The sequence below is a fragment of the Panthera uncia genome, chromosome D4, assembly GCF_023721935.1.
Source record: "Panthera uncia isolate 11264 chromosome D4, Puncia_PCG_1.0, whole genome shotgun sequence".
In the NCBI taxonomy this organism is placed as follows: domain Eukaryota; kingdom Metazoa; phylum Chordata; class Mammalia; order Carnivora; family Felidae; genus Panthera; species Panthera uncia.
Window position 1 is genome coordinate 65504349 of NC_064807.1, and position 72089 is coordinate 65576437.

At 38.1% G+C, this 72089-nt stretch overlaps 1 long non-coding RNA gene across 2 annotated transcripts; it reads right to left on the reverse strand.

Moving 5' to 3' along the window:
- Positions 1-10646: 10646 nt before the first annotated feature.
- Positions 10647-36712, reverse strand: LOC125920292 (uncharacterized). Of its 2 annotated transcripts, XR_007457002.1 has the most exons (4): positions 36475-36712; positions 34555-34760; positions 13684-13814; positions 10647-10830 (listed from the first exon to the last, which is right to left on the reverse strand). It is a non-coding gene; the product is annotated as an uncharacterized LOC125920292 (long non-coding RNA). The 2 variants fall into 2 exon arrangements; XR_007457003.1 differs by lacking the exons at positions 10647-10830; positions 13684-13814 and adding an exon at positions 25491-25943 and having other exon boundaries at positions 36475-36710.
- Between the last annotated feature and the right edge of the window lie 35377 nt (positions 36713-72089).

The following is a 72089-nucleotide window of genomic DNA, read 5'->3' on the forward strand; positions in this document are numbered from 1 at the left end:
CATACTTCATTCTTCTGTGGTCATGACTATCACAGTGTACTGATTATTTGTTCATATGCCTGTAGGCTGTGGGTTTATAAAAAGAAGCCAGAAACAACAACATTGTTCTTTTAATCTCTTACAGTGTTTCATGTGATATGTGGTCTGTAGTGTAATTTCAATAAATGTTTATTGAATTAATGAATTGTGGGAAATGTTATGGTTAACTTAATATTGGATTAATAGGGGACCCAAGGTGAAGTTATTTATAATAAAATCAGCTATGGCAGTTAACCCAGTTGCATAGTCATTTGAAATTCTGTAATTTTAATCTTTGACTATATTATGATCAAATCTCTATATGTACTAAGGTGAAAGAAGGAATTAGACTTAGTACGATCTATGTGCTCTATGCATCACAATTACTGTCCGCTGTTATTATTACCATTATACGGTTGAACAAATTGATTCAGAGTAGTTTAGTAATTTATTTAAGGTCATAAAACTAATGAGTAGCAGATCTATGTTTCTAATCCATAGAGCCAAACTGTAGACTGAAGTACAGTTGAATCTTGCACAACACTGAGGTTAGGGGCACAGACTCCCCACGCCGCAGTGGGAAATCTGCATACAACTTTTGACTCTCCTAAAACTTAACTAATAGTCTACTGTTGACCAGAAGCCTTATCAATAACATAAGGAGTCAATTAAAACATACTTTGTATGTTATATGTATATTATATACTATATTCTTACAATACAATAAGCTACAGAAATGTTAAGAAAATCATAAGGATGAGAAAGTACATTTATAGTACTGTGCTGTACGTGTATTTATACTGTATTTATTGAAAATAAATGTTAAAAGTAAATACTGTATTTTTTGAAAAAAATCGGTGTGTAAGTGGACCTGCTCATTCTAAACAAACCCGTGTTGTTCAAGGGTCAACTGCATCTACTCTTTTTACTTTTCTATATTATACTTACCTCTTTCCATTGTTGGTAACCTGCACCATCATCTTTACCTCCAAACCCATCAAATATTTTATGATTTAGCCGTCAGTGCCCTCAGGTCATTGAGACTTATGCGTTACTTGTTACTGGTATCTTTCTTCCACAGAAAGAAAACCATTGTATCTGTTTTGTCAGTCATTGGTGGTCTAAAAATACTTTTGTGACCAGATAAAGGAATTCTGGGTATGAGCAGGGAGTTCAGGTATCACTTCAGCTTGATAAAAATATCAGACTTTAACTGTCAGCTCTCTTAAGCTTCACACTCCTCTTTAGCATGGTATAACCTCAGCCACAAAAGCGAGCTCTCCCTGAAGGCATTCCTAGTCATGGAGGAAACAAGAGGCCTTTTCCTACTAGTTTCTCTAGCACTACCATCAGGTTCAGATTGGACTCTCTTCAAAGTAGTCCCCATTCTCCTGAGAGGTGAAACTCTCTTGGTTTCCCATATAGTGAAATCCTCATTATTGAACCTTTCTCTTTCCTGCACTTCTTGCCTAAACAATTTCCCAACCGTGACTGTCTTGTGCTCCCAAGTTTTAACTTTTAAGTGAGTTACCTAATACATCTGCATTTTGATTGTTTCTGAGGCCTTTCAAACTGGAAAAAAGTTATTCGGTCTCTGAGACTGCCTTTCTCTAAACTAGGATTCCGTGCACACTGTATTCCATCTGCACGGCAGAATAGTTCAACTATTCAGGCTGTCCAAGCTTTGTTTCTACCAATGATGAATTTGGCTCCTCCATTCTCAGTTTTTACATCTTTGAGAACTTAGTCAATTGGAAACAGATCAGATCACCCACCATTGGAGGAGATTTGTGTTTTCTTTTTAGTCAGGATACTTTGATGTGTGAAAAACATTATACAGCGTTTAATACCAAAAACTTGAGGGTAAATTTCCACTCTTACAAAGGTGTATCTGTTTCAAAAGATCTAGTAGGTTAAATAGATTACCTACACATAGAAAACAAATATGTGCTATCTCAGGAGCAAACAGTAACCTAGAATTAAATGATGGACTTTTGTGCAGAGTTTCCTCCCTCTCCTCACCATTTTTGGAATGATGGTGGATTTTTAGTTGATGAAATCAGTTTAGAATTCTACCATAGGCATGTCTTTTTCACCAATTCTTCCAGAGATTCTGTTGTAATGTTAAGCAAATAAATCATTCCTTTATGCTCTAGCTTTTCTATCAGTGGCAAATGGCAATAGACTCCCAATTTATCTTCTTTTTAAAATTAATTAATTACTCTAATTGACTCTTTATTCAAGTATAAATAACATACAGTGTTATATTATTTTCAGGTGTACAATATAATGATTTAACAATCCTTTACATTTCTCAGTGCTTATCAAGTGTACTCCTAACCCCCTTTATTTAATCCATCCCCCACTCACCCCCCCTCTGGCAACCACCAGTTGTCAATATTTCAATCCCTGATTTTTTTTCTCTCTTTTGTTTGTTCATTTTGTTCTTAAATTTCACATATGAGTGAAATAATTTGGTATTTGTCTTTCCCTGACTTATTTCACTTAACATTATATCTTGTAGGTCTATCCATGTTGTTGCAAATGGCAAGATTTCATTCTTTTTTTTATGGACAAGTAATATTCCAGTGTGTGTGTGTGTGTGTGTGTGTGTGTGTGTGTGTGTGCGCGCGCGCGCATGTGTGTATACACATACCATATCTTTTTTATCCATTCATCTATCGATGGACACTTCGATTTTACACGCTGAAGGAAACCATCAACAAAACAAAAAGGCAACCTACTGAATGGAAGAAGATATTTGCAAATGACATATTCGATTAGGGGGTTGATATCCCAAAGTATATATATAAAAAATTTTACAACTCAACACACCAAAAAACCACCAAATAATCCAATTAAAAAATGGGCAGAGGACCTGAATAAATTTTTTTCCAAAAAAGAAATACAAATGGCCAACAGACACATGAAAAGATGCTCAACACTAATCATTAGGGAAGTGCAAATCAAAACCATAATGAGGTATTGCTTTACATCTGTCAGAATAGTTAAAAGAAAAACACAAGAAATAGCAAGTATTGGTGAGGATGTGGAGAAAAAGGAAATGAAACCTTGTGAACTGTTGGTGGGAATGCAAACTTGTGCAGCCACTGTGTGAAGCTTCTCCAATTTATCTTCTTGCTTTTGCCTTTAACTTCCTCTTAAAAACAACAACCAGAGTTATTCTGTTAAAGTGGAGGTTAGAAACTCACTCCTCTGCACAGAACCCTCCAGTGACTTCCCACTCCTTATCAATAAAAGCCAAACTCCTTATGAGGTCATCCTCATCCATGATCTGGCCCCGTGTCTGACCTTACTTCCTCTGAACTTTTTTCTTTGATCCCTCTACTCCAGGCAGACTTGGTGCCTTGCAAGTCCTTGGACTTAACAGGAAGTCTCTTGCCTTAGGGAGTTTATAGGCCCTTCCTGGATCTCTCTCCAATATCCTTTGGCTCAATTCCTTTCAGATCTTTACATCTGTGAGAGGTTCCCTAATCTCCCTATTGGAAAGCCACAAAACTCAAACTTTGCCAATCCTTTTCTACCTTGTTTTTGCTCCATCATAGTATTTTTTGTGCTCATTTAAATATTTTGTCTTTCTTTACTGAAAAATAAGCTTGAATCATTTGTTCACTGCTTTTATTCATAGCTTCTAGAACAGCATCTGACAAATGGTAGGTATTCAATAAATATTTGTTAGATGAGTGGGTGGCAAAGCCTATGATTTTGGGATTCTTTCCATTGATTTCCCTCAAGTTCTCTGATAAGGCTATATGTAAGGGCATGGCTCTGGCTTTTTTCTGTCCTTGAGGAGACTGCCAGCAATTTGAATCTGTCTACAAAGATCTGGGAAATACTCAGATCTGGACCCTGGAGAGTTCTCTGGGGTGGACTCTTGTTCTTTAAATTCCTTTTTTCTTATATCTCACATGTAAATAAAACTCCCACCCAGTGATCTCATTCACTCTTCACATTAACCCTGTGAGACAGATTTAAAAAAAAAGAAAGAAAAAGAAAGAAAGAAATCAGCAATAATTGAGCATCACTTGGTGCCTCCAATAGAGCCAGGAAATTTCACAATAGTTATTTTGCATCAATCCTAGGATGGAGCTATCTTTATCCCTATTTTACAGATGTGGATCAGGATGTGGTAACCTGCTTCACTCATACCTAATTGTTTTGCTCATCTTCCTTGCTCCCAAAGCGTCTTTGTGTGGGCTTAGTTTCATGTAAGTCTTATCATAATTTTGCTTCTTCTCTAAAGCCTTTTTGGCTTTGGTAAGAACAAGTTGTAGGTTCTTCATTTTGGTTACTATTTGTCCTTGAGCATGAACCCAGGGACCACAGCAGACAGACACAATTTAATGAACTGCAAACAATAAATGAACTGCTTAGGGTTTTTAACTCATTGGAAGAAATTTATCCCATTAATTTAGGGCACTATAGGCTACAGAAATGAGATTGTCTTCAACATTTGGCTTGGCATCTTGACAATGAGCACTGGGGGGTTTATTTGGGAAGAACATTGAAGGTCCTTCATCCTGTGAAAGGAAGATTTAAAGTCTTTCAAGGCAGCATCTGAGTTTGTTTTCTGAAAAGAGAAGGTTGATTGGGAGGAAACAGATCTGTCCTTAGCAAAAGTGTACACAACTTAAAAAATAAAACATCTAGTTCAGCCAAGTTTTCTCTGTTGGCAGAATTCAAGACATATCCTCATCTTATAATCAGTCCAGTCCTGGGAGAATTTCTCAAAGTAAAAAAAAAAAAAGTCCCCAAATTATCTGAATAGTGAAGCTTGAAAAGCAGCCAAAGAGAATTGCATCTTTTCTATTACTACCACATGTGCTTCCCTGGATACCCCATTTCACAAAGAGCTGAACAATGGTATACTGTCACATCATCCCATTGGCATGATGGTGTCCTGCATCATCCCATTGGCATGATGATGTTCTAGAGCAGAAAGCCACAAGCTCCTGGTTTTCCTTGTGCTGGGTTGCCATCCTTACTTCCTACTTCATTCTCAGCTCATGTGCTTTGAATTTAAGTTTTTTCCTTATGTAAGGTACATGTGTTGCATTTACACATAATGAAGGGATTTTATTTTTTATCTGAGTAATCTTGCTATAGTACTTTCAGGATACTGCAAAACAAATAAAATGATTTACCACCCAAAATAAGATTTTTAGAAAGTGTTCAAGTATAAGCATATCTGGAAGAAACTTTTATGGGGAGCCAAAGCTGGCTACTGGATATGCAAAAATATTTGAATTGGTCTTGAAAAATGGGGAAGGCATGGGGCTTGATGCAACATATTTAGTGACTTATTTGTCATCTTATTTTGGTCATGATTGCTATGATTATGGATTCTCTGTTTACTCAAAGAAGAAAAAGAAAAAGAAAGAATAGCAAAAGCAAAAGAAGGAAATGCTATCTGATTTAGATCCAGAAATGTCTGGATTGAAAATGTCATGCCTTGCCTTCTATTTGCTATGTGGTCTTCAGTATGCTATTTAACCTGAGTCTCATTTGCCTTATCTGCAGATATAGGAGTGACAATCTCTTCCTTAGAGTTTTACAGGGAATAAATGATATCTATGTAACCATGATATGCATAATATATTTCTCCCCTTCCTGAAAAATTCTGCCCTACTTTGATGGCTTATTGGCCCTCCAAGTGTAACTGGTTGGGTTTTCACCTCCATCCCATTTTATAATTAAGTTAGATCATTCTTTCCTCATTCTTTCTCCTGGAAGACATGCTTTCAGCTATGATTTCTGGAGTGGATATACTACAGGTTAAATCCTGAGGGGATCCCAGCACCAAATGTTACATAATAGTCCACTGTTATATGTTGACACTAATATTTACATAGCACGTTAGCATTTAAGAAACACTTTCAAATATGCTCTCCTGTTTAATTCTTAAAATTATTTTGTGAGCTAGTTATTAGTATCTGTTGTCACTCCATTTTCCAGGTGAGGAAATTAGGGCTCTGAAATGTTTAGGGATTCAGCCATGGTCACACAGCTGGAGACAGAGTAAGCATGGTTTCCCCCAGTGCACCTAACAGTAACAAATAGTACTTTCCAGGTACTGACCCTACCTCTCTTTTCTGTGTCCCCTACCTGCTTGCTGCCACTGTTCCCTGGTCCCTTTGTATTTCTGGGATCCTTTGTGGGGTCCTACATAGGTCCTCACAAATCTCTTAGCTACTGTTTGGTGTTGTCCATTTTCCTCCTCTCCAGGTTTCATTTATTTTGGTGAAGTTTGGGGTTTGCCACCTGAAAAGATGCATTGTTAAGGTGCCTCTCTGTTGCCATGGCTACTGGTGCCTGCCACTAAAGGAGCTTATATTGAGGGCCCAGTCTCATTATGCTCCCAGAGTTACCAGTGTTTCTGGTCACTACTGACACTGCCTAAGCATAGTGACCCTGCTGTCTGGTATCTTTGTGGTAAGGCCACCCAAGTAGGGGGAAACTCCTTATTTTGTGCGAACTCCATTCATCAAGCCCTAAGGCAGTACTACCTTCCCCCTTCCCCAGTGGCTTACAAAGTTTAGTGAAAACAGTTTTAATAGCCCTCCTGAAAGTTGCAGTGAGACCTTATATTAGTTGAGGTTCTCCAGAGAGTCAGAACTAATAGGATGGATGGATAGATGGAAAGGAAGGAAGGAAGGAGGAAAGATAGATAGATTGATTATGAGAGATTGGCTTATGTGATTATGGAAGCTAAGAAGTCTCACCATATGCCATCTACAAGCTGGAGACCCAGGAAAACAAGTAGTCTAGTTCCAGTCTCAAACCCAAAGGACTAGGAACCAAGGGATCCAATGTTATAAACCCCAGCCCCAGTCATAATGTCCAAGAGCCAAGAGCTCTGATGTCTGAGGGAAGATGAAATGTTCCAACTCTAGCAAAGTGAGTGAATTTTCCCTTCCTCTGTCTTTTTGTTCTGTTTGGGTTCTCAACATATCGAATGTTGCCCACCTGCACTGGTGAGGGTGATCTTCTTTGCTCAGTCTATGGATTCAAATATTTTCTGGAGACACCCTCACAGATGCATCTAGAAATAATGTTTTAGCAGCAATCTGAGCATCCCTTAGCCCAGTGAAATGTATACATACAATTAACCATCACAGACATTATTGAAGAAAAGATACATTCAAGGGACAGATAGCATGCTGACCTTGGAATCACTCTCTGACTTCAACCATTGATCATTAACCAATGTGCCTGAGGGGACTATTTCTCATCTCTTATTAATTTTTTCCCCCTCTGAATTTCTTAGTTCTTAAAGCAAATAAGTTACCTTCTGGTTGTCCTTACTTCAAACACAACTGATTCTTTCTGTGACTGTAGCTTAGGCCAATATAGGGACCTCTGTCATCCATGTATTATGTTAGTGGTACTCTGGCTTTTGAGTTTCAAAGATCTGCAATAGTTGAGAAACCATTTGCAGAAGTAACATTGAATTGCCTACTGTTTATTTTGCCAACTGAGGAAAACAACCAAACAGCAAAACAAAAACAATAGCCATTTATTGAAACCTTACAGAAAGAGCCGGACCTTTGCTAGCTCTTTGGTTTAATAACACAACGATGATTTTAACACTAGGAAAGTAGGAAAAGTATAATATCCAAATAAAGGGTAGTCATGTTAATTGAATAATAGCTTCATCAAAAACCCGTGCATCATTCTCCCATTTTGCTACAAACTGAAATATTTTTCACACTCTGGCATCTTGGAGCTATTATATTGCTTCATTTGGCATTCACAGCAACACTGTGAGGTAAGTGTTATTATCGTCCCCATTTTACAATTGTAGAAATTCAGGACCAGAGAAGTTGGGCATCATGCCAAAAGTCACAGAGATAATAGGAGAGTAGCTAGGTCTTAAATATAAGCCCTTTGCTGCCTAATGTGTCTTTGCTTGGCTGACTAAGCAACTGAAGATGATGGGGATATTCACCTGGAATTAAGTCTGCTCATATATTTAGAATATTTTCAGTATTTAAAACAGATCATTGTTTATAATTTTCTCCAGCATGTTAGTTGGCCATGTGATATTTATTAATAAACATACATACATAACTATAAAATTTATCACTCTGAATAATTGGCATTGTAATTTGTGTGCAAATTCTTTGGTCTCTATAGTCCCTGAAAAAATCTATAGAAAAAAGTAGGGGATTGTTATTATAATTCTAAGTTTTCCAAAGGTCCAGCTCTTACTTTTTGTATGCTTACCAAAAAATGGGCACTCATAAAATATTTCTAGATTGATTTCATTTTGCTTACCTTTTCCTTTTCCTCTCTACCTAATTCTTCCTGCATGTTTCTCTTCCCTTGACTTTTTCCTGTATTTTTCTTCATTGAGATTTTTACTGTCTGGGTGCTGGAAACATCTTCAGGTAATAAGTTCTTGATTAATCAGCCTCTAGATTTCCTCATATTGGGATGGCTCCTTTTGTCCAGATTAATCTTCAGTTTACATCAACCATAAACATGTACAACTGGTTTTATTTTTGGTGGGGGTGGACTGGAGGGATGGTTTTCCAGTGAAGTGTATCAGTTAAGAGCAATGGAGTGAAGATGTGAAGAGACAGAACATTGGAGAGGGCGGCACCGACAAAGTAATGCAAGATTTTGACGGTCATGCTAATTAGTTTGCATTTACTCAGCCTCCAATGTCTGGACATCTTCTTTTGGTTTGACCCTCACACCCTTCTTGTTTTATTTTATGGTTTTTTTTTTTTTTTTATTTTTTATTTTTTATTTTTTTTTATTTTTTGAGAATTCTGCTGGCTTGATTATACTTCAGTCCCTGGAACCTAACTTTATTATCTGTCCTGTTTCCCAGTATTCTTCCCAGGGTCTGCCCTGGGAAAAGAGACTGGATAATAGGGGTTTAGACTAATGGAAACTTTTAAAATATCCATGGACTTATAATGTCTTGAATGTTTTCATGAACATCAAAAAGAATGAATTGGTCTTGTCTGAACTAGAGTAATAGGATATTGGAGTGTAGTCCTAGAGATGATGGGACTTCCAAAGACAGGTGGCCAGGAAGCTTGTGTTCACCTCGATTTGTTGCGTTTCAGCCTCTTGCTTTCTGAAGATCAAGCACCTGGGGAAAACTGAGGCAGCTCAAAGATAAATGTTGGTAAATTTGCTTCCTTCATCCCCCTATATCCCCCATCTTTTAGAAGTAACCAAATTACAAGGGATTTCATTTTGGTCCATAGCCTTCTATCTGTCTGAAATGCTTGGAGCCAAATATATTTCATACATCAGATGTTTATGATTTGTGGAAAGTAACATGGAGCATGCACTTTAGATTTTGTGATATGCCTAGAGGTTCTAGAGTGGCGCCTTGTAATCATCACATTAATGTTTCTGTAGCATAATGTATACATGTCTACACAGAGCTAGATAACCAAGATTTTAAAAAGTTTCTAGTGAGTTCAGGTCAGATTTTGCCCCCAATGAATTAAGTTCACAACAGGTTTTGAGGCTAGATGAATTATGTGAAGGTGTTTAGATTTCAGAGCTTTTGAATTTCAGAATTGCGAATTAAAGAGTATGGACCTGTAGCATATCAATTTGTTAGGCGTGATGGAAAAAATTACTCACTATAGTGATTGAAAAACTCTAGAAGATTCTTAACCAGGAGTGTGCATTTCTGGTTGGAGATCTACTAAATCAGACCATGTGGGAGTGGACCAGGAAAAGATACTTTTAACAAGCTCCCTAGATGACTCTGATTCACATCAAAATTTAAGAATCTCTGCTCAAGAAGAAATTTTGAAGGGAGATTGTGAAATCTTCTTCCCTATACATTTAAGAAAGTGTTGATTTTCTTTAGATCTCTGTGAACTGATAAATGTATTGACTTTGCCTCCAACAGGCTCCTGCTAGAGCTAAGATGGGGATTCAGGTAGTTTAGCTTTTTTAGTTTCCCTGTCCCTCTAGAGATAAGAACTGTCCTGCCCAAAGACCAGTGGGTAATATGCATGTTGAGTGTGCTAAGGCTATGACTCGGTAGTTCCTATCTCAGGTTCCCTGGTCACTCAAGTGCTTTGATATAGATTCTCCTGAATGACCAGCCCTCTGTGAGACACTGTGGAAAGAATGGTGGATTGCTATTCTCAAAGAGCTCACTGTTACCTTAAAGAAAAAAACACTTGCACATGTTAATGTTAATTAATGCCGGTGTTTTTAGTTTGGTCACAGTTCAACTTACTACTGTTACCACCCTAGAGCTGCGTTGACGCATGTTCTTTTAAAACTTTTAATTGACATTTACTTTTTGACTTTGGGGGCAATAATAAACTCATATGGCAGAGGTACTGGAGAGAGGAGAACCTATTAGGAAAGAGTATGGGAGAGACATTTTGCAGTGAATCAAGGTATGAATATGATTACACTATTTTTATAAACAAGGGATTAATCGGGAGTGGAGTGAAAGAACAAGGACTTTGGCATCAAACCAGCCCTGGCTTTGAATTTTAGTTCTGCCTCTATCAGCTTTATGACGGGGGCATATTAACTAAATTTCTGCATCTCAGTTGCCCATATATGATATAGACACAATTAACATGTACTTCATGGGGTTGCTGTATGGATTTAGTCAGCTTCTCTCCGTGGATTTACCTGGAATAGTGAACATTGGTTTCTTCATTCTCTTTGCCCCAGAACACTTGGGTCCTTTGTGTTTTCTGCACCTATTTCTCTGCCTTGTGCCATTCATCTTTTGTTTATTGGCCTTTCACACTGGATTGTGAGCTCCTGAAGAACATGGACTTCATCTTTCTGTGAAGGAAGTGGGCAGTGAGCAGTGGTACGGTGGTTAAGTGTTTAACAACCAGCTTGCCAATAAAAATGTATGTGTGTGTTATGTTTATTATAAATTTTACTAACATAAAGATTTGTGTATAACACAAATTTACAAATCAGAAAGTATACGGCACCCTTTGTTGTCAATTTATATAGGCAATTGATTCTTTAAGAATGCTTTCCTGAGTGGGGATCAGAGGTTGGCCTGTGAATCAAATCTAATCCACCACCTACTTTTGAAAATAACATTTTACTGAGGCATAGCCACACCCAGTGACTACCATTGCACTACCGTGGCAGAATTGAGTAACTGTAACAGAGTGTAAAGCTCACAAATCCTAGTATATTTACTATCAGACCCTTTTGAATCTCTGCATCTTCTCCCCTTCTCCCCTTCCTCCCCTTCCTCCCCTTCCTCCCCTTCCTCCCCTTCTTTTTTTCCCTCCTCTTCCTCTTCTTTCTTGTTCTTTTATGATGAGACATTTATAACCTTTAAAAATGTAAAGATCACTTTTAGCTTGTGGGCAATACAAAAGTAAGGACTGGATTTGTCTGTTGAGCCACCGATCACTGAGGCCTGGTCTGGACAATCAGTAGAACAATAAATCAAGCTCTGATTTGTAGCATTGCCAATTTCTGTGCTATAAATACTCCCACCATGGCCGATTTCAAGCTATCAGTGTGATATCACTGAACATGGAGTAGATGCACAATAGTATTTCAACCATACAGAGTGAATAGATGTAAATAATGGCAAGAGTATAGATAATAGTAAAATTATCAGCACAGCAAGTGCAGAAACACAAAATGTAGTAAAGTAATTAGGAAGGGATGAGTTTTGAATATTTATTACCCTTGTTTCTAATATAACTTAATGATAATTTTATATAATTTAATTTCTAATAATAGCGTGATTAACAACTGGCTTGCAAAATTCCTGAAAATTAAGTTGTCAGCTTTTGCAAATTGATAAAACTGGTTCCATCACATTCCTGGGCCATTGGGTTGGTTCCTGTTTGAGGTTTGGGTCTTGCTAAATATAGGAGGAGAGAGGCAGCCATCGAGCTTTGCACCTCATTTCTTTGTCCCACAGCTTTTGTCTAGATAAATTCTACTGACAGTAATTCAGAATCTGATCCAAGTTAGACTTTCTCTCTGCAAAGGTATAAACTGAACTCTCAGAGGTGAGGATGGGAGTAAAACCTGGTGAAGGAACCATATAGGGGTTCAAGTTACTAAGACAGTGCCCTATACCATTGGTCACTCTAGTTAGTCCTGCCAACTGTAGTGATCATCCTTATGAATGACCCTGTTCTTATGAATAGGCTTCACTTGGTTGTGTAAATAGAGCTTTTTGGGGAAGGAGATGAATTTTTATAGTTGGTTGACCTCATTTATTGTTGGGTACATATTAGTAACTGGACATTTGGCTTCTATACTTGGGAGGCTTATCCTCTTCTCTAATGGCAATGTGATGCCCTACCTATTATTTGCAATATTACACTTTTAGGGAAGAGCAGAGGAGAGTCAAAGCCAGCTGATGTAGTCATTATCATGAACCGACAACAGGGCAAAGCCACCATCATACCAAGCCTCTCATGCCGAGTTTGCTAATGGGTGTAATTTTGTTAGTCTTGCAGGAAGGATTCTTTAGGTCATTCACACTGTGAGAGGCAAGAAGGAAAAGCTAATTTAACAAGGTTGTCACCTTCTTGAAAGCATATTCAAAGGCTTGCTAGCTGAAGAAATTCGAATAAAAGGGAGGGGTCAGTGCTGAAAGCTTTCTCTTCTCCCCGTTTTACTTTTCTTCATTCAACAGGGACTTCTGGAAATAAAATATGTCTAAGGAATGGAGAAAGAAAGGAAAAAAGGGAAAAGCTACCTTTTTCTTTCTTTCTTTTTCATTTTTTACTTTGAAAGCTGTACATGAAGGATCTGTGGCTTGTGTGGAGTGGGTGAGGTGCTCTGTAGCTCTCAGTGACATTACCAAGGGGAATCTGGGGCCAGAGGTGTGCAGGTGGGGCTGTCAATCAGAGACAACATCAAGGGCTCTTACAAAAACAAAAGGAGAGAAAATGGATGTTTAATCAATACAGTTGCTCTCTGCTTAACCTTTTGTGTTTTAAGCAACATTCACTGGAGCCCAGCAACAGAGTCCAATATTTAACACATAAAAGGTACTTAAAAAGGTGAAGCCTTGGAGAACAGCTAGAAAGTGAAGATGGGACTGAGGGTTAAGAAATTGGAAAGAAAAAGACCTGGAGGAGAGGGAGGTCAAATGAATGTTTAAAGACTGGGATCCATTAAGAACAGACCCAGGACCACCATAGGGACAGATGGGAGAGCCCAGTGTTAGAGTACGTGGATGTTGGGCACCTGGTGATCCTGAGCTATATTCAATTTACCTTTCCTTTCCTACTTCCTTATGCCCAGCAACAACCTCAAGCTTTGGCTAAAAAAGAGCAAGAAACCACTCTGGTGGGTTCAGCTTATCATTTAGTGTACTATTGATTCTGATGGCATCGGGTCAGCTCTCTCTATTCACTCTGCCTAAGGGTACCTGAATCATAGTGGTGGAGAAGGCACCATCAAGTAAGTGTCAGAGGAAAGAGTCTGGCAAGAGCCTTTGGTTCATTGGCAGCACCCACGTTAGGCCATGCAGAATCTCCTGTCTTAACTATTAGAATAGTCTCTCAACTATTAGCCTCCATTTGCACTTCTGTACTCCACACTGACACCAGTCATGGTTTTGATTAAAACAATATTAATTTTGAAAGCGAGAATTATAGAAAAGTGTTAAAAAGGAACTAATAACCATCTACATCTCACCCATCACATTTTAATTTCCTTCTTCCTTTTGTCGTTCCCTTCCTTTCTTTCAACATTTGTTGAGAACCTGTTATGTGGCAGGAGCCGTTTAGGAGATGTAAAGATGAGTTTGACTGACCCCTTGGCTCAGCCTGGAAGGAAAGACATATAGACAAATGATTGTAGTGTTTTCTCTCAGTATATGCACATATTTTAGTTTCGTTTTTGTAATGATTTTGAGTATTCATTTAAGAAATAGATGCAAACAGTACAAAATTCAAAAGTTACAAAAGGGCATAGAGTAAAAGTAGTCTTTTTCCTATCCCTGCCCTTTAGCCGCCCCAGTTTTCCATCCCAGAGGCAAACACAGGTACCAGTTTCTTATTTTTCTTTTCTTCTGGGTGTATAAAGTATATGTGTATACTATATATATTCATATGTATATAAGTACACACATGTTTATAATATACATGTGTACATATGTATACATAAGTATAAACATATATAACATACAAGTATCATGCTATATACTTCATTTAATATCTTACATATTATACTTAGTATATTTTGGAGATCATTCATCAACACATAAAAAACAACAGCTTTTTTAATTGGCTGTGTAATATTCAATTATATATATATTAAAATACATATAAAATATAGATGTTTCATATATAAAAATATGTATCAACCATATATAAATACAAAAACGTGTTTAAAAATCTGCACTTGACTATTTAGGCTTTGTGTTGTGCAGTGTTGAATTAATTGTACTCCTAAACTCATGGATGATCAATCATCAACGATGGTCCTTGCAAGGTTTTCTCTTACTTTTCACTCAGAATTGTGTTTTTAGATCTCTCCATGTTGTTTTGTGTGTATATGGTTTGTGGCTTCTAAATAATGCTTAGTATTCCATAATATGCAACGAATACATTTTACTCATTTCTTCTTGAGGTGTGAGGGACAGCTAGCTAGATTGTTTCCAATTCACCACTGTTAAGAATAACTCAGTGAAATAACTTGAACATGTTCTCATGTCAATCTGTGTGATTCTTTTTCTGAGATATGAACTCAGGAGTGGGATTTCTGAGCCAAAGGATATACGTGCATTTAATTGAAGGACTGATAGCTTGCACACGAGAATGGTTGTACCTGGCCAACCTTCCTTACACCATTGTAGGAGATGACCTGTATTACTACATTCATTCTAATATTAGCAACCTTTCTAATTTTTAGTTTTTGGGTCCTTTTATTGATTGGCTTTTTAAAAACATATTAAGACTTTCAGAACGATTTAAGGTTCACAGTGAAGTGAACCTTAAATGAAGTGAAGCTACAGAATGTTCCCATATTCTCCCTGACCCCTCACATGCATAGCCTCCTCAATAACAGTATCCCCCATGAGAGTAGTATATTTGTTACAATTCATGAACCTACGATGGCACATCATAATCACCCAAAGTTTATAGTTAACCTTAAGGTTAACTATTGGTGTTATGCATTCTATGGGTTTGGACAAATGTATAATGACATAATCTTGTGTGAGTTTCAGTAAATTTTATCTTTCAAGAAATTGGTCCATTTCATCTAGGTTATCAAATTAGTGGGTCTTGAGTTCATGGTATTTCTTTGTTATCCTTTTAATGCCCATGTGATCTGTAGTGATGTCCCCTCTTTAATATCCCTCATTGTTTTAATATGCATTTCCATAAATACAAATGAGTTTGAGTATATTTTCATATGTTTGTTAGCCTGTTAGAATTCCTCTTCTGCATATTTCCAGTTAATATCTTTGTCCCATATTGTGGCTAGATTTCCTATTCTTTCATTATTGATTTTTGAAATTCCTTCTGAATCCTATGAATTCCAGATACTAGTATCCTGTTTTTAGCCAATAAAAATATTTTCTTCCATCTGTCCTATGTCTGTTAACATTATTACGGGTATTCTTCATTAAATGGATGTCCACATTTTTTTTTTGTAATAAAATCTATAATTTTTTTCTGCCTTATGGATTAAACTTTCAGTTTTGTTTTCGATGTTCTTTCCTACTGTGGGTAGACAAGTATTCTACATTATTTGTATCAATCACATTGTTATATGTTTTTCATCTACATCTTTAATCCATCTGCAAATAGTGTTGTATATGGTGTAAAGTTAGGTGTCTAGTTTTTAATGTTTTTTTCATATACTAGGCTCGTTATTTCTAAATACCATCTATAATTAGGCCTTTTAATACTGCTTTGTAGCGCTACCTTTATTATGTATCAGGTTACCATAAATTCATAGATCTGTTTCAGAACTGTCTACTATCTTCCACTGGTTTATTTGTTCTTGTTAGGTATTAATTTTGTTACAGAGGCTTTGTGTAGATCTTAATATCTGAAAAGCAAATTTCTACTCTTTATTTAGCTTTTTCAAACTTAGCTTAACTAATCATTGGCATTTTTTCTCTCATATAAATTTTAGAATAAATTGAGTTCTTTAAAGACCTAACTGAAATACAGTTTGGAATTTAATTTTTAGGCTATTTTGGGAGAAATTGATATTTTTATATACTTAAGTAAATTCTTAGATAATTATAACTTTTCTTGCTATTTTAAATGGCATTTTATATTTGATAACATTTTCTGTTTAGCAATTACTGGGAAAGAAAAATCCTATTTATATTTATTTACCTTATATTTACTGACCTCATTGAACTCTTATAATTATATTAATAGCTTGATTATTTCCTTGTATTTCTCTTCTATGTAGATGATTACACTATTTTCAAGTATTGTTGACTTTATTTCTTTGCAGCCCTGACATCTGTTATTTTTTCCCTCTTATTTTACTATTGTGTTGGGTATGACCTAAGATGATGGCAAATGGTGAAAACCAATTTTTGTTTTGTTTATGTTCTTATATTTTATCTAATAAGAAAAACATAGATGATGAGTTTACAGATATGTTTCCATAGTAATGAAGTTCCCTGTAATTTCTAGTTTGCTAAGAGTTTTTGTCATAAATAGGTGAGAAACTTTGTTTTTCGCTGTATCAAAATTTTTTCTCATCTAGTCTATTAATGTGTTAAATTACCTTGAGATGTTTTTTGATACTGAACCATTTTTGCATTCTTGGGATAAGCTTACCTGCCCCTGATATATTTTGTTTTACATATGCTATTAGGTATTGCTAGCTAATGTTTTTGCTTCTATGAAATTAATTTGGCCACTGATTTCTTTCTTTAGGAAAAATATGACATAGTGCTTAAGAGTATAGACTTTGGAAACAAACTACCTAGCTTCCACTTCTAGTTTGGCCACTTACTAGCTGTGTGATCTGAGGAAGCAGTAAACCTTTCTGGCATTATTATTATTTTTTTTCATCTAGAAAATGGGGTTAATGTTTACGATACCTAACTTATAAATGGTATTTGTAAATAATGAGTTAAAATATGGAAAACACTTAGAAAAATACCTAGCACATAGTAAGTTATACCTAAATGCTAACTATGATTATGGCAACAAATTTGTTTTGTTTGGGAATCAACATGATGCTAGTCTTATAAAATAATCTCGACATTTTTATCACGGGAACAGTTTGTATAAGACTTGAATTATCAATTTCTTGAAAATTTGGTAGATCACCAATAAGGCTTTGTGAGACTAGAGTTTTTTCAGTAGAGAGGTCTGTTTAACTTCCTTGTTATTTTAACTTCTTTATGTTTATTAGTCTGGCCAAGTATTCTGGTTTTTTTTCTTGCACCAGTTTTGGCATTTTATGACTTTATTTTTTGCAGGAATGTATTCATTTGTTTAGATTTCGAATTACTTAATGGGTAGTTGTTCATAATATTATTTTACATTTTTACTAGTTTTTAAAAATTGTATCTATAGTTATTTATTTCTTTTTACTTTTATATTTGGTTATGTGTATCCTCCCCTTCTTGCCTTGCTCAATCTTGCTAAAGGACTATCTTCCTAAAATTTTTCTAAGAAGCAGATTTAGTTTTGTTAAGCTCATCTTTCCCCTATTTCTTATCTATTTTATTGATTTATGCACTTACCTTTTTAAAAAAAAATTTTTTTTTTAATGTTTGTTTATATTTTGAGACTGGGAGAGACTGAGCATGAACAGGGGAGGGTCAGAGAGAGAGACACAGAATCTGAAACAGGCTCCAGGCTCTGAGCTGTCAGCACAGAGCCCGAAGGGGGGGGGGGGGGTTGAACTCAGGGACCGCGAGATCCTGACCTGAGCCTGAGCCGAAGCAGGATGCCTAACCGACTGAGCCACCCAGGCGCCCCTGCACTTACCTTTTATTATTTACTACATTTGTGTTTCTTTGAATACGTGTTCTTTTGGGGCTTTTTTCCTAACTTCTTAAGTTAAAAGCTTAGCTTTTTTTTCCCCCTTAAATCATTATGTTTTTACTGACAAAATGTATCTCACTCAGCCTGTATATTTCTAGATATTTCTCTAGTTGTGTTCATAAATATTGACATATTGGGCATATTATATTTCATTTCCATTAAATTCTAAGTATTTCTTAATTTCTAATATTCTTTAAACTCAAGGGCTATTTAATGCCATTTTGTTTAGTTTTCCAATATATGGGATTTTTATTGTTTATTATTTTATTATTTATTTAAATTTAAGTTAGTTAGCATGCAGTGTAGTATTGGTTTCAGTAGAATTTAGTGATTCATCACTTCTATATAACACCCAGTGCTCATCTCAACAAGTGCCCTCCTTAATGCCTATCACCTATTTAACCTATCGCCCCCACCTACATCCTCTCCAGCAGTCCTCAGTTTGTTTTCTGTATTTAAGAGTCTCTTATGGTTTACCTCCCTGTCTGTTTTTAATCTTATTTTATTTTTTCCCTTCCCCTAATTCATCTGTTTTGTTTCTTAAATTACATATGAGTAAAACCATATGATACCTGTCTTTCTCTGATTGACTTACTTCACTTAGCATAATATACTCTAGTTCTATCTACATTGTTGCAGATGGCAAGATTTCATTCTTTTTGATTGCTGAGTAATAATTCATTGTTTATATATACCATATATTCTTTATTCATTCACTAGTCGATGGACCTTGGGCTCTTTCTGTAATTTGGCTATTGTTAATGCTGCTACAAATATTGGGGAACATATACCCCTTCAAATCAGCATTTTTGTATCCTTTGAATAAATACCTAGTAGTGTAATTGGTGGGTCATAGGGTAGTTCTATTTTTAGTTTTTTGAGGAACCTCCATACTGTTTTCCAGAGTGTCTGCACTAGTTTGCATTCCCACCAACAGTGCAAAAGGATCCCCCTCTCTCCACCTCCCCACCAACATCCTCACCTCACATCCTCTGTTGTTTCCTGAGTTGTTCATTTTAGTCATTCCGACAGGTGTGAAGTGGTATCTCATCGTGGTTTTGATTTGTATTTCCCTGATGATGAGTGATGTTGAGCATCTTTTCATGTGTCTGTTAGCCATTTGTATGTATTCTTTGGTAATGTATCTATTCATGACTTTTGCCCATTTCTTCACTGGGCCGTTTGTTTGGGGGTTGTTGTTGAGTTTGGTAAGTTCTTTATAGATTTTGGATACTAACTCTTTATCTGGTATCATTTGCAAATATCTTCTCCCATTCCATTCGTTGCCTTTTAGTTTTGTCGATTATTTCCTTTGCTGTGCAGAAGCTTTTATCTTGATGAGGTCCCAATAGTTCATTTTTGCTTTTGTTTCCCTTGCCTGTGGAGACATGTCTAGTAAGAAGTTGCTGTGACCAAGGTTCAAGAGGTTGCTGCCTGTTTTCTCTTCTAGGATTTTGATGGTTTTCTGTCTTACATTTAGGTCTTTCATCCATTTTGAGTCTGTTTTTGTGTATGGTGTAAGAAAGTGGTCCAGGTTCATTCATCTGCATGTCACTGTCCAGTTTTCCCAGCACCATTTGCTGAAGAGACTGTCTTTTTTCCATTGGATAATCTTCCCTGCTTTGTGGAAGGTTAGTTGACCATACATTTGTGGCTCCATTTCTGGGTTCTCTATTTTATTCCATTCATCTATGTGTCTGTTTTTGTGCCTGTGCCATATGTCTTAATGATTACAGTTTTGTAATACAGCTTAAAGTCTGGAATTGTGATGCCTCCAGCTTTGGTTTTCTGTTTCAACATTACTTTGGCTATTTGGGGTCTTTTCTGGTTCCATACAAACTTTCGAATTGTTTGTTCTAGCTTTATGAAGAATGCTGATGTTACTTTGATAGGGATTACATTGAGTATGTAGATTGCTGTAGGTAGTATAGACATTTTAACAATATTTGTTCTTCCGATCCATGAGCATGGGATGTTTTCCATTTTTTTTGTGTTTTCTTCAATTTCTTTCATAAGCTTTCTGTAGTTTCAGCCTACAGATCTTTTACCTCTTTGGTTAGGTTTATTCCTCAGTATCTTTGGATTTTTGGTGATTGTGTAAATGAGATAGATTCCTTGATTTCTCTTTCTGCTACTTCGTTATTGGTGTATAGAAATGTGACAGATTTCTGTAGGTTGATTTTTTAAAATATGAAATTTATTGTCAAATTGGTTTCCACACAACACCCAGTGCTCATCCCAACAGGTGCCCTCCTCAATGCCCATCACCCACTTTCTCCTCCCTCCCAACCCCCATCAACCCTCAGTTTATTCTCAGTTTTTAAGAGTCTCTTATGGTTTGGCTCCCTCCCTCTCTAACTTTTTTTTTCCCTTCCCCCCCCCCCCCCCCCCCCCCCCGCCATGGTCTTCTGTTTGTAGGTTGATTTTATATCCTGAGACTTTGTTCAATTTATGTATCAGTGCTAGAAACTTTTTTGTGGAGTCTTTTGGGTTTTCTACATAGAATATCATGTTGTCTGCAAAGAGTAGAAGTTTGACTTCTTCCTTATTGATCTGGATGCCCTTTATTTCTTTTTGTTTTGGTGAGAGTGGACATCCCTGACGTGTTCTTGACCTTAGAGGGAAAGCTGTCAGTTTTTCCCCATTGAGGATGATAATTAGTTGTGAATCTTTATGTGGCCTCTATGATGTTGAGGTATGTTCCTTCTATCCCTACTTTCTTGAGGGTTTTTACAAGAAGTTTGCTATATTTTGTCAAATGCTTTTTCTGTGTCTATTGAGAAGATTATGTGGTTCCTATCCTTTCTTTTATTAATGTGGTGAATCACTTTGATTGATTTGTGGATATTGAACTACCCCTGCAGTGCAGGAATAAATTCCACTTGATTGTGGTGAATGATTTGTTTCATGTATTGTTGGAATAGATATGCTAGTATCTTGTTGAGAATTTTTGCATCCATGTTCATCAGGGAAATTGGTTTCTAATTCTTCTTTTCAGTGGGTCCTTTGGTTTTGTAATCAAGGTAATGCTGGCCTTACCAGCATTTGAGTTTGAGTTTGGGAGTTTTCTCTCCATTTCTATTTTTTGGAACAATTTCAAAAGAGTAGGTATTAGCTCTTGTTTAAATGCTTGGTAGAATTCCTCTGGGAAGCCATCCGGCCCTGGACTCTTGTTTGTGGGGAGATCATTAATTACTGATTCAGTTTCTTTACTGGTTATGGGTATGTTCAGATTTTCTATTTCTTCCTGTTTCAGTTTTGGTACTTTATATGTTTCTAGGAGCATATCTATTTCTTCTAGATTGTCCAATTTGTTGGCATATAATTGCTCCTAATATTCTCTTATAATTGTTTGTTTTCCTGCAGTGTTGGTTGTGAGCTCTCCTCTTTCATTCATAATTTTACTGGGGGCCTTTCCTTTTTCTTTTTGATAAGTCTGGCCAGGGGCTTATCAATTTTATTAATTCTTTCAAAGAATTCTTTCAAAGAAGCTCTTAGTATTGATCTGTTCTACTGTTTTTGTTTTGTTTTAATTTCAATATCCTTGATTTCTGCTCTGATCTTTATTATTTCCCTTCTTCTGCTGGTTTGGGGTTTTATTTGCTGTTCTTTTTCCAGCTCCTTTAGGTGTAAGGTTAAGCTGTATATTTGAGACCTTTTTTCCTTATTTATGAAGGGCTGAATTGCTATATACTTCCCTCTTATGACTGCCTTTGCTGCATTCTGAAGGTTTTGGGTCTTTTTCATTGACTTTTATGAACTTTTTAATGTCCTCTTTAATATCTTGGTTGACCCACTCATTCTTTAGTAGGATATTATTTAATCTCCACAGATTTGTGGTCTTTCTAAATTTTTTCTTGTGGTTGATTTCAAGTTGCATAGCATTGTGGTCTGACAATATGCATGGTATGGTCTCAATCTTTTTGTACTTGTTGAGCACTGATTTGTGACCAAGTATGTGATCTATTCTGGAGAATGTTCCATGTGCACTTGAAAAGAATGTGTATTCTGTTGCTTTAGGATGAATGTTCTGAATATATCTGTTAAGTCCATCTGGTTCAGTATCTCATTCAAAGCCATTGTTTCCTTACTGATTTTCTGCTTAGATGATCTGTCTATTGTTGTAAGTGGGGTGTTAAAGTCCCCTACTATTATGGTATTATTATCAATGAATTTCTTTATGTTTGTGATTAATTGGTTTATGTATATGGGTGTCTCAAGTTTGGGGCATACATATTTACAGTTGTTAGACCTTGGTGGATAGACCCCTTAATTATGATAGAATGCCCTTCATCTCTTGTTACGGTCTTTGTTTTAAGGTGTAGTGTGTCTGATATAAGTATGGCTACTCTGGCTTTCTTTTGACATCCATTAGCATGATAGATGGTTCTTTATTCCCTCACTTTGAATCTGCAGGTTTCTTTAGGTCTAAAACGAGTTTCTTGTAGGCAGCATATAGATGCATCTTGTTGTTGTTGTTGTTGTTGTTATTGTTTTTAATCCATTCTGATACCCTGTGTCTTTTAGTCCTTTTACATTCAGAATGATTATTGAAAGGTAAGAATTTAGTGCCACTGTGTTACCTGTAGAATTGGTGTTTCTGGTGATGTTCTCTGGTCATTTCTAGTCTTTGTTGCTTTTGTTCTTTATTTGTTTTGTGTTTTCTCCACTCAGAGAGTCCTCCTTAAGATTTCTTGCAGGGCTGGTTTAGTGGTCACAAACTCCTTTAGTTTTTGTTTGTCTAGGAAACTCTTTATCTCTCCTCTTATTCTGAATGACAGCCTTGCTGGATAAAGAATTCTTGGCTGCATAGTTTTCTTACTTAGCATGTTGAAAATATCCTGCCACTCCTTTCTGGCCTTCCAAGTTTCTGCTGACAGATCTGCTGTGAACCTGATCTGTCTTCCCTTGTAGGTTAAGGACGTTTTTTTCCCCCTTGCTACTTTCAGGATTCTTTCTTTCTTTGAGTATTTTGTGAATTTGACCATGGTATGCCTTGGTGGTGGTCAGCTTTCGTTGAATTTAATGGGAGTTCTCTGTGCTGCTTGGATTTCAATATCTGTGCCCTTCTCCTGATTAGGCAAGTTTTCAACTATAATTTGCTGACATAAATCTTCTGCCCCTTTTTCACTCCATTTTCTGGGACTCTTATGATTCGAATGTTATTCCTCTTTTTAATTTAATTTAATTTTTAATTTTTATTTTAGTTTTTTAAAATTTAAATTCAAATTAGTTAACATATAGTATAATAATGATTTCAGGAATAGAATTTAGTGATTCATCACTTACATATAACACTCACTGCTCATCCCAACAAGTGTGAATGTTAATCCTCTTTAATAAGTTGCTGAGTTCTCTGAGTGTTATATTGTGATCTTTGGCCTTTGTATCCCTTTTCTTTTTAGCCTCATTATTTTCCATAATTTTATCTTCTATATCACTGATTTGCTCCTCTCGTTCATCCATCCTTGCCATCATGGCATCCATTCAAGATCACATTTCAGTTATAGCATTTTTAATTTTGGCCTGACTAGATTTTAGTTCTTTTATCTCTGCAGAAAGAGATTCTCTGATGTCTTCTATGCTTTTTTCAACCCAAGCTAGTATTCTTATAATTGTAGTTTTAAATTGTATTTCAGATCTCTTACTTATATCTGTGTTGATTAAATCTCTGGCCATCATTTCTTCCTGTTCTTTCTTTTGGGGTGAATTCCTTCCTCTTGTCATTTTGGAGGAAGATAAAAAAATTAATAAAGTAAAGTAAAAAATTAAAAAGTAAACAATACATAATCTAATAAAGGAAGCTAGATCCTAAGTGTGTTTTGATCTGCTTATTATGAGAAGCTTGATAAAAAAGAGACAAAAATTAAAATGAAAAAATTTTTTTTATTTAAACAATAAAATAAAGAGAATAAAATAGAATAAAAAATTGGCTCTTTCTGTATCTACAAAAGAAAAAGAAAAAAGAAAGGGAAAAAAAACCCACATAAATAAAAACAGAAGTAAAGAAAAAGTGAACAAACAAAATGAAACCCAAATGAAGCTAGATCCAGTTTCCCCTAGAACTGAATCTTTGTAGCACACACTGATCCATAGACTAAGTGGGTGGGAGGGATTTGTGCTGGTCTTCTGAGGGAGAGAGGCCTGTTGCTCTTGTTGTCAGGCTGACTTGGCCTCCTGGAGATGCTCCTGGAGGATGTAGGTGGGTGGGGCTTGGTATAATGGCTCCATTCTCTACTTGGTGGCACTACTTTGCTCACTGGGGTTGATCCATACTAGTGTGGTAATGATGAGGTTTTGGGGTGGTGGGGGTGGTTCAGACCTGACGGCCAAGAAACAATTCTTGAAGACATCTTTGGTGCAAAAAGGTGATTTTATTAAAGCACGGGCACAGGACCCATGGGCAGAAAGAGCTGCACTGGGGTTGTGAAGAGTGACTGGTTATATATTATGCAGTTGAAGGAGGTAAAGTCAAGGGGAAGTTTTCAAAGAGATTTTCATAAGCTAAAGAAGATTCACAGGATACTGGAGGCCTAGCTATTATCAAGCTAAGCTTGCTTTTCCTTCTAGCAAAGCATTAACATGAAGAAAGTAGGGAGTTCCTGGAGAAATATCTACTCTGACAGCCTCAAGTATTTGTCAGTGGGCTGCAGGTTATACAGAAATTTAATTTTGCCTGCCATTTCCTTCTTGCCTTTGTTCCCCATATCACTATGGAGGGGTGATGTTGGGGGTCCAGGAAAGTGAGTCCACAGGTTTCTGGAGATTAAGCTGTTAATAAGATTGCCTTTTTCTTGTAACTTACTAAGATATTTGTAAACTGGATTCACCAATAAACAAACAAACAAACAAACTGGATTCACCATGCTTCCTCATTGGAGCACTGCCAGGCAATGAACTCCAGAACTTCAGATGCTGTGCTCCACTGCTTATAAGAAACTGGTGGAATTGAAACCCTCTCCTTACTCTTTTTTGCTTTCTTTCTCTTCAGGTACTAGGGGGAGGGGGTAGGGTGCTTTTCTTGCAGAATCCACATGCGCTGCACTCTCTCCCCCTTTTTCTCTCTCTGTCCTCTCTCTGAAAATGGCTCCCTACCTTCCATGGTCCTGTGGCTGTTCTATCCCCCACTTCACCTCTCTTCATCACATACCTGTGAAGATCTGTCACTCAAGTTATGCAGATTGTTGCATTAATCCTCAAAACAATTTCCTAGGTGTTCAAAATGGTTTGATGTTGATTTAGCTATGTTTCAGGGATGAGACAGCCTCAGGGTCCCCATACTACTCACCATCTTAACTCCTCCCAGGATTTTTTTTTTTTAATGAAGGCTTTATTTTATAATTGAGAAAGTTTTCATACTTAGACCATGTAGTATGTAGATTGGATACATAATCTGATAATTGTTAAATTCCAGGTTTTTAAAATAAGTAACCTCTTGATATTATTAAAGAAATATTTATAAAATAAACTTGTGGTTTTGGTATTTATAACTGTAAGACAGGAACTTTTCAAGCCATGAGCTAATAATCCAAGAATGAATCCATGAATCTATTTTTTTCTGGTCTAACAGGTAGTGGCAAAAATCACCATCTTCTTGGTGTCATGCTGCTTTCCCTCTCCCACAATATCTCCCGCTTTTCCTTTCCAACCTGGCCTAGTAGAATGGCTCCCACAAAGAAGGGTGGCGAGAAGAAGGGCCGTTCTGCCATCAACGAGGTAGTTGGTTCATAAGCATCATTCATCAGCATTCATAAGCACATCCATGGAGTGGGATTCAAGAAGTGTGCCCCTTGGACACTCAAATCCAGAAATTTGCTGTGAAGAATGTGGGCACACCAGATGTGCACATTGACACCAGGCTCAACAAAGGAGTCTGGGCCAAAGGAATAAGGAATATTCCATGCCATATCCATATGTGGTTGTCTGGAAAACAATGAGGATGAAGATTCACCAAACAAGCTCTTTATGTTGGTTACCTATCTACTTGTCACCATTTTCAAAAATCTACAGACTGTTAATGTGGATGAGAACTAATTGCTAGGTATAAAACTGCAAAAAAATATAATAAAATAAAATCACCACCTTCTTGAGAACTTCCTTCTTAGAGATATGAAGTTGTATCTCTTGCTCCAACCTCACCCATTTTGGAGGGAGAGACTCCAGTCTGGTTGGAGGGTCAGAATTGTCAATAACCAGCTACATTCTTGTGAATTTCTAAGCCATGTTTGAGGGTAACATTTGGATAAGTGGGAGAAATATTTTTTCATTTCCTACAGCTCTTATGGAGACAATGTCCTTAGCACTGAGGCTGTCAGGGACTTGTGTCCCTGAACATGAACTTCAGATGGAGGTGGCCAAAGATGCTGAATGGTGGGATATGGGCTCCCCACTTTCAATGCATCTTTGTATGAGGGAAGAACTTCAGATGTAAGAGAGACTATGGGGGAATGAGCTGCAAAGTGAAGTACATGGTGAGAGCCTTGACACTTTGAGGGGTTATAGAGATGTCCGGAGACTGGAACATTGCCAGCTGGATCCAAGGAGCACAGGGTTGGGTGGCATCACTGAAACTAATATATTGCATTAACATTTTCTAGAAGTCTTGAAGTCTCCTCGGTTTTACCATCAGAGTTTAGGTCTCACATGAGCTAGTTGATTATGGAGGTCTTCCCTGAGCCTGTGGAACTGCTTTCAAGGCAGCTGTCTCATTCCTGCCACCTTTGGATATATTAAGAGGCAATCCTTTCTTTCTTCTTTCCTTTGGGCCAAAGAAATATTTGAGCCCACAGTGTATCAGTTCATTTCAATCATGGTTTGAGGGGCTCTTTGGAAGAGGAGACACATTTTTTGATTCTTTCATCCTCCTGCATCATCTTGGCACTAGTTATTGATCCAAACAAAAAAATTCTTTGCTTAAATTTTCCTCATAAGTAACATCATCCTGTTTCTTAGCAGATGTCTAAAGGCTGTGAAAATCAGATTCAGAGAGATCACACCTCCATTTAATTGAAATCTTCTGACAAAATCTCAATAATCTAGTCTGGCTTGGAGATTTGTAGTTTTAGTCCATTCTTGCTTAAATTATCAAATTATGAAAAAAAACCAACCAGGAAATTTCCTTCATTTGCAAAATATCTTTGAGGAGTAATCAAATGCTACCCACAGAGGCTTTCCAGCTACCACTAGTCTCTAACTAGAGTGATTAAGAAGGTTTCCAGTTTCTTGGAAACATTCTGGATTGTCATCTGAAAGTGTCTTGGTTTGGCTGATAGACTGTATAATCATCATATCTACAACTATAGGTTTCAGGTCCTTGGCAGTTTGAGTATTAGTTAGTTACTCTTCTGTAGACCCACAGGTGGTCCCTGAGCTAGGACCTCAAATGCCAGGCTCTAAGAGTGCACTGAGGAAAATCAGCATGTGGGAGAATGGACAGACTAGATATATTGGAACATGTGAGATTCTAGATGCAGGCATCTACAAAAGGAGTGCGGTCAGAGAGAGAAAGAGTCTGCCATGCAGCATGTGAAGTTAGAGGACGAGAGTGCATGTGATTCCAATGGAAATATGTTGAATGATGAAAGAAGTTCTCTGGGCACAAAACACTTATGTGCAGACAGAAAACAGGTGAGCATGAACAGCTCCCCCTCAGATAAACTACAGTGGCAACTCAAGAGGGAAGGATGTGCATTCCCTGACTGTTCTCAAAGAGAAATTGCAATTCTTTGTTTCTCAATTTTTGAAAATCCTTCTCCCTTTAGTCTATGGATCCTGAAAGAACTAGAGGCTGTGGTGATTGTGGTGACAAGGAATTTTGTATATTATATCTTTATTATTGATTTTAAATTTTTTTCCTCTTGGTATGTATGATACTAATTATTTGGGATTCATTGACTTTTTTTTTTTTTTTTTTAGTCCAGTGCATGGTTAATCTATGTAAAGTTTGAATTTGTGCCTGAAAAGAAAGTATATTCTTTATAATGTGAAAAGCTCTCTATACATCTAATAATATGTCTTCAAAATACATTATTTATATATTCTGTATATCTGATTATTTTTGATCTATCAGCTTTTGAGGGCAGTATTTTAAAATCTCCCAACTCTTCCCCTAAAAGGGGGAAGTTGTGAATTTTACTTTTCTTAGTAGGTCTGTTAGTTGTTGTATGATATCATCAGGTCCATATAGGTTAACAATTGTTACATCTTACTGCTCTTCTTTTTGTTTTACAAGAATATAATATCTTTTTGTCATTTATGGTTTTGTCTTTAATTATATTTTGAGAGATTTTTCTTCATTCTAGGTTTTTTTGGCTTCTTTTGATTTTGTCTGTTTAGAGATTTTCCTGTCCCCAAATTTGGGTAAAATCATCTGAAAGGATTTCTCAATTTGTACTGTTAACGTTTTGGTGCAGATCATTTGGGGTGTGTGTGTATATGTGTGTGTGTGTTGTGGTGGGGTGGGGTGGGGGGAGTTTCCCTGTGTGTTGTAGGATGTTTAGCAGTATCCCTTGTCTCTAATCACTAGATTCCAGTAGCACCTTCCCCCGGCTGTGGAAAACAAAACTGTAGATATTGCTAGATGTTCCCTGTGATGGGATTGCCTTCAGTTGAAAATGGCTAATTAGAACAATCTTTTAGAGCTCAGGCTTAGAACAACAATATTTTTGTGTTTCCACTAGCCCAGTGGAAGAAAATTTCAAAATTCATGGGATAGGAAGTAAAGAACTAAGAGGGGTATTGCCTCAAAAATGGGGTATGATTAGCCCTCAACTAAATGTTGCTCTGCTCTTGCTTATCAAAGCTTAGAATAAAACCTCAAAAGTATCCCACAGTTTTGAAAGAACTTAGTTGCATCCCAGAGAAAATTTCAAGAATATTTGTAAGAATACAAAAATATCCAGGACTCAGTAAGATAAAATTCAAAATGTATGGTATTCAATTAAAAAGTTACCAAGTATGCAAAGAAGCAGAAAAGTACTATTCATAAAGAAGAGCAAAAACAGTCCATAGGAAAGCAACTCAGAAATGACACAGATGATAGAATTAGTACATAAGAGCATGAAAAGAGTTGTTATAACTATGTCATATGTTCAAGAAAGTAAAGGTAAAATTCAGTATAGTATGTGATGACCTCAAAGATTTTAAAAGATTCAGATCAGCACTTCCATGTTTGTCTAAGATAGAGTGAACAGGGACAGAACATGCTCTCCATCTAAAACAAAAAATGAAGAAAATGTATGAACCAACAGTTTTCAAGACACTGAACATGAGACAACAAAGGATAGTGATTATGAAATGGAGAACAAACAAGATGAGCTATGTTTTCCTGAGCTTACTACAGAAGAGAGTTTCCAGGCTGTGTCAAAGGGAGGAAGAAACCAGGCAGTCTGACCAATTCCCCGATTTTAGAGACCAAGGCAGCTAGAATTTGTAGGATAGAGTACTAGAAGAAAGCGGCACACAGAGCGAACTCTGGAGGTCTACCTACAGAGGGTCTTTTTTGAATATTCAGCAGAAAAACTGACAAGCATGTCCTGTGAGGAAACTGTGTGAGTCCAGATTAAGAAGTACTTAGAGAATTAGAGGTAACAAAAGTGCGTGATGTTCACACCGGGCCAGGAATACTGCCCATTCCAACCAGCCAGGTGGGAAAGCCTCAAGATTCACGGGGCATTGAGTAGACTCCACAGAAGGCTCTTGGCTGATTAGTCGGACATAAGTATCTCTAGACTAAGCATTGGTTCTGGCCTGCCCCAAAAATTGCAAAAGCAAGACCAGATTTTGTCTTGATCTAAGATAAGAATTTCATATCCAAGAAGTTCAATATACCCGAAGCACAAGAAATGAAGATAATGACACCAATGAACATCATAATCAGTCTAAAATCAGTGATAAAAAGAAGATCTTAGCAGCAAGAAAAAAAGGACACACTATGTAGAGAGAACAAAAAACCCCCAAGAATGACAGCAGATTTCTCTTTGGATTGAATGCAAATAAGAAGACTTTGGAGCAACCTCTTAATATATTTGTATTCATTTCCTAGGGCTGGTGTTATAAGGTACTACAAACGAGGTGGTTTAAAATAACAGAAATTTGCCGTCTTACAGTTCTGTAGGCTAAAATTCCAAAATCAAGGTATTGGCAGGGCAATATTCCCTCTAAAACTTTTAGGGAAGAATCCTCGCTTGCCTCTTCCGTAGCTTCTAGTTTGCTGGCAGTCTTCAGATTTAAGCTGCAGCACTTGAGTTTCTGCCTCCATTATGACAGCATTTCCCCCCTCTTTGCCTTTGTTTTCACATGGCATATTCTACTTCTTATGAGGACACCTGTCATGATGGATTACCACCCACTGTAATGGTTGAGTACATTTACAAAGACCCTGTTTCCAAATAAGGTCACATTCACAGGTGCTGAAAGATAGGACTTCAACATATATTTTGGGGGGGGATTCAACATATACTGTTGATGAAAGAAAAGTTGTCAACTTTGATTACTTAAACCCAATGAAAATATGATTCAAAAATAAAACCTTTTTTTTAGGTAGAGTGAATTTTGGTAGTTTGTGTCTTTTAAGGTATTTGACTGTTTTTTCTAAGACATCATATTTGTTGGCATAAATTTGTTCCCAGTAATTGCTTATTATCCTTTTATTCTCTGTAGGATTTGTAGTAAGTGATGCGCCCACATCATTCCCGTTAGTGATAATTTCTCTCTTGTCTGACTGGAAGTATGTCTATTTCATTGTCCAGTGTCTGAAAACTCATGTTTCATATATGTTTTCCAGTTTTCCAGTTGTTTGAGTTGGGAGGGTAAATCTGATTCCTGCTACTCTGTCATGACCAGAAATTAATTGTTGCACCCTCACCTTTACATGATAATTTCGCTGGACAAAACCTGGTCAAAGTTTTTTCTCCTGCCATGATAAGAAAATTATGAACCATTGTCTTCTTATATCCAGTGTTTGCTCTTGAAGAGTGTGATGTCATTATGATTCTTTCTCTTTTGTTTGTAACCAGCTTCTTTTTGGAATCTTAACAACAACAACAACAACAACAACAACTTTCTATCGTAACGTTTTCTTTCTCTTTGATGATCTGAAGTTCAGTGTGTGTTTTTCTACATGTATTCTGTTTGGCACTGTGTTGAGCCTTGAAGTTGAACATAGTTCCTTTTTCATCTTTTTTTTTTTTTTTTTTTAATCTGGAGGTTTTTATTTTCTTTATTTCTTTCCTTATTCCCTTGTTTTTTTCCATATCTTCCTGGAATTACTATTATCTGAGCGTTAGTATTTCCAGTTCTCATCTCTATGTTGTTTGCTTTCCTATCATTTTTATGTCATTATCACTTTCGCTGCCTTCTGGAAGATCACCTCGATTATATCTTACACCTTCTAATTTGTTCATCAGCACTATCCACTCCATAATTTATTTTATTTTTTTATACTCCTTTACTACTATATTTTTCATAGTTAATGTTTCATTTCGTTATTTTAATGAATTCTTATTTGTTTCATTTAATCAATATCTTGTCTTATTTTTGAGATTGTTTATTATGCTTAATTTAAAATATTTATGAATATGTTTCTGTAATTGTACTTCATGTGGCATATCATGCTCAGTTTGCTTATTTTTTAAAAATAATCATTGCCCATCTTAAATGACTAATTATTTTGGTTCATGAGCTCATATTTTCCTAGGAATATTAACTACCCAGCCTGCTAATGTATATTGGAGAAGAGGTTAGTTCTTAGGCTCTGTTATATTCCTTCATGTGAATATAGGAAGGAGGAGAGATAAACGGTTGACTATCCTTTATGGACAGGTAACCTTTATGATTAGGGATTCTTCCTTAAACTATTTGCTAGAAATAGTACTGAGTAGAGATAATAATCTCAATAGATCAGTGGTTTTCAAACTGAACGTTTAGTGGAATACAACCACTGTTTTAAAAATGAAGTAGAATTGAATATAGAGGAAAATATCAGAGTACATCACCGTTGATAAATGTTAAGTACTGTTTAGTGAAATTTTTGTTTTAGCTCTGTATCTGTATCTTTACACATAAAAAGATATATGCCAGGGGATATATTCCTTAACTGTGGATTGAGATCAGATTTTTGAAAGCCACTGAATTGGATTATAATCCACCAGTCCCTAGGTTGGAGTGGGGAAGGCTGCTGATCTACCTCTGCCTTTTCCCCCTGGCCCTTTACCCTACCACGGCTTTGGTTCTTACCTGTGACTCTCCCGTTGACACTATGATTTTTATCTCACAGGGTAACAGGCAACTATAATCCTTTCAAGACAACTTAAGCAAAGTCAGGAGCAGAATGTACAGTTATCTTCCAATTTATTCTCTGCTATACTTGGAGTATCTGATCTAGTATTTCTCCATCCCCTCAGCCCCTTCCTTCCTAAGACTGTTACATCCTTTAGGCTTTTATGGGGCTCTCAAGGTATTTAGATAGTTCCCCCCAAATGTTTGCTTTCCTCTCTCTTATTTAGTGTCCATGCAGTTGTTCTTTCGGGACTGGGAGAGAGAGAACTAGTCATAGTAGTCAAATTTCCATTTTTTCACAGCCTAGAGAAATACATTTTGAATATTTGATATTAAGTCCTGTATTAAACTCAGAATCCTGCATTTTTAACTTATTACAATGCACATTTTCCTTTATTGCCCAAAGTCTAAATGAACATAATTTGAATGGCTACATAATATTCCATCCAATGATTTTATCATAATTAAGCATTCTCTCTTGTTGGGCATTTAGATTACTTCCGCTTTTTTTCGTAACGAAATATGTCTGGGTTGAAAATTTTTATGGCTAAATCTTTGCTCAAAGTTCTGATCAGAATGAACTTTTAAAATTTACAAGACCACACCACTCTCCAGTGTACAAAGAGCTCATTTTTCCCCACTGATAAATTATTGTAGCTGAAAGAAAAACTATTAAACAACTAAAACCACTTCTACATTCTATGTTGAGGAATTATTCTCAAGGAGAAACCTAATATTTTGTTAGGAAGACACAGCAATGGAACTTTTGCTAGGAAAGTCAATATGATGTGAAGTGTTATGAAGAATTGTAGGTTAAGAAAAGTAAACTTTTCTGCCGAATAATAAAATGAATGTTAGAAGTGTTTTTGTTTTTGCTGTATAATAATTTTTGGCTTCATTAGAGTGCATCTCTGATCAGTACTTTGTAAGGAGCCTTGACATTGGGAGGAGAAGAGGAAATGGAAGGAAGGACTTGGTTCTGAACAAACACAGGTCTTAGAGAAATGGCAAGAGGTAAGAGACTAATGAGAAGGGAAGGTTCCAACAGGAGATACCCTGTGACAATTTGTGTGGGTGCATAATGGATGCAAAGATGTCTGGCATACAGTACTTTTTGTTTTAATTTTCTTCTTTTTCCTCCCCCCTCTCCACTCATTAAAATTTTAGTAGAGCTATATTAGTGGCTCATTTAGAGTTATTCTTGTATTATAAATGCTGCCTTGAAGAGTGAACCTCTTATGGTTATGGTGAGATCAATCAGAGGGAGCTGGAGCACATGAGATGCACTGAAGAATAGGCCCAGGGGGTGGTTTAGAGGAAATTTGGGCTGATAGGAGACAACCATGACTAGTAATCACCTGTCCTGGGACTTCTCAGGAGGGTTCAATGCAGGGACAGGCTTTACAGTCAAATGCAGGAAGGAGCTTGAGTTGTTTTATTCAGGTGGTAAAGGACAGAGGTCCTCAAAAAGTGAAAGAACTTGGGGATATTTGGCCAACACTGCTTTCTCAATACCCCATGCTTCTTTTTCCTGTCATCCATATCAGTTGTGGTCAAATAAGTGTATGTTTAGTGAACCAGTGTCTGCTTTCCTTTTAGAATATGAGATACATAAAGCCAGGAACAGGTTTGCTTTGTTTGCCAGCCCCTAACAGTCTTTGGCACAAGATAAATGCCTGGCAAACATTTGTGAAATAAATGAATGTAATCAACTGTTGTTATATCTATTGTTACTAAAAAGAAGCACCCAAAGATAACAGTTGTTATGATATTGTGAGCAGTATTCCCTTCTATTTTTCATATTTCCTATATACTTTTTATATTATTTTTACTAAGGTAGAAAAAAAGAATGGACTCTTGGTAAGACCTCTTTACCTGGGTCTTGTATTCTTTAGAGTTTGCCTCTGTTTCTGCATTGGTTCTCATAACAGATTGGTGAAAGTCTCCTAAAATGCCCAGCTTTACCCATCAGAGAGCTAATTTATGTCATTCAATGGTACTCCTTTATTGTTTGGACCTCCAGGTTTTGTCCATTCATCTACTAATGTGGAAATTTATGTTCAATTCTAATTATTCTTGTGAATGTCTTGATAAATGATGAAAATATTACCCTGATGAAAAATATCATGAATCTAAGATTTTTATATTCATAGGCTCATGCTCCCTAGAGTAAAGGGAAGGTTTCCATAAATCAAATAAACACACACTTCCCTCTTTTTTGGTTACCTTCATTAATAATTAGGTGACCTTCTCTTACCTTGAAAATGTCATAAATTATTGACCAGCTAATCCCGTTGAAAATTGAGAAGGGATTTGGTCCATTGAATGTAATGAGCAGGCTGGTAAGTTCAGATCTCTTGAATCACTGGCATTGTGTCTTGAAGTTGACATCTTGTGTGTTCTAAGTCTTCTCCTTGGCCCTTAAAGCAGCTTCCCTTTTATGACATGCTTTTGTAGAAACAGCTGCAAGAACCAAAGAGGGAATGAATTTTTTTTTTTTTTGAGACTAGGTTGAGAATAAAACAGAATCCTGAAAACGCCATCTAATGAGATGGAATTATATGGATCGCTTTCCCACCTCATACTAATAGCAGTCAATCTTTTTTGCTGTTCTTCACTTTCAAACTTTTGTAGTCTACCCTTGTGTTCACTCCCTCACCTCTTTCACCCCTCGACATACTGCAGCTGGATCCCATTCCATGTCACCTTACTCAAATGCTTAGGTGATTAATAATCTCCTAGTTGACAAACGTGAAGTATAATTTTTAGTCTGCCTCTAATTTGATATCTCTGCATCTCCCTCCCTCTCTCCTTCCTTCTCTCTCTCTGCCTCTCTCTTTTCTTCTGTTGATTCTCTCTCCTTGGAAATCTTTTCTGTAGGTTTCATGACCCTGAAGTCTCTCTTGAATATCTTTTCTCTTGGATTCTCCTTCTCACTGTTTTTTATGCCTTCTGTTTCTTCAACACCCTTTATGTGTTGGTATCCCCCAAGGTCCCATTCTTGGCTGCCTTTTCTACTTTACAAGGTCTTTTGATGATCTCCTTCAATACTATGAGTTTAACTAGCACAGGAATGCTAGTATTTCCAAAATTTATATTTCCAGCTGGGACTTCTCTCTTGGAACTTCAGTTGCATATTTCTTACCACCGATGTGACACATCCTTCCACAAGGTAACTAAACGCAAAGCAAACTCAGTATATTTAAAACTGAACTTATTTCATTTTCTTCCCCACATCTGGACCCTCTTCCTGTCTTAGTTAATGAGGCCATCCTATGTTCTCTAGAAATCTAGAAGTTATTCTCAACCTTTTTCTGTCTATGTAATTAATCACCAGGCCCTGTCGATTCTTCCTAATAAACAACTCTCAAGTATATTTCAAACTCTCCATTTCACATGCCATTGCTCACATACCCTCTACCAATTGCATCCTCTCTGTTGCCGTCAAAATTGTCTTTTTAAAATACAGATCTGAATCTTGGCACACACTTGCTTTAAAACATTTGTTGCATAGAAGATGAAGTCCAAACTCTTAATAGGGTAATGAGGTCCCTCTAATGAGAAAAATAGTCTCCTCTGTATTACCTTGCACTTCATATATAATTCTGTTATGGCCTTTGACATATTGTTTGTGATTATTCTGTGGGCTGCATTTGGGATTATCAAATGGATAACAAACTCCTTGAATGGTAGGGTCATGTCTTTTTTACTTTTATATTTCTAGTGCTAAACACACCGAGTAGAGCTATATTTAAATTAAATGGAGGAATGGATTAACTGAATAAGAAATGTTGAAAGATTCTCCCTGCAAAATGAAAAAGACCAGAGGATCAAAATATAAGAAATAGATGGAGTGATGTGAAAATTGCAAAAATAAGAGAGGTCACCAGGTTATAGAAGTCCATTTACTGGGACATTGGATAACTTGTCATTCCGGAACCTGCCCAGTACTCTCCTATGGGCTGCCTCTGTGGTGGTTTTAAAATATGTCTTCAAAGTCTTGACACTCATCTCTTCAAAAGGTGGAGCCTAATTCCCCTTCCTTGAATGTGAGTCAGACTTAGTGATTTGCCTCTAATAGAATGTGGCACAAGAGATGCTATATGATTTCCGATGCTAGTTCCTTAAAAAGATAGTTTCTGCCTGGCTCTTTGTCTTTCCCTGTTGGATCACTCACTCTGGGTGAAGCCAGTTGCCACTGTTGAAGACATACATCCTATGGAGTAGGCCTTTGTAGGGAGAGACTGAGGCTTCCACCAACAACTGACCTCAACTTTCTAGCCATGTGAGTGAGTCACCTTGAAAGAGAATCTTCTTGCCAGCCAAGTCTTCAAATGACTGTAGCCCCAGCTGACATCATAATGGCAACCTCACAAGAGATCCCAAGTTGAAATCACCTAGCAAGTGTTCAAGAACACTTGAATACCAGACCCAGAGAAACTATAAGGATAATAAATGTTTGTTTTTGTTTTGATCTACTAAAGTTTGAAGTAATTTGTTACACAGCAATAGATAACTAATATATTCTCTTTTAAGTATGACTTCCTTCTAGATCCTTTAGAATCCTACATATTTTTTCAGGTCTGGTTTAAATCCATTGTCCTAGATTGTTTGCAGGTTTCCTCCAATTAGAATTAATGTTTCTCTCTTGTAGTTTTGCCTCTTTTTATTGTTTAATATCCTTTATTCTTTTAGCCAAAATGTATTCGTTACTCACTGCGAGCTATATTCCATACTAGGCATTGGGGACCAAAAAAAAAAAAAATGGAGATTTATAACTTTTGAAGATGGTTTTTTCCTTCCTCAATGTATACAACTTCTTGAGAAATTACTTCAGATTGCTCTTCATCTTTAGATCATCACTGAGCTTAGGAGTATGAGCTCTGGAGTAAGGGCTGTCTGAGTGAGGATCTGGGCTTTGCCTGTTTACTGTTTTGGTCACTGTGTGCCTGACTTTGGACAAGTTACCTCTTAAGGTTTAAGTTTCTCTGTAAAATGGGCATAATAGTAATCCTTGCCTCATACGGTTATTAAGATTAAATGAGTTATATATGTGAAGTGCTTAGCATGGTTTCTGGCATGAAATAAGTGCTCAGTAAACACTTGTTAGTATTGTTGACTGTCCCCCTCAGTATCTAGTGTAGTGACTATAATATAATAGGTATTCAGGAAATGTTAGTTTAATTGAGCTATAATGGGATAGGTTGGTGTTAATTATGTTAGGGGAACAGGCTGTCAGAAAAGAGTGTCAGACATGGAGTATCAGTCATTATCAATCATTTGAGCATTGAGTACAGCGAATTCAGTTACTTATTAATTGGTTAGTTTATCAAACATTTGTTTCCTATTATATGCTATTAACTAGGGACATAGGACGATGAGTGAAAGACATTTCGGTGGGCAAGTACTTGGACCCTGGAGGAAATATTTGTAAACTCAGAGGCTTCCATAGGAAAGCAATAGATTCTCCATTCCAGGCATTCTTAGGGAGTTAAGGATAAAGCGAATAATTTCTTTTCATTTATTCAATAAATATTTGTTAAATACCTATTATGTTCCAGTCATTCTTCCAGGTTCTTGGGATTCATCTGTGAACGAAACAGACCAGGATTTCAGCCTCCATATACCTTTCATTCTCATAGAGGAAGACAAGCAATAAGTGATATTCATCATACATAATGTTAGAAGATGATAGAAGCTATTAAAAAAAAAAAACATGAAAAGTAAAAAACAAGATAAAGTGAGGTCAGGAATTCCAGAAACACTTTCCTGAGAAAGTGAGGTCACTGTGTGTAGAGGACTGTTAAGTTTGGTGTATTGGTTATTGAGAAAGTGAGATGTGAGAAGAAACTAGAAGGAGATGAGGGAGTTAATTTTAGTGATGAAAAAAGCATAGCCCTTCTTTTACCATCTAATGGGAGCGACAGACATAAGTAAATAAGTAAGTAATTTAATTTTAAATAGTGACAAATGCCTTGAAGGAAATAGGATAGCATGAGAAATTCATGGTCCTAGCCCTGGATGTCTGTACTCTTTTATGAGAGAGGCTCAGGCTGCTGCCAGGCTCCGCCACCTGGCTGTTCAGTCTCTGTCAGGAATACACACCTGTGTGGAGGTGGTCACATCCTGTGTGTCTGTTAGCAGGACAGCGGGACTGTTACGTGTCATGGCAGGCATCACGTTCCAGCCGATTAGTCGACAGAAGAAGAACCATTTATAATGTATTAGTCATACTTCCGGTGGCAGGAATGGGTGGTGATGGATTGTCTGAGTGGCACACAGACTCTAGCCTCTCTGCAAGGGACAGGAGGAGAGACTATGTGAAGCTCACTACCACCAAGACAGTGGGGTGTTGTCGCGGGGAGAATTCCATTATCACATTTATTCTTCATGGAAACAGAATTTCTTTTAGGTCTAGATTTGATCTTTAACTGAGGACTATTAAAAGGAGATAGCTCCCAGTTTTCTAACGTGGGTTTTAATGTCATTGCTGATAGATGAGATATGTTTATTTCTCATGATAAGAAAGCTAAGTTTCTTTCTTTTAAATAAACGTTTATTTATTTTGAGAGAGAGCGTGCAGGCAAGTGGGGGGAGGTACAGAGGGAGAGAGAGAATCCCAAGCAGCCTCTGTGCTGACAGCCCCGACATGGGGCTTGATCTCATCAACCCTCCATGAGATCATGACCTGAGCCGAAGTGAAGAGTCGGACACTTAACCCACTGAGCCACCCAGGCACCCCGAAAGCACCCCAGTTCTTTACTGGGTTTTAGCAGCTGGGGTCTCCTCTATAAGATATCCAGAGAAGATACACATCAGTCTGGTCACTTTGTCTTGACTTTGGTAAATATTTTACCCAAGTTGTATAGCTCTGTCCATCCCATTCAGTGCTTCCAGCTGGTGAACTGAGAATATGTGCAATGTCTGAAAGCCACTTTAGGCTGAAGAAATCTGTCAGGTATAGAATTTCCAATTAGAATGTTCATTTGTTCTTTGTGACACTTACTTTGGCCCCTGGGCCAATTTAAGTGGAATATTTCAGTGAAGTTGTGCCTAAAGACAGGAAAATGGTCTTGGAGACATCTTCTGCTTTCCTTTCTTCCTCACATTTTATGGGAAACACTTTTTATTCATTTTAAACTATTTATTGAAGTTCCAATTAAACTAGTATTTTTACTTACTAATGTTGCTTGATGCTTTTGCACATGATCTTTAATATTCTCCACTTAAAAACAGTATGTATGAAATAACCCCATTTATATAAAATGTAAAATCCTGTATATATAAAAATACACATATAGAGTCATCAACAGGTATATGAAAGATGGTGAAGAACATGTTAATGGTCCTTACGTAAAGAAGGTAGAATTCATGTAACCTTTTCCATCCCATTGTTACCGTACTATGTAGTTTTGAATTCTTTTTTACAATGAGAATGTCATCTATATAATCAGAAAAAAAAAACCAATTAAGCTTTAATAAAGCTTTTGAGGAAAAATATTACCAGCCGCAGTCTGAGGTTATTATGATGTCTTGGGAGGAAAAATAATTTGTTTAGGATACAAACCCAACCTCACCTGAAGTCATGTGACTGGCTAGACTGGTATGTTAGGTAATCTGGGGGACACAAAAGAGCCCCTAGGGAACTAACAATCTGATTGGAAAAAAGTCACATGGGTTTGAGACATGAAATAATAAAGACGGAAGGCCTTAGGAATTGTGTGAAGAGGTCAAGGAGGGCTTCCTGGACAATAGAGGGATAGCAAAACTTGGAGAGCTAGGGGAGAAGAGGAAAGAACTTTCCTGGTAGAAGGCACAGCATGAACAAAGCCCCAGGGGCAGGAGTCTACAAGACAAGTGTAGTAGAATAATTTGTTGAGATATTAATTTGTGTCTTATGATCTCTTTTCTCCAGAGCTTTAGCTGTAGGGCTAAAAGCAGAAGTTGCTAGAAGACAACAGACTTTGCAGGCTTTTGTTTCAGAAGGCTCAGTGTACAGAAGGAATTAAAAGAAGTGGGGAGGGAGTGGCTAGTGTGTTTGTGTGGGATGCAGAATAATGAGAACAGAGGGAAAGTCTTTTTCCATTTAGGTATATGAAGGCAGCTGTACCTGTACCCCTTCACAGAGCCCTAGGTGGGTTCCCCAGGTGGGAAGGTGGGAAGACCATGCAAGAAAGGGTTGTGTGCTACTTCTAGTGCAAAGACCCTGTGCTAAGTGTGAGGTTCCCAACACATCCTGAAAACAGAATTCCAAAGTGCTACAGAAAACACATAAATATACACATACAACCACTTGTAAAAATATATTGCCTTGACTGGGGTCAAGTACCTTCTGATATCTCAGTTTGTCCAGCTACCAAAAAAATGGGTATATTGGTTCTTTCCAGTTAAAAAATTCATTGATTCTCTGAAATTTGAATGTCTGTCTCTGGAATCAGTTCATTTCTACCTGAAATGCAGGGGGGATGGTGTGGAAACTTCATCTTCAAAGAGCAACCAAGAGAATCTGCAATATGCATACTGCTTTTTCAGTGGGAAGTAGGAGTACACTGCATGGTAATTGAAACTGCCTTTTGAATCTTCTAAGCCAGCAGGATCTGATACCTGATCGGATGAGCATTGTTTCTTCCTTCCTGTAAAATCAGCTAAAATGGGAAGACTCAACTGCAAATTTCCATCACAACTGGAGAAACCTTCCCTCTGCTCATCCACCCACACTATCTCTTCACCTGTACCCTTTATTTGTATAGATTCTTGTTTTCAACCAAAGGGGCTCAGCTCCAGAGAGACAAATCATGCACAAAGAGGAAAGAAAATCTCTTCCTAGACCTGAATATTTAGTGATGAACTAAACCTTCAGAGAGGGGAAAATATATGATTCTGTTGAGAAGGGAAAATAAATGTCCTCCAAATCAATGTGAAAATGGAGACCTAGGGAAGTGAGGTTCACATCTGTCCTTAATGCAGCTTTGGAAAGATAGAGGCAGAGACAATAAATGATATATCAGACATGGCGCTCTGCTTAGAAATTGCAATTCTAAATGTCATACTCAGTGAGCCTCTCTCGTTCCCCCCATAATTCAAGACAATTCACAAGAGATAACTTCTTTTCTCTGCCATAATAATATTCTCTAGCTCGTATCCCAAATAAACAACATTGGTTACTGCTTTAAGCAATACCTTCTCCATTTTCTCCACATCACTTAAATCAACAACCCCTTTCTCTGTGATCTGAATCCCAAACCTCCAACCTTGTGCTTTGCTGTAACACGCTCCCCATTCCGAATCCCTGTTGCTTATCACCAGTGTTATGAAAGAGCAGGTCAGCATCGCCCTGCTCCTACACTAGTTTTTCACCACTCTAGATAAGAAGGGAATATTTTATATCATCCTCTTTTTTTTTTTTTTTGAATCATCATCTTTATCATGCTCTACTTTTTCTCAAACCAGTGGTTTTTCTAGGTGTAGATTTTTTTCTTTTTATTAATCTTCACAGTCTCCAATCCAGCCATCTCCTTACTGAAATGAGAAGCCTGGTATTCGCATCACTCAACACAGTTGATTTTGGAGCTCTATGAAGATTGAAAACACAGGAAGGCTTACAAGCAACCTAGAGGGAATAGAGAGGTTGCTGTTAATGTGTTTCTTCATTGAAGAGAGCTCACATGCATTTGGAAATAGAGAGTGACTGTTCAAAGACACTGGGAAAAGTGCTATCTGGGACATTTTATCCAAAGTAAAATGTGACATCACTGTAGATGATCCTTCTAACGCTCCTGTTAGTACTGGCTGCTTGACTAAGAGTAGCAAGGGAAAACAATCGTCCTTTCAAACTGGGGCTGGTCTTAGGGAAGAAGAAAATGCTCTGGGCAGAAAAATAGAAATGGCTACAGTTTATGGAGCGAAAGCTGCATGGTGTTGGCAGAATATTCAGTCCTTTGCATTCCTCTGGGTCTTCAGAATGCCTCTTCTTTTCCGTGCACACATCAGTTATAGTGAGATGTCCTCAGAATTAGGTAATGAGGTCACCCTCTGAAGGTAAAGTATCTCAAAATCATTAAAGAATCAATGAATTGAACTATCTTTGGACATGGCCAGCCCCAGAGATGTGTTTATACTTGTGTGATTGAGTGGACATGGGAGTGGATGCAGAACAGTTGTAAATCACTGTGTTTAGAATTTGTGTTTAGGACTAGAATCACAGAAATTGAAGAAAGAGTGGGTTTAATAGAATTAAGTAGTAGCTACTATAACAATAATCACACAGACACTGTGCTAAGTATTTATATACATTCTTGCTAAGCATCACAGTAGCCTATGAGGTAGGCTATTACCACTATTTTATGGATCAGCAAACTGAAGTTCAGATAAGTTGAGATGTTTCCAAGGTCACACAGCTTGTCACTGGTGAATCAGGGAATCAAATCCAGGTTTCGTTGACTTCAAAACTTTATAGAGAGAAGTTTCTATGTGGATTTGGGGGAGGGGGAGTTAAGGCTTCAGCTCTGAACACTGGAAGGAGACATATTAGGTAGCATCACATCATAATGGCCAAGAGTATACAGATATGAACAGAAATGTAGCTGCCCTGCTTAGGCTTGTGTGGCAACCTCTCCAAGCCTCTGTTTTCTGTAAAACAGAAGTATCTGAATGTCACATACTTGACATGAGTGACCAATATTCAGATCATTTAGGAGGTGGAGTCTATTGTAGGAGAGAATCTATTTAGCTTTGACATACCTGGATAAATATCCCACTGGACCCTCCAATTTTCTATGATCTCATGCTCACCAAGTCATCTTTCAATAGCTAATTTGGTTTCTCGTGTACTTGATACAGCTTGGTTACTGGAAATGGACATCTGAATCTATAATGAATATATTTGTGTCCGGTCTCTGTATCAGTGTCTCTCGAGTTGGGCAAGTTTGTCCAGCCTGATGCAATTCCTTTAAGGACACTGTTGACCAAATTATGAAACATATGGGGGTAGCTTCATCTGATCAGCTGACTGGACTATTCCTTTTTTCTCATTTTAGCCTGGCTTTGCTACACATTCTTTTTTTTGAATAATCAAAATAAAAATACTAGCAGCACAGAAACCCCAGTGATGATTGCTATCATTACCCGAGGGCTTTTGGGTCAGTTGCTCTGCTAGACACATCATGGACTCTATCTTCTTTAACCCTTACGTGTCCCTTCTGAGAGCCTTCTGTTTTACTGGGAACAGAGCCTACCACACGAGTCTAAGCAGGGTAGCTGGATTCTTGTTCAGATCTGTATGCTCTTGCCTTTATGATGTGATACTAGTTTTGTCTTCATCTCTCCAATATGGGCCATCTTTTGGCTTTGGAGCTGAAACTGTGGCTTGCTGAATAGAGAGTTTTGTATCAGGCTACCATGAGGAAACTCCCTGCCCAGCTTGCCTGGTTCTCTGGGACTTCCCTGTAGGGTAGTGCCTTTAAGACTCTGATAGGCTCAGATGTATGGACGTGTTTGAGTTCTGGGGCCTGTGAAATTGAAGATCAGAACCTAAGCTCTGGTGTTCCCAGAGACCTGGTTGGAGACCTGGTATGAGAAGTGTGGAGGATAGGGAGGCAGGAGGGCATGGAAGAGAAGGTCCTCTTTACATAGCCAGCTCAAATTCCTCTCTGATTTCTCTCTGTTAACATCACTGTCTTCCCTCTCATATTTCCGTAGATTCAAAGCCTCAGGCACCAGCTGCCACTGTGTCATTGAAGGAGGCCTTGATAGGCTTCCCTTGAGGAGTAATGCATGATGAGTTATGATTTCTCCAATACCAAATTTATTATTATGATGATGATCATTAATAGCAACCTCTTAGATTTATAAAGCACCTTTCTCCTAACAATCTCTATCCTAGAGCTTGTCTCATTTATCCTCACAGATCTCCAGGGAAGAGGAGGAGGCAATATTATCATTTTTACATTATGGATTGCTATGATCAAGAAGTTTTTATTGCAGTGCTTATTTCCATGTGGCACTGTGTTAGATACTGCATGAAGAGATTCCACTAATTAATCAAGTATTTTGTTGAATGTCTTTTGTGTGCCAGGATAATTCTGTGATGTTGATACTATATGATCCCATTTTACAGATGAAGAAATGAAGTCTCAGAGAGGTTTAATGACTTGCTCGGCAGCATACATGAGTGAGTGAATAAAATGTTCCTGACCTCACCCAGAAGATAGTATTACAAATAATGCATAGTCTTTGTTGAGCATTTACTAGGTGCCAAGGACTATGCTAAGAAAAAGATAGGAAATATCTTTGTTAATCCATTTAACAATCCTACACGTCTGCTATATGTTAGTGATCTATAGTCATCTCCACATACCAGATGAGGCATAGAGAGGTTGAGTACCTTGCCCATGTGAAGCCACTCATCTGGTAAGTAACTGACTTTGAGAGGGAGAAGAGCAGGATGGACCCAGGTTGCCAGTGTTGGATTCTAGTTCTAATAGTTGCTATGTGATCCTGGGCAAGTCTCTTAAATTTTCAATGCCTCATTTTTTTCATTTGTAAAATGGGAACAATACAAGTATCTACTTTATAGAGTTGTTATATGTGTCAAATACCATTTTATACATAAATATGTGTGTGTGCGTGCATATGTTTGTCCCTCCCTCCCTCCCTCCCTCCCTTCCTATCTTAGAATTCTGACTTGCATATGTTAGCTGTGGGTATCTGAGATCCAAATCCAGGCATTCTGACTCTGGAATTTTATACTATTTTGCTTCAAAAAGTAATTCTTTTTAAGAGAAGAAACAGTAACATTTGAACTGAATTTCCAAAGGACACACAGTCAGCTAGAACAAGTTCTAGCAATCTTGTTCTAGCTCAGTGAATGGAGAACAACATGCAATAACTGAGTGATCAGTAGGTAGAGGGGGCTTTTTTTATACCTTTGTAATTCTCCCAAGAATCAGAGCTTTGGGGCCTGAGCATCTTTGGATTTCGTTTGTGTAGAGGTCATTTAAATGATTTCCTTAGAAGGTACATGGAAATTCTGCCAGCCATGAAGGTTGTTGTATACTACCTCTGGTTATTGGAAGATTTTTTTGAGGAGATTCCAAAATTGTATTTGAATGCGTGTTGACAAACTGATTTTTCTTTGAAGATTTAGCCTAATGAATATGGGCCAATCTCTTCATTACCAACAAACAAACAAAAAACAAATAAAAATCCCATAAAATGCTGCATTAACCTCAGAGACTACAGTGGAACTACTTAGGTATGGGAAGCTTATGCTTTGCCATAAACTAAAACTTCCAACTAAATTCTTAACAATTCCTTTTAAAAGACATTTATTGAATATTTTATTTTTCTTCCAAACCTTTGAAACCTGTTTCAATAGACTAAGTCCTATCGTTTTCCAACACAATCCAATAGAAGTTTACTAGTATCATATGTATAGTGTGAACTCTATCTACTTGAAGCAGAAATATAATCTATGTTTATTATCTAGGGTAGGTAAATTTAGAAGCACTCACCAAATTGGTACCAATGCAAAAAATAAAAAAGGGGTGATGTCCAATCATTATTTTTATTGGAAAAAACCTTATGTGGTATAGCTGAGCTATTTAAGTCCCAAGGTATGCCATTTAGGCAAAGGATATAATAAAACCTATTTCCGTTGAAGAATATATGTGCCTTAATAGTGATAGTTACCATTTGTTCAGCATAATCAAGTAAAACAGGCATGATTATCCCCACTGTATAGATGGTGGGATTAAAAGTTTTGAGAGGTCCAGTATCACTTTCCTGAGGTGATAGGGCCAGTATTTGGACCTAGATCTATTTGAATCCCAATCTATGCTCTTTATTACTGTCTTATCCATGATATACTGTCCACTAAATGGTAGAGACCAAATTTGAATTCTTGTATTTGACAGCCCATATCATTGTATAGCACTTCATTATCTTTCTAGAAGTGTATTTGTTCTGTTTCTCTGAAGAGCTTTATTCTTTGGAGATAGTCAATCATTATATTTCTTTTATGTGGAAGGCAAACATCCAAAAGATGTAATTTGAAGCCAAGACTTTCATGCTTGATTTAGATCAAGTTTCTCTAATTCATACCATTATGGCAGAGATATCTGTAAACTAAACAAAAATAATTCTAAGTTCCTACTCTTGACCCACATTAGCTTAATCAATAAGGCAATTTGTTCATGTTCCAACATAGATCAAAGAAGAGGGACAATCCATTGGGTTTTTAACTATTCAGTAATAGAATGATTATACCCAAACTCCTATTGCTCTGTAGAAATAAAAATCCTCATTCAGTATGTTTCTGTGATTTGAAAGGTACAAGAGAGGCAGCATGGTATGTTCAAAAGAATACTGGAGCTCTACCTTTTGCCCCTGTGTAGCTCAAGGGGATTTAGACTGTGGCCTGCTGTTTACAGAGTAGGAGGAAAAAAACAGGCTTTACTGGCCTTGGGTCTGCTAGTTGGACAAGACTGTCAGTTTCTCAGAGCCTCATCCCTTTCCTGCTAAAGTGGAATTGGTCCTCTCAGCCCTGACTCCCAGGAAGATAATGAGGATCAAATGAGAGAGCACACACAATTGTTTAGAAAACTACAAACAGCTACGTGTACTTAAAATACAATTATGATTATGCCAGGGAGGAGAGCACCCCTAATGGAAGGAGGTGTACTTGTCCTTCACGAACCTCTTGCTTTCCTCCACCTTGCCTTCTCTTCATACAGTTGTCTCCCTTTCCCTCCCTCACTTTCATCTGCTGCCTCCTTTTCTCCCTCCTGCTGGAGTTTATGACCTAGGCTAATGAGACAAATATGGCTCCTCACATCAAGGGTGGGGAATTAAGGCCTGGTTATAGCCCAATTTAATTTTCATGATCTCTTGAACAAGTGAAGGAATGCTTGGGAAGCAGGCTGCTCTTGGCCTGATGCCGGCCCAGCCTGAGTCGGGGCAGCCGTTACCCACACTAGCTCATCACACTCTTGGTAGACATTTCAATTAGAAGTCATTACCCTTCCTTCCATGCTTTCCTCGGCAGAGGCAGTGCCAGCCCTGGGTTTTGGTCCCAGCTCTGTCACTTAGCAAGTAACCTAGAGTCAGTCATTGAACTTCTCTAAACCTTAATTTCCTCATTTATAAAATGGGGGATATTTATGATATCTGACTACTTTTCACACAGGACTATTTTAAGGATTGCTTTAAATTAGGTAAGCAAAGGTGATTTTAAACTGGGAAGTTCTATTTTTAAAAATTATTTTGTAGCATGCCTGATCATTCACAGTTTTTATGAATTCATTCAAGTAAATATTTTCATGGAATATTTTTGGGTAGCATCTTTGCCTTTCCTAGTTCTCCTGTGATTATCTGAAATATAAAGAAAGTACCTTTACCAGACTCTTCAGTTTAATAAACATTAAATATGCTATACCTTATATATGTAGTGCTAAGAAGTATAGAAGTTGGAATTCCATATAAACTCATTATTTTCCCACTCTTCAAACAAGTACTGTGTTTTTTACCTTGGTAAAGGGGGCCTTGGTGATATCTTTATTCCTATCTTTGGACTCCCAATTTTATCGGGGTTTCCCTGTATTCACTGAGTCTTGCAAATGACTGGATTCCCCGTCCAGGACCTGGACTATTCTCTTGTCTGTGTGGACACAGGCGCTGTCCCCTAGGTTGCTTGGCTGATGTGCTCTTCATTCATTAAATGCATGAGCTATTTCCTTTGCAGCTTGCTTTTTCTGCCAAGGGAAGGTAGCTGAATTAATTTCACTGATGGTTGCAGTTTTGTTTCTCCTCTTTTCTGTCTTGTACTATCTAAGGTTGAAGAGTCACTTATTGTATTAATTGAGTCCTCTGAGGACCTCTTTGCTGACACAATTCTCAATGCTACCTATCCCTCTCTATTTTTTTTTTTTTATGATTTTATTTCTTAGAGTAGTTTTAGGTTCATAGCAAACTTGAGAGGAAAGTACAGAGATTTCCCACATTACCCCTCCCTCTCCATGTGTGTAACCTCCCCCATTATCAACATCTCCCACTAGGGTTGGGACATTTGTTCTAATTGATGATGACACATCATAATTACCCAAAGTCTGTAGTTTACCTTAAGGCTAACTATTGGTGTTATACATTCTATGGGTTTGGACAAATGTGTAATGACATGTATCCACCATTATGGTATCATATAGAGTATTCTCATTGCCTTAAAAATCATCTGTGTTCCACCTATTCATCTCTCCCTCTACCCCTGGCAACTACTTATCTTTTTTCTTGTTGCCATAGTTTTACCTTTTTCAGAATGTCATCTAATTGGAGTTATGTATGTAGCATTTTCAGATTGATTTCTTCTACATAGTAATATACATTTAAAGCTTTTTTATGTCTTTTCATGACTGGATAGCTCATTTCTTTTTTGGCATTGAACAATATTCCATTGTCTGGATATAGTACAGTTTATTTATTCATTCACCTACTGAAGGACATCTTGGCTGCTTCTAAGTTTTGGCAGTTAGGAATAAAGTTGCTATAAATATACATGCTCAGTTTTTGTGTGGACATAAGATTTCACCTCTTTTGGGTAAATATCAAGGAGCACAATTGTAGGATTGTATGGTAAGAATATGTTTAGTTTTATAAGAAACTGTCAACTGTCTTCCAAAGTGGCTGGACCATTTCACATTCCCACCAGCAGTGAATGAGAGTTCTTGTTGCTCCACATCTTCACCAGTATTTGGTGGTGTCAGTGTTTTGAATTTTGCATATTCCGATAGATGTGTAGTGGTATCTCGTTGTTATAATTTGCATTTCCCTAATGAGACATGATATTGAGCTTGCTTTCTTTCTTTCTTTCTTTCTTTCTTTCTTTCTTTCTTTCTTTCTTCTGTATATATTCTTTGGTGAGGTGCCTGTGAAACTCTTTGGCTCTTTTTAAAATTGGATTATTCTTATTGTTGAAATTTAAAAGTTTTTCATATATTTTGGATAACAGTCCTTTTATCAGATGGATCCTTTGCAAATATTTTCTCCTAGACTGTGGGTTGTCTTCTCATTATCTAGGTATTATCCTTTGCAGAGCAGGCATTTTTTATTTTAATGAAGTCTAGCTTATTAATTATTTTTTACTTGGATCATGCCTTTCATGTTGTATCTCAAAAGTTGTCACTATACCCAATAGTAATCTATGTTTTAATCTATGCTATCTTCTAGGAGTTTTATACATTTGCATTTTACATTTAAGTCTGTGATCCATCTTGAGTTAATTTTTGTGTAGGGTATAAGGTCTGTGCCTAAATTTACTTTTTGCATGTGGATACCTAGTTGTTTCAGCACCATTTATTAAAAAGATTATCTTTGCTCCATTTTATTGCCTTTGCTACTTTGTCAAAGGTCAGTTGGCTACATTTATGTAGGTTTATTTCTGGACTCCCTATTCTATTTCCTTGATCTATTTGCCTATTCTTTTGCCGATACCATGCTGTCATGATTCCTGTAGCTTTATAGTAAGTCTTGACATCAAGTAGTGTCAGTCTTCCAACTTTGTTCTCCTTTGATATTGTGTTAACTATTCTGGGTCTTTTGCATTTCCCTATAAACTTTAGAATTAGTTTGTCAATATCTGAAAAAGAATAACTGGCTAGGATTTTGATTGAGATTGAGTTGAATCCATAAAATTGGGAAGAATTGGCATCTTGACAATATTGAGCCTTTCTATCCATGAACATGGAATACCACTCCACTTATTTAATTCTTCTTTTATTTCATTCATCAGAGTTTTGTAGTTTTCTTCATATAGATCTCATACATATTTTGTTAAATTTATACCTTAGTATTTCGTTTTTGGGGGTTACCAATGTAAATGGTGTTGTGTGTTTTTTATTTTAAATGCTATTTGTTCATTGCTGGTATATAAGAAAGCAGTTGACTTTTGTGTATTAACCTTCTATGCTGCACTAATTTGTTCCAAGAGGGTATTTTTTTTTGGTAGATTCTTTTATATTTTCTACACAGATGATATCATCTGCAAACAAAGTTTTATGTTTTTCTTTCCAATCTGTGTATCTTTTCCTTTTCTTAAACTTTATTTTTTTTAATTATTTTTTTAAATTTTTAACATTTTTATTCTTGAGAGACAGAGAAAGACAGAGTATGAGCAGGGGAGGGGCAGAGAGAGAAAGAGACACAGAATTCGAAGCAGGCTCCAGGCTCTGAGCTGTCAGCGCAGAGCCCGACACAGGACTCGAACTCACAAACTGCGAGATCATGACCTGAGCCGAAGTCGGGCGCTCAACCAACTGAGCCACCCAGACACCCCTTTTCCTTTTCTGGCCTTATTACCCTAACAAGGACTTTTAGTACAGTATTGAAAAGGAGTGGTAGGAGAATCCCTTGCCTTGTACCTGATCTTAGTGGGAAAGCTTAGAGTCTCATCAGTGAGTGTGATGTTAGGTATAGGGTTTTTGTAGATATTCTTTATCAAGTTGAAGAAGTTCCCTTTAATTTCTAGTTTATTTAAAAAAAAAAAACCTTAAATCATGGATGGGTGTTAGATTTTGTCAAATACTTTCTCTATATTTATTTATATGATCATATGATTTTTATTTTTTAGCCTGTTGATGTGATGGCTACCTCTCTATATTTTTATTAATAAAATACAGTTTTTAATAAATATCTTATTTAAATACGTATTATACTGTATTAAATACTGTATTAATAAAATACAGTTTTAAATAAATATCTTATTTATTATTTTTGACAAGTTTTCCCCTCTCTTTGTCCTCTAAATGTTTTCATGCTCCAGAACCCCCTGCCCCCAGGCTTCTTTTTATTTGTATTCACTCTGTAGATGACTTCATCGAGTCCAAAGGCTTACTTATCATCCATAACTGAGAGTAGGGGATTAGTAACATTGAGACCTGAAAATATCTCTAGTTCTTCCACTCCAACCACAAGTACGTTTATTTCTTCTGAGTTAACCAGGTGCCAGGATCTTTCAGTGACTGGGTATGGATAAGGCCCTAGGCTCTGCTGAGGTACTTTGAAAGAAATTGATGGGATTTCTCCTGTTTTTTGGGAAGTCACCCAGAGAAATAATCAGAGATCGAAGATGAGGAAAGGAGATTGTTGGTTCTGGGAAGAGGCTGTTTTTCAGAGATCTTTGGACATTTGAAAAAAGCTAGTAGCAATTCATGGCAGTGTGCGCATTTCCTTAACCTACAAAAGGGCAGGAGGAAGTTGAAAGGAGTGGGCTCTCTTTCCTTTTCTCCATGTTGAAGGAGTTTTGGTAGAACTGAGAGTAGAGAGGCTTCTGCTAGCAGCCTCTGTGGAGGCTGATAGCCTGCTCTTAAACCACAAGTCCATAGGATAAGATATACCTTGAGCTTTTACCTTCTTTCAGATTCCCCTAATTGAGGATATCCTAACATTTAGGGTTGATGAGCCCCAGCAATCAGTAAAGGAGAGAAGAAATCAGATGAACAATTAGGACACAAACATGGTGAAATAAATCTACGAGAGGAGATGGATGATCATTGAATGAGACAGAGGGAATGACAGAGGGGGAAAGATATAACCTTCTTTATAACTTAATTTTTTTTTAATGTTTGTTTATTCTTGAGACAGAGAGCGTGAACAGGGGAGGGGCAGAGAGAGAGGGAGACAAAGAATCTGAAACAGGCTCCAGGCTCTGAGCTGTCAGCACAGAGCCTGACGCAGGGCTCAAACCCACGAACTGAGATCATGACCTGAGCCGAAGTCGGACGCTTAACCGACTGAGCCACCCAGACGCCCCTATAACTTAATTTTTGAGGTAAAAATTAGACTATTTGAGTTAAAGGAGAGGATGATTAATGTTGAGGTCCAGATTAATGATCTGGAGAGATAAATAAAAGAATTATCTTAAAACATTTCTTTGGTTCGGCTCTCCTTCTCCCTCCCCTCCAACCTAGTCATTCCAAATAAGAAACAGAAACAAGGACTTGGGTGCAGGCAGTGTGTTTTGGAGATGATTCCTGACAGCCGGAGTGAGATAGGACAGAGAATAAAACAGGGGACGAGTAAAATCCAATATGAGGATGCATTGTTGAAGTCTCTGCTGTGGGCAACGAGACTCAATTCCACTGAGACCTCTTGAGAACTATACAGAATTCTTCCTGGAATTGAGCCCCTGAAGGAAAGGAGTCTAGAGCATTTAACTACTGTCTTCCATTCCCCATTAATTGAGGGGTGCCCCGGGAACGTTAATTCCTCTGTATTTCAAGATGTGAGCAGTGGTTGAAGTGGACAGCTTGTCAGCACAAGGCGAGTTTGAGCACACATGGCACTGTCCATTGCAGCTGCAGTTGGCATCAGAGATTGGCCAAGTGGATGTGAAGCAGGGCACCAGTCATTCGTGTTACAAATACTTAATCAAAAAGATAAAAATAAGGAAAGCTTGAAAGAAAAAGTGACAGGGGCAGACATTCAAGAGACCCAACATACAAATATATGATATTGCAGAAGGAAAGTATAGATGGAGAGGAAGCAGTAGGTAAAAAACAATCCTTGGTACTGCCTTTGTGTTTTCTGTTTTTGAGAATTTGACTACCTTAGATCCTTCATGTGAGTGGAATCATACAATATGTGTCCTTTTGTAACTGGTTTATTTTGCTTAGCATAATGCCCTTGATGTTCATCCATATTACAGCATGTGGTGTGATTTCCTTCTTTTTAAAGGCTATGTAATATTACATTATATGTATATACCATTTTTTTTTAAGTACATTCACCCGTTGGTGGACTTTTGGATTGCTTCCTACTCTTGCTATTGTGAATAGTGCTCCCTTGAATATGGATGTACAAATATCTCTTTGGGATCCTGCTTTAACTTTTTTGGATATATATCTATAAGTGGAATTGTGGGATCATGTAGTAATTCTGTTTTTAATCTTTTAAGGAACCACTGTACCATTTTCCATAATGGTTACACCATTTTATGTTCTTATCCCTGCCAACACTTGCTTTCTGTTCTTTTGATTGTAGCCATCATGATGGGTGTGAGGTGACATCATTGTGGTTTTGACTTCCATTTCTCTAATGACTAGTGATGTTGAGAGATATAAATTTTTGTTGAATACACGAATACATACTGATCCTAGACAAAGCCCTTCCAGAATGCCATCACCACTCCTTCCTGCCTCATCTTGGGTGAGCTTAGCATGCTAGGAGTTAGTATCAGAGGTAAAAGAATATCTGGTTGAACTCAGCGTCCAAGTGCTCTCATGTGGGGTGGGTGGGGTAGCAGGAGTCTCCAGGCACAATATGTCAGATTATGTGTCATTATTGTGTTTCTGTGTTTTCTTTTCAGTCTGAAATAGGAAATCAGATAGTGGTTGGTAGGCCAGAGGGCTTAGTTCAGCTGCTTGCCGGAGAGGAGTTTGACTATTCAGAAATATGCAAGGTAACAAACCCCACCCATTCTGGTTGAAGGTCCGGGATGGCTTCCAGGCCCAGTGTAGGAAATGTGGATTGCAAGCCAGAAAGTCTCTGGTAAGGCAGAGGGCTTGCTAGGTTAGTGTGATCCTAAAGATGATTGATTTCCAAGCTAGGATGTATTCTTTTTTACTTTCTGACATTTCTCTCTTCTTCCTTGTGCTTAAACTAGGATTTATGGAAAATTATTTCTATGACTGGTAAAGCTAAAGCTGGGGGAAGGTCATGTCACCAGAGTTGAATAAAGCGGTCAAACTAAAAAATAGCTTCAGCCTAGAAACTGAGAAATGGAAAAAAATCTTAGTGCCCTGAACATCAGAAGGTTTATGTTCCACACCTGTTCTGACACTAAATTCTGGGTCATTGCAGGGTTTCACTTTTTTTTCATCTGTGAAATGAGGGGGATAGACAGGTTAATCTTAAAAGATCCTATCGATTCTGGGGGGAAAGTCAACAATTTGGCATCTGATGATTCTTTTTAATTTGGTAAGTATTTATCAAGAATCCTCCATGGGGACTATGCTAGGTGTGGACTAAGCAGAAGTAAAAGAATTATAGTCTCTGCCCTTAAAAAGCTTTTGGTCTAGTAAGAGAGGCAGGCAGGTAAACTATCAGGCAAATGAGCAACTAAGAACATGCTAGAGGTTTTTAAAAGGTTTTATGGAATATTATTGAAGGAAGAAGTTAATTCTGCATGCTGGAGTCAGGAGAGAATACAGGAAGAGGTGCCATTTGACTTGAGATCTTTAAGGAAGACTTCGATGGAGAAGGGAAGAAGAAAAGTCCTGGGAGAGGGATGGATGTATGTAATCTCAAGGAAGCATAATGATCCATGGTAAACCAGGGAACTGATTTTAGTTCATTATGGAGTATGGGTTCATGAGATGAAGACAGTGGCTGAAGGTGAGGCTGAAGGAGTAGATTGGGACCAGATTGATAGAGAACTTGAAGACCATTTTTTTCTTCTTTAGGTACTTGTAGTTTATCAATTAGGAATGTTTTAGGTCACAAGTAACAGACTATCCAGCTGACAATGGCTTAAGTAATACAGACATTTAATTTTCTCATAGAGCAAGAAGTCTAGAGATCACTCCAATTGGTGCAGCATCTGAACAATATCTGCAATAGCTCAGGATCTTCCTCTTGTTTCTCTTGCATCACCTCTTACAAAATTATTTTCAAGGTAGGAAGAAAGGGGAAGAAATAGTGCTGGAAACCTCTCTTTTTGAGTTTGTATCAGTTTTCCTGGACATTTTCCGGATGACTTCCCCTTATGTCTCCCTGAAAAAAGCTATATCACATGCTTGTCCCTAGCTGGCTACATAGTGAGGTTGGAAAAGTAAGCATTTGAATGGGGAGTGATTGACATAAGGTATTTTTAATCATGCCCTGGAATTTGGGAGGGATGTGCTCTTCCTGAATACATTATCTGCCTAATGCTTGAATAAAATCTAGGTTTGGTTAGCTAGGAAAAAGGGGAAAGAATGGAGATTGAGTAGTCAACCAAAAGTGTCCAGCAAGGAAGCCAAGGAGTTTTTTAAGCAGAAGGAGTGACATGATCTGATTTGTGGTTTATGATGGTTTTTCTGGAAAATAGATTGAGAGAGCCTTCCTATTCTGAAGCATGGGCATCAATTTATCTTACAGAGTGTTAAATTCTAATAAGGTCAGAGTAAATCTTACAGAGCACTCAGCAGAGTGAATATCTCAAAACTTTTACCTTGTGAAGAAAGATCCAAATCTTTGATTCCAGAAATAAAATTTCTTTTTGAATAATTAAAGCCTATGTCATTGTGATTGATGGGCCAGGAAAATGTTTTAACATTTTTTCATGAAAAAAATGTTTCTTTCCCTTTGAAACTTTGGATATTTTTATTTCTTTCACAGACTGGGGTCTTTAGCTACAGATGCCCTTTACTATTCACAAATGAATGGCACCATATTTAGACAATTATATGACTTTTCTGGTGGCTCACAAGAATAGTTTCTAACAACTGCATATGTGACCTTAGGTAAGCATGACATTACCTGTGGTGTTGACCAGCATTTTGGCTTTGTGAAGCATAGAGATTAGTAAGACAGAAAGAATGTGATCTGAGCCAAAGAGATTTTGAGATGTAAGTAAGTGCAGAACATAGAAAAATAATTAGGGATATAGTCACTCATTAATACATGATCTTGGACATGTTGTTTAAATTCCCAGAGCTTCACCGATGCTTAGGTGATCATATAAGATGATGGGTTAGTGCTCACCAAATATCGTGTTCTCATCTACAATCTCCTTTTTTGTAGGTAAGTTCTGAGCATGAGACTAATGCCAGCCAATGAAATGTGAGCAGAACTAATGTCAATCCATTTGGGTCAAAGCCAATAAGAACCAGTATACTTCCTCTGTCTTTTCTCCTACTTGTGCTGACCTTGGATGCTAGGTGTTTCAGAGGGCATAGCTACAGGTTCAAGGAGAGTTACTTATCTGCCTTTGCATTAGCAAGAAATAATCCTATCCAGATAATATAGATGAGAAAATGCCTTGAAAGTGGTAGTTACTACTACTGGTGTTATTATGATAACAAGTATTGCTTTCACTGCTGCCTCAGCTCATAGAGGTTAATCCTCAACTGGTTTAGTAGGGTTCTACTTTGTTCAGGGAGCAAGGTTTTCCTTTCAAACCCTGCTCCTTCACAAGGTGTCAAAGGTAAAATACAGAGTACTCTCTACTCAGGGAGCTTACAAATACGTTGGGCACTGGAGTGTCCATACTTGAAAAGAAATCAGTGCAGAGTCTCAACCTGGCTTTCAAGTTGACAGGTCTTTCTTCATTCATATTTAACTGCTTCCACTCCTTCCTCTCCATTTTCAGTCTCTCCTCTACCTTCTCATCCTTCTATTTCTATTTCTCAGGCAAATATAGTCTTCAGAAGTAAAAATACATGCATGCAAAAATTTGTCTTGTATTTAGATCAGGGGTTTCTTTGTACCTTTATTTGTGCTTTGGTGAAGGCAGAGTAGGGGGAAAATGCCCTCAGCTAAGAGTGAGGGAGCAAAAGAACTGAGAAATATGCTGAAACACATAGATTATGATTTTGAGTTATAACCTGTTATATCATTATCTTTGATGACATGATTATTAATAATGAATAGATGAAACATGGGTTGCTGAGAGACAATGTAATATAACAAGAAGGGAATTCATGGAAACAATTTTTGAGAAATGTATTACATGGTTTGCAATCACCCTGAACCATCAAAACACTTTTCATGTGCTTGTAACAGAAACAAGCAATAAGCTGTATTTGGGTGCAGATAGGTGTCAATATGAATGAAGAAGCAGAGCAACCAAGAGTTTCAAGAAAAGATTTCTAAAGCTACCAATACTTTATTACCTTCTTTTAATCTCATTCGTGGTAGGCATCTTCTGACATGGTCCCAATGAGCCTTGCTTCCTAGTACGCCTGCCCCTATGTAATTCTCTCTTCTTGAATGTGAGCGTGTTACTTTCAATATTAGGTTATAAAAGATTGTGACTTTCATTTTGTTGTGAATTTCATTTTGTTAACGCTCTCTCCTGGTCCTCTTCTTTGCCCACTCTGATGAAGTCAGTTGCTGTTGGGGGAGGCCCTGATACATTGCTGGAGACACGGGTATGGGGGAGACTAAATCCTTTCTTTTGAGGAGTTTGTAATCTACAGAAACAATATAATGCATGTTTTAATAGAGCTGTATACAGAGGGCTGTGGCAACAGAGATGAAGGAGCAATTAATTGAAATTATCAATAAGTAATATCTATAACTGGAGAAATCAATGTGAGTTTTTTGAAAATGCAAAACAGACGGTCTTTATAGCCTACAGATGGAGCAGCAGGGAGTTATAGATAGAGAAATTGAGACCTGATAATATTTGGCTCTGGTCCAAGGAGGTGACCAGCTGGATGGAAACCAACATGGATCACCTTAAAAAATGCAAATGACTCGGAAGACAGCAGAGAACAAAGTGACAGCAAAAGATGTTTGAGGGAGACCCAGATGGAAACCCAGATCTTAGCTCCTCCTGACTGACGATTTCCCCAGTGGTTATCAAGGATGGTTTGAAACTTGACAAGATTACTTCTATAGGAATCCCTGCCTATCTTCTGTTACCATATCTTTATAGGTAAATTATCTTCAAACAATATTTACAAAGCTCTATTATCTCCTTTTAAAAACTTTTTGCTAAAGCAAAACAAACACAGAAAAATATGTAAATCATAAAAGTACAGCTTGATGAATTTTTACTAACTGAATACACCCATGGGGCCAACACAAGATAAAAATGGAACATCACCGGTGCTCCAGAAGATTTCTTCATACTTCCTTCAAGTCCCTCTTAACTTTTGAATAACTTTTTATTTTAAAATAGTTTTAGCCTTATAGAACAGTTGCAAAATAGTATAGGGTTCCTGTATACACCTCACTGTTTTCCCTAATGTTAACATTTGACTTAATTATAATGAAATTAAAGAGACACAGGACCCAGCTTGAACTAACTCCTAATGCCCAAAAAACATGGGTGATTTAAGCAACATCAATAACAATAACAAAGCAATGGATTTTAACCTAAAGGATAAATATCCATGAGTGATATGTATATAAATAATTGCATCAACAAATGCAAGAGGAGGGGCACCTGGGTGGCTCAGTCGGTTAAGTGTCTGACTTCAGCTCAGGTCATGATCTCGCGGTTCATGAGTTCAAGCCCCACGTCAGGCTCTGTGCTGACAGCTCAGAGACTGGAGCCTGCTTCTGTGTCTCCCTCTCTCTCTGCCCCTCCCCTGCTCATGCTCTCTGTCTCAAAAATGAATAAAAACATGAAAAAAAATAAAAATAAAAATAAATGCGAGAGAAAGGACAGCTCTTTTAAAGTAGAATTCCAATTAATAAATGTAACAGAAAAGATAGAAATAGATCGTCATTAGGGAAGCACCACATTGATAATTGTGGAAGGAAAGAATCATTGATAGATGTTAAAGGTAGTAGGAAAAAGTATGCTGAGAAATAGGACATTTGCATAGTCTCAAAGTATTCCCCCGTAAAATACTTACTAATTACACAGGGGAGACTAGTCACTTTCCAAATGGAGAAACTTAGCAGACACCGTGTTAACCTATCAATAACCTAGAATCACCCCCCCTCCTCCACCCCCCCCTGCCCCCCCCGCAAGGATAAGATGTATTGACGTCCTCTACTTCCTGATATGATGCACTGAGAAGGGCACAGCATCACTTCTGCAATATTCTTGCCCAAATAACATAATCTCAATTTAATCATCAAAAACATAGAACAAGCCAAAACTGAGGAACATTCCACAGAATAACTGTGCAGTTCTCTTTAAAAGTGCCCAGGTTATGAAAGACAAAGACTGAGAAACTCTTCCCCAGACTGGAGGAGGCCCCAAGGAGACATGAGGACTTAATGCAGTGTGGGATCCTGGATTGGATCCTGGACCAGGAAAAAGAACAATAGTGAAAAAACTGGCAAAAGTCAAGTAAAGTCTGTGCATTAGCTGGTAGATCAATGTGAATGTCTTTTTTGCTTTTTGAAAGATGAAAGAATAACGGCAGCTAATACATACATACTACTTACTTTATGCCGCCAGATCCCGTATCCATTTTACAGATGAGGAAACGGAGGCACAGACAGATTAACTTGTGTTCAGCTACAGTTACACAGCTCATGAGCAGCAGAGCAGGGATCACACCCAGGCTCTCTGGCTCCCAGAGTCCATGTGTAACCTCCGTGCCTTCTGTCTGTCGAGCATGCTTCCTTCAGAGATTGTCGACGGCACATTCTGGGCCCTGGGCTCTTGAGCCAGCAGACCAAAACACGGCATTTCCCCACCATCTTCAGAGTGGATGTGGAGCCAAGGCCTTCCTTCCTGTCTGGGATGCCCCTTTACAAAGATTTTTTTCTGAGATTCTAAAATAGAAGCTTGGGGCTCTGTCTTCCCACAGAAAGTATCGACATCTATATTTATCCCTTTTCCAGAAGCTGAGGAGACCCAGTTCATGCTAATTGCAGTTTACCAAACAAGCTGATTCTTAACCCCATGAATATTTTTGCCATTGAAAGCGCCTACAACTTGTGAAAATGAACAAATGGCAAACTGCTCTGCTCTTTTCGCCTCCCACATATGATTATATTTTGTTGCCTGTTAACTCTGCAGTTGTACCGCAGGCATCACAGAGACGTGACCAAGGATCCCAGCCACCCCCAGCTGGAGCACAGCATGGACTTGGGGTTGGTTATACGCAAAACTCAGGGATTGGGACAACCTGGCGGGACACTGCTGGGAATGAGTTCCTTGGAGGATTCTTAGGCTGGAAATTGGGATTTAATTATTTATTTTTTTAACCTTTTATAAGGTCTGTCTTTAAAACCGTTTCATAATTAACAAATGTGTGCAGGGAGATTAGAATAATGAGCACACATATACCCATCACGTGGATCCAGCAACTGTCCACATTTTGCCAAATGTACTTTACACATACATACTCCACACACACACACACACACACACACACATACACACTCACTCACTCACTCACTCACTGCTGAATGATTTCAAAGGAAACCATAGATCCCATGTATCCAGTGGTCAAATGGGGGGGCAGCATGTTGCAAGGTCTGCAGTCCTGGAGCTGACCTGAGGTACACCCCGCCCTTTTTTTTTTTTTTTTTGGCAGAGTTGGAAGATATTCAGGAATGAGCGGTATTGAGTGGCCAACAGGGTAGACTGATAACTACAGAGATTAATGACCTGTCGTAAAATTATAGAAAGTAAATGCTGGAAGTTCTATTCCATTCTCTGGCTCCAGGTTCCCCTTCCTCTCTTTTCGCTCTTCTGCCCTATGCTTTACTTAAATTGGTTCACTTCACCATCAGAACACATGTTCTGAGCTTCCCTACCCTTGTCTTTATTCATGATTTTTCCTTCATTTGGTTCTTCTCTCTCTCATCCTTTACCACAACCTTCTTCCTCTCTTCAACTGCCCAAATCTTACTCATTTCCAAGACCTGACTGAATGGCACTTTATTCCAGAATGCACCTCCTTTTTCAATGTCTCTCTCTTCTCTCCCACGATACAGAACTATTATTTCCCTGCTCTGAGCTCCTATTCATTTTATCCATAATGCTTCTGTATCCCCTGCCACTTTTGATTTTGCCTTTTTAAACTTAGTGGTGTGTATAATATATCTTTTCCTATAGATTATAAGCTTCTTGAGAGTAGCTGCACATCTGTTGATCCTTAGAGTTCTCTCGGTGCCTTGTACCTAACAGTGCTTAATTATTGCTTCTATGTGAAGGTCTGAAGGCCCCATAATGATGGCCTAACTCAGTAAGGTTCAGAAATTAGTGTAGCCGCTTGGAACCCACCTTTCCAATGTATCCTTATTTGGTTTGGATGGCTAGAGAAATCTAGAGAGTATTAAGACCCTTTTCAGGCCTGTAGTCTCTTGGGACAGCTTCAGTGGGTACCACTGTCTCCTAGTGCAGTCAGGGTCCTTGTGGTGCTGCTGTCTGGTCCATCAGAGCAAGGGTGAGAATACCAGTATGCTACTTCAAGGGCCAGAGCACTGGCAGGTGGCAAGGATTTTTGGTCGTCTCTAACAGGCTGGATTCCCAATGCAGTTGGAAGTAAAAAAAAGAGCAAAGAGACCAATTCAGGAAATACATCCTTCTTTATTGAGAGAAGATTCATTTTACGTGCTTTATGAGGTTAATGTCCCCTGCTCCTGATTACAAAAATCTGATTGGCATATTAATCAGGTTATAAAAGTGAGAGAAGGAAGACCCACAAACCAGGCAGCAGCTGCTCTTTTGCTGCCAAATCCATTCAGGATATAAAATTTTTGCTGAGATATTTATTGTAAAATAGGGGTTTTTTTTCCTCCCCTTGCTTTTATTTTTAGTCAGCATTACCCCAGCATCTGTTCCACCTCATGTGAGAAATGTATTGGAATAGGGGGTGAGAGGAATGTACTTACAAAATTGAGAAGGCTTATGCAGAGTGTGAGAAGCGAGGCAACACATCTTGATCTAATCAAAGACTGAGACTCTTGGGAGAAGTTTGCTTCCCTCCTCTTGAAGCTCATACCTTCAGATCCCAGAGCTCTGAGAGATACCTGAGAAATACTTAACTTTTGTCAGCAACATCCTCGCCAAGTGCTTGTCCAACTTTTGCTTGATTACTTTTGATGATGAGGAACTCATTACTTCTTGAAGCAGCATTAAAGAGGAAAGTATCACAGAGTGGTTTCCTAGATCTTGTTGCAAGAAACAAAAAGCCAGCAGAGGAGCCAGTCTGAGTCATATAGGGTGCAGGAAGTCACAGGCTTGTGTGGTTGCATGACACTTCTCTATTAAAAAGTTCTTCCTTGTTCATAGTTGAAGCTTCCACATGTGATTCCACCTTTGCTCCGCTGAGCCATGTATAACAAATCTACTGCCTCTTCAGATATTTGAAGACTGGATTTCTCTAGTGAGTGTTTTCTTCTCCAAGTTAAATTTCCCCAGTCATTTCATCAGTTCCTTCCAAGGCATTGTTTTCAGGGTTTTTACCATTCCAGGTACTCTTTCTCTGATCACCTGAGTATGGGTTCCAGACTTGAATTAATTGCTCTCCCTGAAGAGATGCTTGCAGTTGTAAGCAAGGAAAGAATGCTGCTATCTTATCTGGGTGCCATTCTCTCTCCCCTCAAGTCAGCACTGATAGCCTGGGCTCTGGTTTGCAGGTTATTGGAGCTTGTTACAGAACTGAGTTGGTTTGTTTTATAAGGAAAATGCCATATAACATAGACACTGACAATTCAGGGCTGAAGGGAAAGCACCAATTTATTAAGGTATGTATTCTTACTCTTGCAGAAAATAATTTATGACGGGCTACAAAATTAAATCATACAAAACAGGATAGTCCGAAAAAACACCAGCAATAAGTTGGAAAAAGTGAAGAGGTAATTGTATTAGGATCCCGAGATGAATTATAGGAATTAAGCACTAAACACTGTTCAAGGGTCCTTATAATAAAGACAAAATTGAAAACATAGTAAGTCTTTTTCTTTTTTCTTGGCAGAAAAGAAAAAGTGCCCATTTGGTGGACAAATTTTGTTGTGCCAGAAATTTACCCCATAATCTATTTATATTCCACCTTCTTCCCCCTGAAAGTAAGCTCTGTGGTGCTGGGGAGCCTGGCTACCTTGGTCACTGTCCTGCTCCTCTTACTGAATGTAGTTTTTACATATACAGACACTCAAAACAGTCTTTGAATTCCACAAAAGATCTGAGACAGTTGATTATGATTATGAGGTCACTTTCAATAAAACATTATAAACTAGAAATCAGAATGAGGAGAACAGAAGAATGGAAAGAAGTGAAATATGAAGTTTGGTAACAGAAAGAACATAAGCTCACTTTCTGTGACAAAGGATTTTGACTGTGGGTGAACTTCAGATTTGATGCCAAGCTTGTGTTGGCAGAAGTGAGAAGGAAAATACGATCAGCATTGTGGATGTTATGACCCACATAGAATAGTATTTCAGTCATTCGAAACAAACAAAACTTTCCCAAACACTGTTTTGGAGCACTATTTTGGTAGAACCCCATGTGAAGGGCACAGAGGGTGTGGTGAGCAATGCCTCCAAACATTCCCTGTGACAATTCCTAATGGCTGTCCCTGGAGCATCCTGGGATGGTGGCGGAGGGACCACAGTGACCTGTAACTCAGTCAGCGAAGGTGAAGGACTGCCTCCCATGGCTCCTGGCAGGAGGATGCTCAGGGATGTAGGGGATGTGCTCTTGAGCTCTTGCTTTGGCTTGGTCACTAAGAACTGAAAATGAACTCAAGTTTAGCTCCTACAAGAAAGAGGGAAGTGATCAGGGACCAGTATTGGGCCACTCACTTTGCTGGGGATTTTTACTCTGAATCCTGTAATGCACATGAACTTGCTTTAATGAATCCTGAAGGGCCCATCACCTTGAGTTAACTGTAAATTATGTATCCAGGAAATTGAATGAATCAACCTGATTGATGTCATCTTAGTTTGGGTTCCCCTGGAGAAGCAGACTCAGAGACAGGCCCTTGTGTGCAGGTAGTTTATTTGGGAGGTGATCCCAGGAAGCTCAAATGCGGGAATGGGGAACGCAGGATAGAGAAAGAGGGAAAAACAAGATGGCGTTTGTTAATGATTGGTTTGCCTTTCATCTGGAGAATAGACACTCAATTTTTCCCTCTTTGGGAAGATTTCTTTGATTCTCCAGCCAATTACGTTTTCACCTTTGTCGACTCCCATTGCATTTTGCACTTGGCTCTCCTGTATCACTAATAAGGTCATGTGATGTCTTGGCACTTGTAATACATTTGTCTTTTCTACTGGACTGTGAGTTCCTTGAGAAAAGAAACAATATTTTAACGTCTTTGGTCCAGCACATAAGTGTTCAAAACTATTTATTGATTATATTAATGTACAACCCTCACAGTCAAGTGGAGCAATCACATCTTTGAGAATCCATCGCACAATTCTCTTCCATGTGGCTAGACCTGTCCTGAAGAAACAAACTCTTTGATAAAGGGTCAGCAGGAACTTCTCTCTTCTTTTGTAAGTAATGCCACCAGAGGTGATTTTAGATTTTTGTTGCTATAGAAACCTCAGAAAGTACATTAACTTCAATGCAAAGGCATCTTATTCCTTAAAAATTTCATGTTTGAATGATTTAAATGCAGGTCCCAGCTGGGTGATTAAATGCGCTTCATATGAGGGAAGGAATATAATGTTGTGGCTAAATGTGTAGGCTTTAGATTCGGGCTGCCTGGGTTCAGCTGCTGGCTCCATCCCGTAATGCCTGTGTGACCTTGAACAAGTCAGGTGAAGAAACTGAGGCTTAGAGATATTATGTATCTTTCTTGAGGATTCACAGCTCTACCACTTAAAACTTCTCATGATAGTTAATATTAGCTTCAGAAAGTTTTCCAAAGGCACACTCTTAGTAGGTGATGGAGTCAGAATTTGAACAAGATGAAAGAAAATAACTTCTTTTTCTTTTCTTTTTTCTCCCCCCCCCTTTCCTTCCCTTTCTCCCCTTTTCTTATTCTTTTCTGCAAGAAAATTCACTTTAACCCTTGTTGGAAATGGGTTTAGTTACATTCATATATGAAAAAGAGAGTATGTTTCTAGTAGCAGCCAATAGTTTGTTGTATCATTGCCCCTCACAAATATTATAATCCCTCTTGAATGGAAATGCCTTATTTTTTTTTAATTAAAAAAAATTTTTTTTTAATATTTATCTATTTTTGAGACAGAGAGAGCATGAAAAGGAGAGGGTCAGAGAGAGAGGGAGACACAGAATCCGAAGCAGGCTCCAGGCTCTGAGCTGTCGGCACAGAGCCCGACATGGGGCTCAAACTCACGGACCGTGAGATCATGACCTGAGCCGAAGTTGGACGCTCAACCGACTGAGCCACCCAGGCGCCCCGAAATGCCTTATTTTAATAGCCCCCATTTACTGGGCCCCTACCACATATCATGTTTTTCACCTATATGATTTCTTACTCTCCTAATAATTCTGCAAAGGAAAATACATTGCCCCAAAGTGGTGTTCCTAGAAATAGGCTGTAAGACAAGGTTCAAGTACAAGTAGTTTGAGAAGTGGTCCCAGGAAATACTGGGAAGGAGTGAGGAAGTGAGCAGGGAAGGGGAGGTAGCCAGTTAAGGGTGTGTTGAGAAGTAAGTTAACAATGTGGGCAACGGGGGCTAATCCTGCTGGGCAACTCGGGAACCAGTGTGGGACAGGTGCCTCAGCGTTGTCACAGCTACCGTGTGAGGAAGCGAAGGTGTTTAATGCACTGGTTCCTTTTGCTCATTGGTTGAGGGCTGCACTCTGAGCATGTTAATTATTCAGTCCTTGTGGCCCGCCATGGGTGAGCAGAGGGGGCTCTTGTGGACAGAGAAATCCTTAGACAAGTAAGTGAAGATGCCGGCAGGTGGGAGGTTCAAGGGAATATGGGTGAGGACCTATAATGAATGCTATAGTTAATTACTGCCTACATTTTAAGGATGAGGAAATGGAGGCTCAAAGAAGTCAACTGACTTGCCTCTGCTCCCTAGCATATAAAATGTTGAATCCGGCTGGCATTAGAATGCAGGTTGTTGTGACTCCCACATCCAGACTCTTCCTACTCCTTGCATCATCCTGCCTTTCTTCACCAGGCTGGGGAGTAACTGGTCTGTGTGAACTCAAGCTAGTCTGAGGACTATGACTCCCTATGAAAGGGAATGTACTTTGGGGATGTTAGGGGGTTTGGAGTCATTAACTGTTGTGTTGCATAGTATTTGGAATCTATCCTGTCATGAATTGAACTGTGTCCTCCAAAACAGATAATGTTGAAGTCCTAACTCCTGGTATGGCAGAATGTGACCTTATTTGGAAATAGGATCATTGCAGTTGTAATTAGTGAAGACAAGGTCACGCGAGGGTAGGTTGGATCCCTAATCCAGTATGACTGGCATCCTTATAAGAAGAGGGCCGTGTGAAGATACAGACACACAGGGAGAATATCATGAGATGCCAAAGGCAGAATTTGGAGTGATGTAGCTGCAAGCCAGCAAATACCAAAGACGGCCAGCAAACCACCAGATGCAATAAAGGATTCCCCTGCTGACACCTTGATTTTAAAACTTCTAGCCTCCAGACTGCTGAGACAATAAATTTCTGTTGTTTTAAGTCACTCAGTTTGTGGTATTTTGTTATGGCAGCCCTAGGAAACTAATACACACCTATTTTTTTCTTCAGTAAAGCTTTTACTGACACTAGTGGTTGTGCAAGAGGGGCATTTGGTGCCAGCTTGCAGAACTGTCTGAGTTGGGAGTTCCAGCTGCAGTTTGCATGACTCCCTTTCAGAGTGATGTGAGTGTCTTGGGCAATCAGTGCCTCTGACACAAAGAATATAAAACAACCAAGTTTGGATAAAAAGAATTTCTTCCTTTAGTACTTACTAGGCTCCACTCTGATTGATGTACTTAGCACTGCTTCCAGCTAAGGTAAAATAGATCCTATTTCATAGACAGGGAAACAGGAAAATAGGGCAGTTAAGGAATTTGGAATGAAGCCATCTGATGTAGCCTCTTACAAGCCTTTTTCCCTCTGATCCCTCAGGATCCCCATCAGCAGCTTCGCTACTCTGCTTCACTGCCAGAATCTGAGCCACTTGCCTAGGACAAAGTAAGACACTAAAAGAAGACTTATCCTTAGAAATTATAGTCCTCAGACTTAGACAGAAGGAGAACTGAGCACACTCTCCAGGGAAGGAGAGTAAGGAACTGGTCCCCAAAGGTGTTAAGAGCACCCAGAGATTGTAGGTGCTATGTCCCATGTGTCGCTGGAGAATCATAGCCCACACCTGGAGGATGTGCATAGCTCACTCTCTGCTTCTGTCATCTTAAGACAAAATCGTTTCAGTGCGGTTTCCATTCCCATCACTTTGTACACTGACATAGAAAACAACTTCAAGCTCCTATGAATCTGGTTTCGGAGTATTTGGGGGTTGGTGCTGTGGGTGCAGCCGCCCATCAGCAAGAGGCCCCTAGGAACTGTTATTCAAGGAGAGATGCTTGCCTTTGCATCTGCTTTGGCTATTGTTGGGCCACACATTCTATTGGGAAAAGTGCAGGTACTGGAGACAGGGATGTCTGGGTTTGAATACAGGAACTTCTTAGGATTCAATTGCTCTTTTCTTACGTATCTGTCACTGTAATATATCTGTAACTGCACAAAAATACCCATGCCACGGTGCTGGAGGATTACGTGAGGGTAAGAAAAGAACCTACATCACAGGGTTCTTAAGAGGTTCAAATGTGGAAACCATGGGAAGTGTGGCTGTACCCACTGGATGCCTGTGTTCGCGGGATAGCAGTTAGCTCTTCTTATTGTTGTTACAGTTACCAGTACTAACAGTGATAATGTAAGTGATATATCTGGCAGTACGTACTTTTTTCCTAGACTGCTGATTTGACCACTACAAATGTATACTGAGATATCAGAATGGGAAACAACCCTATCTCTCTACCTACCTACATACCTACCTACCTCTCTTATTATCCAAATAAGTTCTTCTTTCCTTGGGCATTTGTGAAGAGAAAAGGAGAGTTTTTGTGGCAGATAGAATTCACCCTTCAGAGTGACAGATAAATAATATACAGGCATTGCCACAGGGTGGTCTAGGAGTAACCACCAATGCCTCCTCATTATGCTGGTGATTACCCTCTTAGTCAGGTGGGGCTTTCGTATTGCCTGTCCTGTTTATGGTCTAGATCAGTGGGCCTATGATTCCCTTGGAAACTATGTTAAAATGTACAATGAGATTCAAAGGTCTGGAGTAAAGCCTGAGGTTCTTCATTTCTAACAAGCTCCCAGGTGATGCCAGTGCTGCCCATGAACCACACTTTGAGTAGCAAGGCAACGGATACTCTATTTTCCTTACCTTGTTCTGTTGCATCTGTGGATTTAACTCTTTGTGGATTCTATTGCTCCTTGTTAGTTCACACAGACTGATTATTTTCTTGGCTCATTCGTTCCCTCAACATTCTCAATATTCACATAGTCATTACTGTGTGTTAGGAACTCTGGTGATCACTAAATATCACAGCTGATAGCCATGGGTTTGAATGTAATTGATAAGAGTTCCAGTGTTGTCCATAGAAACAGAGCCCCTTGGTCATGAAGTCTACATTCGATATCCCCCTGCATCTTTCTTCCTATCAGAGCCGTGACCCAGGTTAGGAACAGGTGGTAGGGAAAGAAGTTATTCTTTCCAGATACAAGCTGGGTGGCTCTAGTCCCTAGTATCTGCTTTGCCTTTTCTTTAGCTCCTTGCCCATGTTGACACAACATTCCACTCCTTTGTCAGATGCTACTTGAAATAGAATCATAGGGTCATACTGAATTGTGCACAGCAGGTGACTCAGGTCAAGTCTTGAAGACATGTCTATCCTCTCAAGTCTTTCCATGTTTATTATCAAAAAAGTTTCTCCCAGCCCAGACTTTGCCCCATCTCACTGGCTCCTTTCTTCCCCTTCCCAGATCTCTCCTCCTCAGATTTTTACCACTTATGCTGAGCCGTTTGGCTCTGTCCTAGCTAATATTTGGGTACCGGTTTTGGCAACATGGGCTCTTGATTTGTTAGGCCCTCCATAGACGGTAGTGGGATGTTAAAAATAATAAACATTTCTTCCCTATAAAACAGAAAATTTCAGAATTGACCAGTGAAAAAGCATAGTATCTTGGTGTCCTACAGAAAGCCAGAATTGTGGGGCACCTGGGTGGCTCAGTCGGTTAAGTGTCTGACTCTTGATTTCAGCTCAGGTTATGATCTCACGGTTTGTGAGTTTGAGCCCCACATCAGGCTCTGTACTGATGGTGTGGAGCCTGCTTGGGCTTCTCTCTCTGTCCCTTCCCCCATCTCTCTCTCTCTCTCTCTCTCTCAAAAATAAATAATCATTAAAAATATTTTTAAACATAAAAAAAAGAATTGTTCTAAAGGAAATGATACACACTATAATGCACAATAGTACATCACCAGTGCCTCTTGCCACACTCATTCTGTAGATGGCTGAGCCAACCTTACAATTGCATCAGTTTGTTTCTGTTTTCAGTTTCAATGGAGAAACAGAAGCTGCTTGGCAGATTCTCAATACTGATGTCACAGTTTTTAATCCTTATGAATGAAATTGCTTAAGTTCAATCTATACAGTAAAGATTTCTTCGTGGATTTCTATTTCTCCAATGATTTCTGTTTTCATTTGCTATTGCACAAATCTGTGAAAATCCTAGAGGCAGAATATTCTTTCAGGAAAACTTGTTTTGTGAAATTCTTATTACAAAATGCCTCCTTCTCTGCACTGTTGTGAAGGGAGGGTCTTTATAGCACTCTCTCTCTCTCTCTCTCTGGCTTTCAGTGGATGAAACAATTTCTGGGGTGAGTGTTGGCTTAAATAATTTTTTCCTTACATTTCTTAAAAGTCATTTACTCTGTGATTACTGCATGAGTCCCACTATCAAGTGTGTTTTCTCTGGCCACTCTCCACACCCTTGTCTCTGCCTGTAGCAGCTGGTCTTAAACACTATGCACTTGCTTTATTGTCTGGTTTTGTGCTTAACTGATTGATGCCCCGCTTACATGTGGACCACATACGTCAAGGAAGGAAATTATTATTTTTATGTTCTACGTGTTTACTGAGGGTTTTGTCTTTTCTTCCTTGACCCAAACTCTGGGTTGCTGGTGTGTGAGCTTGTTTACTCTGAGTAAAACACAACTTCCAATTTGGAAGTGATATGACTTAACAAGTCTCGTAAAAAGAATTGGAAAGATCTCTGGACATCAAAGAGCTTTTACGTGCTGACATTTTTTAGAATGTAAAAGAATCTGGAACATATGGATTAAATTCCTGTTAAAGCATAAAAATTGCTTGAGACAAGTCACATTTTGGATTTCTTCAGCCTGTGTATTTTCTCCCCTCCTGGTTAGTGTCCTGTTCCATTTTGGGGACTTTACTTGAGTAGTCAGAGACAATACCTTGATGAACCTATAATAGTCTATCCTAAAGAGGTTTCAAAGACCTGCTTTTTATTTTCAACTACTTTCAGCCTTTCTGGTGGATGGTTCTAATAGTCCAAATATGGGGTCTGGAGAAGAACTTTTGGGCAACGTTGTTACACCTTGAACATGCGTAGTTTCATTTTTTTCTGAATTTCTAGTGAGAAGGATAGACTGTAAGTTGATGTGGTTGACCACAAATTCCTTTTTGAAACTTTTTATTGAGCTGATTATTATAGCATCTTGGTTTTTTCTCTACCTCTCTGGCTATTCCTTCTCAGACTCTCTTGTGAACAGCAGGAGGCCTGAGGCTTTGCTCACTGCTGTATCTCTGGACTCTGAACAGTGCCTGCCATATAGCTGGTGTTCAACAGACGTTTGTTGACTGGATCACTGAGTCTTCTGAATGGAGTCATCTTCAAGGATTTATCCTTGAATTCCTTCTCTACCCTGACTTTCCTAGAAATCTCAGCCACTCAACTGATACCCATTGACCCATCTATCTTCCTGCTTCCTATGTCAAAACTCCAATGATTTGCAGACACAGCAATTGGCTATTTTCCCATCACCTTAGGAAAAATAGTCCAAATGCAGTTCAAAATCCTTACCCCAGCATCAAAGTCAATCTTTGTCTCTACTTCTGCTTTTCTTCCGCATCATCTAGACTTTTACAGTGTCTTTTAATATTTCTCCACTTATTCCATTTCTGCTACCAATTCTCTAGTGTTTTGTTTTTGTTTTCTGGGGGGTCATAATACACTATTTCCTTTGAGCTACTCTCCTTACCTTTCTTATCTATCTCTGTACTGCTGGTAGATTTATATTCTACAATCTTGCTGTGTATATGTCATTTCTGTGCTCAGAAACTTTCAATGTAATAGGACCCTCCAGAATAGGAAGATAACTTTTTAGTTAAATTCTCAAGGCCCTTCACCACTCTGCCCCAATCCATCTCCCCAGTCTTATCAGCAATTGAAATGGTGTGCTAAGGTGATGTGTTTAAAAAATAATGTATAGTATGACTTGGTGTGGAGAAGGCATGTATGACTTGGATCTGGAACAACTATCAGTGAAGCTAACCTTCGAAAGAAAGCCAATATTTCACAAAAAGAAAGGGGCTGGAGTTTAAGAGACAATTCGGAAAGTCCTTAAATGCTTCTTGCTCATGTTTTGGTACTTCTCACATATGTCCAGACTAAGAGTTCCTACCTGGAGACTTGAAACTATATATCATCATGGTAGAAATTATTCTTGAAATTGGTAGTATAATAGTTTCTTAAAACAGTCAGATTCAAATTCTGATTTCCCTTTCCCTAGTTGTGACTTTGGGCAAGTTATTTGACTTCTCCAAGACACAGTTTTTTCATCTATCAAATGGAGGTAAAAATATCTAGCATACAGACTTTTTGTAAGGTGAAAGTGAGATAATCCATGTGTTGTACCAGATACAGTCTTGAAACATCATAACTACTCAGTAGGTATTTTTACCGATTGTTCTTCTTTTTCTTAGATCCTTTCGATTTTTGTTGTTGTTCAGAAAAGCTGGCTACTTTAACATCTCCATATACTTAGCACCCATTACAGAGATGACTATTTTAGAATGCTAATGTGTTTTTGAATGGTGATAACAATGTTACTGACATCATGTATTAATGGGGCTATTTTGGCTTTTGGAGAGCTTCATTTTTTTTTTATA